The sequence below is a fragment of the Ixodes scapularis genome, unplaced genomic scaffold (assembly GCF_016920785.2).
Source record: "Ixodes scapularis isolate PalLabHiFi unplaced genomic scaffold, ASM1692078v2 PGA_scaffold10__122_contigs__length_95168666, whole genome shotgun sequence".
Lineage (NCBI taxonomy): Eukaryota > Metazoa > Arthropoda > Arachnida > Ixodida > Ixodidae > Ixodes > Ixodes scapularis.
In genome coordinates this window covers 73173549-73245637 of record NW_024609836.1, presented here as the reverse complement: position 1 = coordinate 73245637, position 72089 = coordinate 73173549, and the positions used below count along the sequence as shown (strand labels likewise).

The window sequence follows — 72089 nt, the reverse complement described above, 5'->3', positions numbered from 1 at the left end:
AGTCTGCTATGATAATAACACACCGGAAATCTGTCAGAAAGAGGTCGCTGTGTAATATCAAATGCATCAAATTTCATCGAAGCATTCCAGCGGAATCAAGGCAGTCAATTAGAACGACTCTAGCGAACCTGCAAAGCAGCCCTAGCTTCGACGTACGCGATATTGTGATTTTTACTTTTCCGTCCACATTTGTGTGATGCTTCGGAGCAAATAAATGCTGGGTATCGGTCGTTATCCCCCATCATTTGCTTGTTTTCGAACTACTAACGACAGCCCCGAATCGCTGTTTTCAAGCGTGACTACACGACGAGGACGAACCACACTGACCGATCGCATGATTGGTACCGACCTGGAAGCGAAAATGTGGTGTAGAGACCATCCGGTTGCCGCGGAGTTGCGCATAAGATAGGCGGTTCATAGGGGCGCCCGGGACAGCGCTGCAGTGGTCTACGTTGAACTGTAAACATGGTCGTTCGGGAGCTTCTCGACGCGGCATGACGTGACGCAGTTGCTGACGAACATCGGGCGCGCGTTGCGTTTGTCGACGTTGGAGTTTAAAGGGCCCTTTAGATTGCTAGACGCCGGCTTCCGGCGTTCCTTGTTCGCGTTCGACAGTGTTCGATGAGTGAGTCTTTACGTCTACCCACTAATCATTCCAGTCAGAGCTCAGCGTACTGACGTCACCGCGTGCACGCTCTGTCGTTTCCTCTTCTTCCTCAATTTCTCGGTGCATAGTGGGCAAAACCCATAAAGCGGCGTCTCCTTATGATCCTTCTTTCTTCTTTTTCATTCGAGTTCAGTATAAAGTGGAAAATGTTAATCCTTACAAGAGTATCGCACATTCTCTTTGCTACAGTACCGACAATGAGAAAGCACAACAGGGCGCACGAGCTTTGTATACATATCCGTATCCGGTTCCAAGAATTTAAAACGCTACATCTAGGAATACAAAAGAGTTCAAATATATGTCTCGGGATATTATGTTGTAATGAACAGAGCGCATACAAATGCGGCTAATCTGACATGCTTAGTGCGACCATTCCACGGGAGCTCGGTGCTTCTATTTTCCCGCGTTGATTCGTGAAAACAACCAGTTTCGCCTACTTTTTTTCTCATAAAGTAATTATTTGGTGTCTTTATCCCAGTTCAAATATGGTTTTGATGCCAAATCTGTACATTAAGCAAAAAAAAAACAAAAAAAAAACTAGAACGTAAGGGTTTCAGTGCACTGAAAGGAGGCGCCAGACAAACGTTTCTCAGTTTTTCATTCAAACTTGATGTTCCCTCTTCTATATATGGCCAACAAGAAATCGCTATTTCTTGCTGCCATCTGAGTAATACAGGGGCATATATTTTGTTTTATCAACAAGGAATAATATATAAAAGTAATGCTTGCCCGTGCAAAATTTTTTTTGCATAACATATATAATTTTTTTTTACTGAGGCGGCGTTAGTTTCTGAAATTCTGGGGTGGAGCCTGACTCCAGCTATACTGTTTTAACAAACTGTAGTCATCGCGATGGCAGCGAAAATTAATTAAACGACTCCTATCCACAGTAAGTTTGTAATTTCGAAATTCTGATTGTGTGTGTCGGTTAATATCCTAGGGCAGAAACCACGTAAAAAGACATTCCGCCTGAAGAAGACATTTGCTTGGCACAATCATGTGATCACTTTTCGTTAGAAGTAAAGGGACGATGCAGGCAGGCGTGTTCGTGACTACATTTGATGAAAGGCTAAGAATTGAGTGGAAGCTCCGCCTCTAGCACATGCTTGTTGCCTTTCGCCGGTCTTCGGCTGCGTGTACGACCAAGTGTTACCAAAGGCAGAAAGCTCGAGATCAAGCGCGCACTGAATTCTTAGCGCACAGAAAAACAAAGGTGGAGAGAACACGGCAAGAGCGCTTAACTTTTATCTAAGAAAAAAAAAAAAAAAACTCACGCAAAAACAAAAAAACTGTAAAAAATGACGTGTACGTTTACACGTGTCAATAATATTGCCTTTGTTGTTGCTTTTCTCCGGGAAGATTTAGGTCTAGCTGACGTCAATGGTGACGTCAGCCGGCCCTCAATCTTTTTGCACGAAACGGAAGTTTGTTTTATGGCACGTGCGAACGCAAACGCTAACGTCAGCTTTGACAGTCCATTTTGCTTGTTTGCTAGTTCGTTGCTTGAGCCGTTTAATTTTTTTTTTTTGTTTTTTTTTTTTGTTAGGAGCCCAGTTGTTTGTTTAGCTACAATAAACTAGAACATTGAGTAGTGGAAAAGGTCGCATCGGTGTTGGATTATACCAGGTGGCAAAAAGGGTCTTTTCCCGAGCACTATCTGAACTACGTTTCGCTTTAAGACTAACTTGAAAAAAGTATATATTTACTAAACTAAGGTAAACAACAATATACACCCCGACTCAAGTGTCCTAAATCAAATTGAAGGGAAAAAGACACGCGTGGCCATTAGCGTCGAAGAGCGGAGGGCATTTTGTTTTAATGGCAGTACGTCCACATTACACACTCCTCTCCCCTTCCCCCTCCCCCCTTCAACGTCAGCTCCCGCCACCCGCCCCCCTCAACCCCACCACCCAAACACTTGCAAAGGCCTCCTCTGCCTTTAGCTTTTTGAACCTATAAATACTTGCAGCAAAGTCAACCTGCGAAACTACCATTTTATGCATTCTGGTCCGTGGGTCCTTAGGGAAAATACAACAAAAGAAAGAGGGAACTCTCATTATGACAAAGGGTAGGTGACGTCACTGGGAATAATAGCCAAACAGATATATATATATATATATAAAGAAAGAAACAATGACATGGTCTTTCTTAATAAAGGAACCTCAAAATATGGCTAAACTTAATTTTATGATATTAAGTAAAGATTTTATAAATTGCTTGGCTAAAATAAATTAAACAAAATTGGCAACAGTCGATGGCCCATGTAGAATCGCAGCTGTACAGTATTTAGTAAGCAATATTTGTGATGAATGATAATAGAAAAGGCTCCAAATATGTCGCCAAAGCGTCTAAGGTACGATGTATAGCCGTTTATTTTTTGGCACGAATTGTACGAGAAAAAAAAAGTTTAATTTAAACAAACAAATCAACGCCGCATTATACATTCTATAAAAATATTTGTGCGTTTATTTAGTTTTACTCATTTATAACAAAAGAAAGGGCTGTGTACAAAAACAAAGAAGCCGAAATGTAACATTCTACATCGCTTTACTTAAAGGGGCCCTTCAATCATATTTAAGCGTCTACCTTTTATGCGGTTTCCACGTCTCTTGGGGTTCGGGCAAGCCAGCGGGCACGGAAAGAGTAGTTAAATATCAGTGCGCCTTATTTTAACCGGACGACACGGAAACCTCTTACACCGACGAGGGCGACTCGCGGTACCGAAAGCGCGCAAAATGTGACGTCTTTGGTCCTGGGCTTACTACTGGTCAGAGCCACTAAAACTTCTTTTTGGTCGAAATACAAAATATAAGTGGCGCGAACCGTTTTAATTATTTATAAAAGTAGTTTTTGTTCACTATTATAGATGAAAAAAAGAAAGAAATGCAGTTTATAAAGTACGGAAACAAGAAATGACCCGTCAACATACCCGCCGCCAAGCGGTGGAAAAGGCGGCGCATACTAGAAAGGAGTAGTGGGATAAGGCGCCGACACGGAAAAATCCCGGATGTACGCGGTGGCGCTGCAGTCGTATATACAGGAGGATCCGACCGGCTCCGAGCGTTCCGAAGGCCTTCGGCGAAAGGCTTTGTCTTGCGGTTTGGCCGTTTGTTTCGTTTTACGTTCTTTTACGAAGGGCACACATGGACAACCTTTCGTGCCGGAGTCAGGCTGAAGACTGACGTCTCGTTTATTAAATCTAAAACGAAATAAAAGAAAGGCGCCTCTGGTACGGGGCGCTCAGGTTACGCGCGAAGCGGACGAACGGATGTTTAGATCTCGGGCTGCGCGCGAACGGTTCTTCTCGGTCGCCTTGGACTTTGGAGCTCGCTAGCGTCGGCGCGTCGGCGACTTCCATAACATCCCTCTTTCTAAGGGAGCTTCGAAGAAGTGCCGAAACGGTCTGGCTCTTTTACACACCGGCCGTGCCGAGAATGTTTGTGGGAGGTGTCGGCACACGTTTCCTCGGGCCTCGTGGTTGTTTCGGGGAACTCCTCGATGCATTGTTTATCTTCTTGATCGGGGAAAGGAATTAAATGCGTGCGATTTCTTCGGATCTCTTGACCCTCGGACGTTATCCAGTAAGATCGTGGTGTATGGGCCTTGTTCTGAACAACTCCGGTTCGCTTTAGGTCAATGACCCAAACTCGCTCTCCAGAGCCGAGTGGATCTAGTTGGCGCACTCCGTGTCGCCGGTCGAAGTATTGCTTTTGTCGGTTCCTGTTTTCTTGCTCATAGCGACGCAGTTCTTTTTGGTCGGGTAGCTTTGGTTCCAGGAGCTGAGTGGCGATCGGTACGGTTGTACGCATCCTTCTCCCCATGAGAAGTTCTGTCGGACTGTATTCGTTGGGCAGAGGCGTTGAACGGTAGATCATGAGTGTCTCGTACGGATCTTCTGTTTTGCTGAGTGATCTCTTTATGATCTTCACCGCAGCCTCCGCCATCCCATTGCTCTGCGCGTAGCGAGGGCTTGATGTGATGTGCTTAAATCCGTAGGTTTGTGAGAACTTGGTGAATGCTGAACCTGTGGTTCCCGCAAACTGAGGACCATTATCAGATACCACTACTTCTGGGATGCCATGCCTCGCAAATATCGATGTGCAGTGCATTATTACGCACGCTGCTGTGAGGCTTTCCAGTCGGGCGATTTCGGGGTAGCGAGAGTAGTAGTCGACGACGACTAGCCACCATTTCCCGTGAATGAAGAAGAGGTCCATCGCCACTCTCTCCCACGGTCGACTAGGAAACTCTGACGGGATGAGGGGGAGCTTTCGGTTCTGGCCAGTTTTAATGCATTTTTCGCAGTTCTTGACCAGGCGCTCGATATGATCGTTTATCCTCGGCCACCACACCGATACATTTGCCCGTGCTTTGCATTTTCCTATGCCCATGTGTCCTTCATGAAGTTGTTGCAGGATATGTGGACGGCAGGATTCTGGTACCACTATTCTAGAACCATTCATGAGAAGGCTGTTTTGCACGGCAATGTGATGACGGTACTCGTAGTACTCTTTGAGGTCTGTTCCGAGATCTCGACGATTTGGCCAACCTTTATGGCTGTAGCTGGCGAGTCTTTGGCAAACAGGGTCTTTGCTCTGTTCTGCCGTTATCCATTGGAGACTCGTTTGCGTTGCTGGTAGGGACGTCTCTATGTGTCGAATGAAGCAATCGATTTCTTCTTGCATCTCTCTGTCTTGCCGCTGTGGCAGAGGGCCTCTTGACAACGAGTCAGCTGCTTGGAGTTCCTTGCCCGGAACGTGGACAACTTCGAATGAGTAGCGCATTAAACGCATGCGCAGTCTCTGAAGCCGTGGGGTTAGGTCGTCCAATGACTTTGATCCGAACAGAGAAATGAGTGGTTTGTGGTCGGTTTCCAGTACAAAGTGCGTTCCCACGATGTAATCTCGGAATTTTTCGCATGCCCACGTGAGTGCCAAACCTTCTTTTTCGATTTGGGCGTACCTCTTCTCTGTTTCGGTGAGTGTTCTGGACGCATAGGCGATGACGCGATATGATCCATCCTCCTGCTCTTGACGCAGCACTGCTCCCAGGCCGTAGGATGACGCATCTGCCGATACAATCGATCGCTTGTTGGCGTCGTAAATTCCGAGAACGGGGCAGGTTGAGAGGATTTCCTTCCACTTGGTGAAGGCTTTCTGCTGAGGATGATCCCACACGAAGACCACTTTGGAACTGAGCAGTGACGATAGTGGATGCAGTAGGTCAGACAGGTGTGGCACGAATCGTCCTAGGTATGTCGCCATACCCATGATGCGCTTGACTTCTTGCTTTGAAGTCGGTATGGGCATCTGTTTCACTGCGTTGACGATTGTCTCGTCTGGACGGACACCATCGCTGTCTACTTGATGACCTAGGAATTTGATACTTGTCTATCGAAAGACGCATTTATCCTCGTTGAGCGTGAGTCCTGCTGATGAGAGTCTCTTGAGGACTTCTCGCAGACGTTGCTCGTGCTGCTCGGACGATGACGCCCATATCAAGATATCGTCCATGTGGCAGAATTCCATTCCTTGGAGAAGTTGTGTGATACGTCTCTGGAAGTGTTCCGGTGCTGACGTGATCGATTAAAACAAAATCTTCCAAACGGAGTGATGAATGTCGTCAGGAGTCGTGACTTCTCGTCTAAAGGGATCTGCCAGAACCCAGAATTCGCGTCCAGCTTTGTGAAGATCTTGGCTCCCGCTAGCCTTCCCAGCGTGTGCTCCACTGATGGGATAGGGTGATATTCGCGCTGAATGTGTTTGTTCAGTTGTGTGAGATCAACACAAATGCGAATTTTGCCAGACGGTGTGGGGACGATGACCATCGGCGCGCACCATTCAGTAGGTTCTTCTACTGGAGAGATGACACCTTGCGACTGCATGCTTTCTAGCTCTTTCTGCGTTTCTCGATACAGCGAAAGCGGTACTCTTCTCGGTGATGCGATAGCAAACGGCGTCGCGTTAGGTTTCAGCTTCAGAACGTGAGCACCTTCGAGAGATCCCAGTCCTTGAAACAGGTGAGAGAACTCTTTCTTCGGTTCGCAAGCTTTGTTCGCAGTCATGCAGATTTGAGGGCAAAGCCGAAATTTTTCGATAGCTGGCTTACCCAAGAGAGGTTTGCGAAGTCCTTTCACGATGTAAACTTCTTCGAGTGCTTGTTGTCCACAGCAGTTGAGCTTCATCCAAGCTGATCCCATGACTTTAAGGGGTCGTCCGTCTGGACCATGAAGTCGGCGTTGGGGCTCGGAGAGCTTGTGGCACTTTGCGAAGACCTTTTGAAAGATGGCAGCTGGTAACACCGTTTCGTCTGCTCCAGTGTCTATTCGGAAAACAACAGGAGTTTCGTCGACGAATATCTCGATGTCCCATTTTGCTGTTTGAGGAGAAGCTGCAGCTCCTACGAATCCTTGTTCGTGTACGAGGGAGTTCACGGTAGTTGAAGATTTGCAGACTGTTGCAAAATGTCCCTTTTTCTTACACCTGTTGCAGCCTGCGCTCTTCGCCGGACACACGCTCCTCGGGTGAGCTTCTCGACCACACCAACGGCACGGTTTGCCTTTTGGTTTGGGTGTCGCGGTCTTCTTAGTAGGAGCTCGAACATTTGAACGTTCAATTCCTCGCTGAGCAGGTCTTGCTGCTGTCCCATTTTTGGCTGCTATACGGTCAACGTTGGCATCCTTTTCTTTTGTCGGTCGGAGTTCCACTTGTTGCTTCTTAATCACTTCCGATTGTCGCGCAGCAGCGATGGCCTTCTGCAGGTCCAGATCAGGATCCAGTTGAAGTTTTTCTGAAGTCCTGCTGTCCCGAAGACCAACAATCAGCCTGTCGCGGATCAATTCTTCCTTCAGTGGTCCATAGTTGCACGTAGTGGCTAATCCATGGAGAGCAGTGACGTACTCCTCGACGGTTTCCGTCTCCAGTTGCGATCTTGTGTTGAACATGGCTCTCTCATACACCACGTTTCGACGAGGAATGAAGTAATGTTCGAAGTTCTCCATCACCTTGTCGAAATCTTGAGCCTCGGTGTCGGACAGCTTGAAGGTCTGTAAGACGTCTTCCGCTTGTGGTCCCATGATGTAAATGACAGCGTCGACTTGGTGTGATGATGGTTGAGATGCCAGTCCTGATGCACTGTGGAAGCGCTTGAATCTCTTCTTCCACGCCGGCCATTCGTTAGGTGTTGTAAAACTGAAGGCTTCGGGTGGCGAGATGCGAAAAGTTGCCGTTACCGTTTGTTCGGCAGCACCGTTGTCGGCAGAAGTTGAGGGCTTGTCCATTGTTCTTTCGTTTGTAGTCGATCCTGCGCTTTACTAATTATTAGTAGACTCGCGGAGCGATCCCACTTCTGACACCATGTTTCGTTTTACGTTCTTTTACGAAGGGCACACATGGACAACCTTTCGTGCCGGAGTCAGGCTGAAGACTGACGTCTCGTTTATTAAATCTAAAACGAAATAAAAGAAAGGCGCCTCTGGTACGGGGCGCTCAGGTTACGCGCGAAGCGGACGAACGGATGTTTAGATCTCGGGCTGCGCGCGAACGGTTCTTCTCGGTCGCCTTGGACTTTGGAGCTCGCTAGCGTCGGCGCGTCGGCGACTTCCATAACAGTTTTTGTTCACTATTATAGATGAAAAAAAGAAAGAAATGCAGTTTATAAAGTACGGAAACAAGAAATGACCCGTCAACATACCCGCCGCCAAGCGGTGGAAAAGGCGGCGCATACTAGAAAGGAGTAGTGGGATAAGGCGCCGACACGGAAAAATCCCGGATGTACGCGGTGGCGCTGCAGTCGTATATACAGGAGGATCCGACCGGCTCCGAGCGTTCCGAAGGCCTTCGGCGAAAGGCTTTGTCTTGCGGTTTGGCCGTTTCGCGGTATGGCAGCGCGAAGTGGCTCCCATTCTGAACTGATCTTTACCCCGTGTTTGCTGTCGTTTGTGGCCAATGAAGTGTCATGCCGAATTAGTGTTTAATCGCGCAGCAAATGCAATGAAAGCCGCTTTGGCTGCCCGCTGCATACGGCCTATTCAGAACATGCTTTAGTGGCGCCCTCTGGCGCCGTCGACACGGAGTGCGGCGGCCGTGAGCGCTCGATGAGCTCACTATCCCTCCTCTAGTTCACGGCCACTCAAGCCAGGACCTACGACGTCATGAAGGAGGTTATTTTTCGCTTGTTTTTGTAATTCTAAATTGCCTATAACTTTTAAAATAAAGCGAATTTCGCGAAAAGAAAAGTTTCACTAAGTTACTACGTTCAGTGCGCTCAGGTTCGGTGCAAATTAAAAAAACAGTAAAAAGTCCTTGCAGGGCCCCTTTAAGAACTTTCGTGGACGAAAATATCTTCTTTTTTTTTTGTGTACAAGCACATTTCTGTTAATTACGGAAGCGGGGATACTACATATATATTTCTTTCCGGAAAATTAACATACACGCCCCAACATGGGTGTCCGATCTCAATTAAAACCACCCAATAAATCAGTGACAAAACATTATGTACTGAACTACAAATGTCCACACGCTTCGATATCAGGACGATGATTTATATATAAAGAACGAAAAGACAAGGAAGAAGCGGAAAACAAACAAATCAAGTTTCAAGAGCAAACTCGACCAACATCGCTACTTCGATTATACATCAAACGTTGCAAGAGTAATGGTTAAAAAAATTTCAAGGTTTTACCGATGATTTGGCACCTTTTCCAGTTCGAAAGTAATGCCCAGTACGACCGAAGCATCTGCGGCATGAAACAAGATGTACTACGTACCTGTTGTGTGAATAGAAATAACGACGGCGATCAGCACGAGCTTCATCGCTTCTATGGATTCCTTCTTTATCGATTGGAGTTTCTTCTCAAACTGCTTCGCATTTGAGCTACTTCGCGTCTTTATACTCTCAACACGAAGCATAAGATTTACGCGGGCAATTGTAATATTTTACAAATCCGCCGTCTCGACGAAAAATGCCAGCTGTCATCATTGTTCAAACCACAGGAAACGCTTTTCCGTCCCCCACAAATGTTTAAACAACTCGCGACAGAGCATTGCAATATTGCATCAGCTTCCTAGCACCGCATCTAATGCTGAGGAAGTCGTACTTTTGGATCATGACGATCGGCTGTTGCGTTTGCTCTGAACAAGACCCAAAATGGCGGCGCCCAAAACAATTTTCGGGAACGGAGCGCCGATACTTTAAAACTCATTTAGTGACTCTAGACATGAAGTGAACTCGGGTGTATTCTTTTCCTCTTCGTCTTTATTGTTTATTGATTTCAATCAGATCGAATCATGAAACATTATATCACACTACGCTTGCATAATTATTTGTCTTAGATTTATTAACCTGACCCAGTATTTAAACCATTCATTTATCGATAGTAAATCTTGCAATATATTTTTTTTAAATGTGAAGGTAAAAAGACGCGGAGATTGATGATGATACAGACGCCAATGCCGCCCTCGGAAATTTTTGGAACATTAGAAATCAGCAGTTTGTCTGCCATCCGCCAGGTAGCGCAACAAAACACCCAAACAGTTTTTAATTGTTTTTAAAATTAGCTAAGCTCTACACCTATTAAAAAACCAAAGCAAGATCATTGTGAAAATTTAATACATCGCAATGTATATCTATTCTAAACAATAAATGTTATTAAATGCCATTAAATCTGTTTGATGTCCAAAAGAGGTATGCGTCAAAAACAGGTAAGTTTAAGGGCTCCTGGAGCGTTATGACTTTGAAAATGAAAAAAAGCCATCGTCCACCTCTTAGGCAACCATTGTAGCTCTAAATGTTATAAAAGATTTTATCATAGTTTAATTATTTCCTTGGCGGCATTTGAAGTACCCTGACTCGAAGCACAAAAAAGTGTTACGTTTGATATAAAATATCTAAACAAAAAAATTTTACACAACATTAAATCTTTTTTTGCATATTACCAATTATAAGCAGTACATCTGTAGCTAACTTCATTGTCCTAGCGTTTGTCATTAAAAACATATTTGTGCTGAAAAATGTCAATTTTAGGGCAATATTTCGAGGGATGAAAAAAACAAAGTAGTGCAAATACCCAAAAAAAAGTGTATCGTTACATTCTGCTCCGACATCATCTTAACAAAACTGCTATATTGGAACCGTGTTATCTTTAGCGGATCGTTCATAAAACATGAACTAGCGGAGCAAGTGAGGGTCCGCGCCATCATATTCGCAACGCTGGAAATGCGCATGAAAAGTAAAAACCAACACATACATAATATCAAATGAAAGAGGATTGCATTGCCTTTCGAATGACATCAATCCCACAAAACAGTATTTAAAAGGAGATGAGTAATGACCTACCAAAAAGTACCTAAACTGCCATATTCGGTGGGACCGTGGCCTTAAGAGGGCGCGGTACCTCTATTTATTCGTCCGTTTCAGCCACCAGATGGCGCGCGGCTCGAAACGTGGTTGAACGCGCAACTTCTAGATGGCGCCAGTATCGAGGCGTGAAAAGGCCCGCGTTATCCGCTGCGTGAAATAGATCCCGAAATGTGCCGTGTTCTCCCGGCGGAGGAAGTTTCTCCCTCCCTCGCGCGCGCTTGGTATGTACGCGCGGTGGCCGAGTCCGGCCTCTGCGCTGTGTGATGCAGTGGGTGGCGCTCGCTTCTGTTCGGAGGTAGGAATAAAAATGCCGGTCCCCTTTTTTACGACGCTCGTTTCTATAGCTTGTTTTTCTTTTTTATCTCAAGTGACCTACAGTACCGCCTGTTCGAAATCGTCCTTTGCGGTGAGCGATTGAGAGTCAGGTTAGCATTTCATTTGGGTCAGCACTACACGTTCAATGGAGACCTCGGGCGGCGATGTAAATATGCATTGCTCCCCAAAGTGTGTCCAAGGTGCGCAATGACAATTGGAAAGGGTATTGAAGGCGCGCGACCGTCGGTTGGTAAAATACGTGCGTTAGATTCACTTATTCAGTCTAATCATTTTTGCCAACGTCTTTTATCTGTTTCGACAAATGACATGGTCGAGTCTATTGATAACCTTAGCTAGATTGGACGTACGGAGTGTCCGGGCTTTAAATAAATTTGCTTCGTTTATGTGAATGAATAACTGTTTTCTCTTTTCCGTGCTCGGTGCTATGCAAAAATTGCTGAGATGTTATGGTAGCTCAGTGTGGCGGCGTTTTGCACGCTGACTCGCTATTGCATTCGCTGTGCACAATATGTGTTCAGATGGAATGTGCCAAATCGTATTTCCGATCGATATGATAGATTTACTTTGCTACAGTGTTAATTACATTTTCCTGATTTAAACTGGTTCGTCCCTGATCTGAGCCTAAGTTCAAATTCGAAGGGCAGACAGACTTAGCGTCGTAACAGCCGTAATGCGCAGAAAGAAATTAGTACCATGAAAGAAAAACGAAAGGATACGAGGTGGCTCAGTGTTATAGAAGTAATGAGTGTGCAAAGGATGCCATCGTGCGTGGTTTTTTTTTTTTTTTTTTTTTATTCTTCGCATTGTTGGGAAACGCTCAAGGTACCAGCAAAGACAGCGAGCTGGCGTGAAGTTTCCATCGAGCGGAAAACGAGTGTCATTTTTATTTCATCATGCGCTTTCATTTTGATATGACTCAAAATGGGCGCGAAATAGTAACAGGTAAGGCAACAAAATTTAGATGTTAGGTCTGGAGCACCGCCATACTCAGCCGTGTTGGAGGCATCTCTCGCGAGTCAATACGGCAAAGGTATTGCGTGTCGAACTGTACGTGAGAGTTATCCATTTCAGCGAAACCTTGATTTCGCAAAACTATTGTGGCTCGAGTCGTGGCTTCCAGTACTTGGAAGCCACGAGCGAGAAATAAATGACAGTTGATTTTGAAGGACAATCGCGACGTGGAAACCCATAAAAGAGAGTTCCAATAAGACGAGAGCATCCCCTTCTCTTCAAGTGCGTGGGTTACGCTCTCAATCCTGCACCTGTGGTAACACTGCAGGCTCCTAAAATCGCTTTGAAAACGTTCCTGATCGCAACAACTTTTTTTTTTTTTTTTTTTTTTTGTCGAGGCGCTTTTTCATTTTTTTTCTTTTTGTCTACCTTGATACCCCATCAGCGCAAAAACTACCATAAACTAAAAAAAAAAAAAAAAATAGTGGGCATACAACGACAACGCCCCCACTGGGACCCGAGTCAAGGCAAGAACAACTAACTACTAAAAGGGGAAAGAAATCATGTTCGAATACACAGACAGAACGCCTCCATCGAAAGAAATGAATCATGCGCTTGTTCTGCCAGTCTCGTTGTGCGTCTGTCAAAATCCACAAAGAAGGAAGACAATCAGCGCCTACAACACTCCCCTCCCCCCCACACCACCCCTAAAAAGAAGAAAAGAAAGGTTTCTTTGGGCGCGCGCGCGGTCGCCCAAGCGATGACCTTGGAAGGGTATGCGATTGTAGCACGTTTGTCCCCCGGTTGTGCCCCTGTCTCAAATGCCACGGTCCGTTTCTCCCAAGTGCCCGTCTTATCTTCCCGAGTATCAACTCCGCAGTGATTCTGAATCATTCCGATGCTTTCCAACGTTGCAAAACTGTTAGACGAATATTTGCACACAAGTATACACTGTTCGCAGAACTATCTACGGCGCTAAAATTCAAAAGCGCCGTGTTGGATTCAGGAACTCGTGTAGGCTTAGCTCATTGTTGGAACATTCTTATTCGCTCGATGAACTCCACAAAACGTGTAAATATTAGAATGAACTTTCCAGAGAACGATAGTTGTTGTCGGGGTTCCAGGCGACCGGACAAGTCGCAATTATTGGCTGATTAAAAATTTTATTTCATAATCACAATCGTATCATCAAGGGCACGCCATTTCCTCATCACTTCTACGAAAAGAGTTGCTGTATTCGTAGCACACACAGACGGAAACGGTTGAGACTGTGCCCAAATAATATCTTCTTTTGGCAGGTACTGCGCAGCGATTACACACAATGCCTCTAACATAAACATGCTGCTCCACATGTCTATTCACAAGATGCAATACATCGTTCTCCCAACTTTGTTGAAATGGGCATGAAAGCGCGTAACCGTCACTTTTTTGAAGTTCTACTTAGAGGTGAAGTGTTTACCGTAAAAAGTCGTTAATTATTTATTTTTTTTCCGTTCCACTACAAAGCTCGATTCACTTCAATTTTTGTTTTTATATCGTCTCTACAGCGCTTTTACGTCGGTACTTTCGTGTTAGAGGACATCACATAATGTGCGATAAAAAAAAATAAAACCGGTAGGATCTATGCTGCATAGCCTTTTTTTTTTTTTTTTTTGTGGACATCAAGAAAAAAAAAACAAAGATAGTAGTTGTCTTCACTTCGCACTGCATGTTTTAGCACGGAAGTTCCTATTTGGTTATGATGTCTTTATTTTCTTAAAAATTGTATACAGTAATTTAAATTACCGAATTACAAAAACGTCGAAATTGTATAATTGCTTTTCGTTGGGACGCCATGACGACAGCGACACTCGTGTTCCCTCGTGATTTTCGCCAGCATTTCTACGATGAATTGCCAGGATCGCGAGATGCAACAGCGTGACACTCCGTCTTCTGTGACGTCATTTGTTGCACTTCGGGACCACTTTTGATGTATGGCCAGCATAAGACGCTAAACACACCGGTCGGAGACGCGCTGCAGGTGCCATAGTACTGCTCCTAAAAGTAGCTGTCACGTGCTTTGCACCGCGACTGTGATTCCCTCACAGCAGCTCTGACTGAGGGTTGCCAAATTACGGTGAAACGGAGTATAGACAAAACAGACCGGAAACGAGCTCCCAGCATACGATAGTCAAACTCCAACAAAAAGGATTAGTTTCTTCCCAAGCTGGACGACATTTACCGGGCATCTTTAGAGCTGCAAAGCTCAAAATCACGCGTACTCATAAGATTTTTTTTTCTCGCATGTTTGTGATTTTTATTATGTCCTGCAAGTAAGAAAAAAATATATGTGGTGAAGTCACTCCGAGGGGGTACCGGTAACTGCGAGCCACGAACATGAAGGATTCGCTAACATCCGTCAGGAGTGTGAATGGTAAATCGTCACGCAAACATATTCTCACAAGCTGCAAATATTTATTTGGCTTAGCAAGTAGAATATACTAACGACATGTGATTATTGTATACAAGATACCATTTCTCGGTTCTTCAAAACCATTTCCCTAGTCTGAACGGTCGCGCTACGGGCCGCGGCTAGCCGTGCCCTCGATAGACTACGCAGCTGCGTTGTGTCGTCTGCTACTGTACCGCCAACAGGAGAGCGATAGCTCTGTGTGCTCCACAGATGCGTGTTGCGGTATAACTCTGTACGTCTGTCCTAGAGGAAGACAAAAAGATGGGCTCTGTGACCCCCTCCTAAGCTAACAAAAACAAACAGAAGTATACTCGTTTGGACTGAAAGGTTTACAAAATAGTGACCAGACATTGGAAAAGCATATGTCACAGAACTTGGTTTATGAAATGGCATAATTGTTTCGAGCAAGAAATCACCTGCTCACCACTGGGACGATGAAATCGTCACTATTTATTGCGTCAGGTATATTTGCGCTCATGAAGAAAAATCTGAACACATCCTTCTCCCAAAGTCCTATGTCGAATAATAAACACTTTTTTAAACATCTATGCAAAAATAACTCATTTTTTTCTACACTTGTATATACACGTTAATTAAACGACGTCAAACCGCATTTTTTGATTAGATCTTGATGTCTACACCAACTACATTCATATTTTTTAGGGCTTTATTGAACGATAACTTCAACTATAGTTAATGGAACACGATGGCTCGATCTCAACAAAAACCTCAACGTGCGAAGCTTCCACAGACGGTCGCTTGCGAGTATTCTCAATGTGAGACTTCAGAAGCTTTCGCTTGCCATAGGGAGCTTGATTTCGACTACAGCACTGCACGGGCCCGGAAAGCGCGGAGCGCGCTGCTGTGGGGAGAGGTTGACTTACAAGATGACGTGTTACGTGGTCACGTAAGATGGCGTCATTTCGTGCAGCGTGATCACGTAAGATGACGTCATTTCGTGTAACGAGATCATGTAAGATGACGTGTTTGTGTCACGTGATCACGTAAGATGACGCCAGTTCGTATGAACTGACGTCATCTTACGACAACGCCAACAACATTAGTGCCGTCCGGAACCATTGACCTTAGAAACGCGCCTCTTCGCTTGAAGAGCTGATATGCGTTGATTGTTATTTGGTTCTTTTGCCTACTAGAGACCATTCAAAAACTCGCCTTCTGGGTGCCACCAACTTCGTCTACTGGGCTGTGAAGCGCGTTCGAGCGTGCGCAATACCTTTCTAGGCCGAAAGATTGTACACTGAGTATGCGTTCACAGCTCAATGACTTCGGCATTTTTCGTCAGGATAGATGCTCCCACGAGAAGAGCGTAATGGATATGTGAATAGAATTGGAAATTTGAAATGTTCTTGTCCAATCGCATTTTTCTTTGGTTATCAACGCTTTTTAGCATCATCACAAGACGTTGAACCCATAATACACTGGTGATTAAAAAATAAGCACCGAAAAACATGCACCGATTTTCGCTCAAAAATAAACACCGGAAAAAACATACCGTAATCATTACCCATGTCACCTTTTTGGGTGATATGTGAATTTCCAGAAGAACAGCGAGTTATCACCCTCCCCTAGGAATACCCTGACTACAGAGCAGGCGACCCGTTTTTCCCCGCGTTAGATTGCGGTGACCACGAACCGTACGGAGGTCACAGGACGTCCGTGAAAAATAAAAAGGAGGAAAACAACGATCTACTCTGTGCACGCTTCATCCCCGATTTTCACGACCCCAAGGCCGAAGGACGTTTGTGTGAAGGATAACGATAAAATAAAGGATAACGATAAAAAAAAAGCCCGTTTTTAAAAGAAAAAAAAAAGTAGAAACAAGCACAACGCGTTGACTGACCGCGAGGTTGTGGAACACCTCGCGGTCCGCTTGCCACAGGATGGTTGTCTTCGACCCATAGCTCCAAGGTGAATTTGCCACTTGCGAAAACACGGAGACCCACCCAGCGAGAACCAGGAAGCAAGACACGCACACTGACGCCTCGGCGTGCAGAATGAAACAGGATACGGGCGCGGAATACGGCCGCGGAAGAACACCTCGCACAGTGCCGATCCGGCCGATCTCCGAACGGACGATTTCGCATTTCGTGGACAGCGAGCGCCACCGCACGGGAGAGAGAGGTACCTTAAAAACGACGAAAACAAGCACCGATACCTTGGTCCTTTATATTTGCTGTAGTTACGGAACAAATCGACTTACATGAATAATTTGAATATTATTCGATTCCGTAATAAAATTAGAAGACATTAAGCGCAATACGTCTTATGTTTGAATTTAGATAATTTTGTAAATTCGCTCAGAACGCAAGAGTGCCGAATTAGCCGATTTTGACCATTTTCATGATTTTTTAAAAAATATAATTAAATTTATGATGAAACATTTGTTGCGCTTAGTGTCTCGATAATGACTCAATGTCTTTAAAGCCGAAATTTTCAAGAAGATCCGCGCAGCCGTTATTATCTGAGAATTTTTTTAATTTGGTGAAAAACCTCATGTATTCTCTATGGAGCTCTGAGGTGCGCCCCCTCTTAAAGGGACCACGAAGGCAATTTAATTTTTTTTTTTTAAAGAAGGTGTTTTCGGAAGCATTGGGGTCCTGGCATGCCACACAATTTTTTCTAGAACGTTGTGACCCTTATTTCTGTACCTGCAAATAAATTTGCGAAACCGAAACAAACATTCAGATTTCTTCCCTTTTTCGCCTCTGGAAAGAGAAGTGACGTCAGGGAGCACTGTCGGCATCGGTAGGATTTAGTGCACACTCAGTGTGGTTCCCGTGGTTCGCTCGAGTGCACGGCGATCTGTGAAGAAACCCTGGACGAAATGGACGACAACGCCGCGCTCGCAAACGAGTTTGAGCTCCCGTTCAGCGACATCACGCCGACTGAACGGGAGATGCTGCTAAGGACGCAGAACTATGGATTAGCCCTTTACGAGGGCGCCGCAGACCTACCACCAACTCCTCGAGCGCCGCCCCAAGGAAAGTGAGGGGATAGCGTCTTTCCTCAGACGCGGGAACTTCATGTTTTTACCCACACTCCGGCTGGCATGAAGGTGCTGCTCAAAGTCTTCTGGTCGGAAATGCAACGAACAAATCCTGACACCGCTGTCCACAGCTCTACGCAAGACGACGGCGCGAAACCAAATGCTGCGCATTGCCGCATCGGTCGGCAGTTTATGAAAACTAACGTCGCCCGATCGACCGCACGCCTTTAGCCGACCTTTCGCGCAACCTACTACTGCACGTAAACCCGGCATGATTGGTGAGACACCAGTTCGCAAAGGGAACACGAGACGACGCACGAAACCAAAACCAAAAGTCCGCCGCCCCCGGCGCTCGTACCTCTTTTTCTCTTTTTAATAATAATAATGTTTATTTTCCGTCAAAACACAAATGACGGAGGGAGACCGAGGAAAAAAGCTGCATCATGCAGCTTGACGGGCCCTCGGCCCCCCCCCTCCTTACACATGGCAGCAGTGGCACAAGTAATCCAAAAAGAAAACCAAGAGAAAAGATAACAATTTCAGAGATAAGAACAGGACAATATTACAAAAAAGGTGCGACTATATATAAAAGGCAAACAAAATCAAAGCACATGCAAGCAAAGCATTATACAATTCAGCAAAAATTTAGTTTATGAAACATGACAACTAAGCAATCACATTTGGAAAAGAAAAAAATGCTCGGAGATTTTTTACAGATGTTGTCGGAAGGTCAGTGTTGTGAGTAACAAGAAAATTAAGCAGTCGAGGAAGTGCATACTTTAACATTTGTTCACCGTAGTTAGTTTTGCAAATAGGGAGCGTCCAAATTTCCGTGTTTCGAGTAGGATATGTTGCTACTCTTAGCGAGAGAGACGCCAATTCACTAAGGGCATGAAGATTTGTTTGTACTTCGGATTTATAGGTCATGCATAAACGATATTTATATAATCTATTTACAGGCATCAAATTTAAACGTTTAAAGAGAGGTTCGCTAGGGTGATCGTATGACACGTTACAAATACTTCGCAATATTTTCTTTTGTATCACAAGTATTTTGTTTAAATTTGTATTTGTAGTAGTACCCCAGACTAAGAAAGAATAATGAATGTGGGAGAGAAACAATGCATTATAAATAATTAATTTTACATCTGTGGGCAGAATATGGTGATGACGATACATTAAGCCTGCGACTCGTGACAATTTTACCGAAATATAATTTACGTGTTCATCCCAACTCATTCGATCCGTGAATATAACGCCAAGTGTCTTAAAACTAGATACAATCTCTATTTTGGTTCCATTTAAAACAATATCAGTAGTTATATAATCATTCTTACTTTTTGGGCGAAATAAAATTGCTTTTGTTTTGTTATCATTTATTTTTAAAGCATTACATTGACTCCAAGTAGCGAGGTCTTTCAACGTTTGATTTGCCTTTATTGCTAGTTCCTGACAGCAGTTACCGGTAAAAAATAAACTTGTATCATCAGCGTAAATTACGTATTTAACACTTTTATTAATATTGACAATATCGTTAACATATAAATTAAAAAGGAAGGGACCTAATATGCTTCCTTGTGGAACGCCAGATAGAATGGGTTTAATGTCAGATGAATAACCATTTATATGAACGTACTGTTTACGATGTGCAAGATAAGATGTTATGAGAGTTGATGCATGTCCACGAAATCCATACATTTGTAATTTTTTTAGTAGCAGACTGTGATTTAAGTGATCGAATGCTTTGCTGAAATCAATAAAAATACCAAGAGTCATTTTTTTTTCTTCAAAGCTTTTCAAGATGTATTCTTTTTGCTCCAGGAGTGCCAATTCTGTGGAACGGTGTTTGCGAAACCCAAACTGTGATGGAGAGATTAAACCGTGTTTATCTGCGAAATGTACCATACGCGAAAGTAGAATTTTTTCGAGGCCTTTTGAAAACACTGGTAAAATTGAGATTGGCCTATAGTTACCTATATCATTCTTGTCACCTTTTTTATAGAGAACGCTAACTTTCGCAATCTGCATTTTTTGGGGAAATACCCCATTGTACAAGCACAAATTAAAGATATACGTCAAACAGGGCGATATGAGATCTAAAACGTATTTTATCGGACCTATTTGTAACTCGTCAGCGTCGCAGCTGCTACTATTCTTTAGTGATAAAAATGTTTGTGTCACCTCATTATCAGTTACTGGCTGAAGAAAGATAGAGCTACTACTTCTGTGTTCGATATACGCGCAAGCATTTGTATCGGGATCATCTCTTGATAGGTTTACAAAATAATCATTGAAAGCGTCTGCTAGTGCTTGATCCGTTAGGTCCCTATCATTCAGGCGTATTTTTTGGATATGTTTTATGTTATGTGAACGATTTAGAACATTGGTAAGCTTTTTCCATGTGACGTCTGTCCTCATTGATGATGATATAAAGTAGTTACTAAAGTACCTTGCTCTAGCTGTTTTTAGTTCCTTTGTAAGTCTATTTCGATATGATTTGAAAACTTTAAGGTGTTCAGGCTCCCTTGTTTCCACAAACTTTTTATACAAAACATTTTTTCTATTAATTTTAATAAGAAGCTCTGGTGTTACCCATGGTTTACGATTTCTTTTGGTCAATCTAACAGATTTATAAGGAAAGCACACTTTATATAGTTGCTGAAATTTGTTTAAGAACAAATTATACGCTTCGTCAGCGTTCATTTCATTAAAGACTTCGTTCCAGTCTAGTTCCGAGATTTTAGTCCTAAATTCACGAAGGTTATACTCAGTAATATTCTGAAAGGATCCTCGAAATCTGTTCCTTGTAGTTTTAGATATTTCTTTTTTGACACACAAAAATATACCTAGATGATCACTTATATCTGTACTAATTATCCCCGATTTTACGCAGGGTAATTCAAAACTTGTTATAAACAAATCGAGCAAAGTTGATGATTCTGCTGTAATTCTGGTAGGTGAGGTAATGACATTCGTACAACAACTACTGTTAATCAGTACTTCTAATTGTCTTTTATTTGGGGTGTCTTGAAGCATATTTAGATTAAAATCACCCCCCAGAATAATATTATATCTGTTTTCTGTTGCGAACCTAAAATATGTTTCTAGAAAAGCAAAAAAAGACGTCAAACTCCCGTCCGGTGGCCTATAAACCACAGAGATAAGATTTTTGTTCACAAGCAGGGATAGCACTTCATAGTCTTTATTAATGATCGAGTATTCTTCTAAAACCTCACCACACATATTATCTCTAAGCATTAACGACACGCCTCCTCCGCGCCCAGTTGTTCTATTCAGGAAGTATCCATTATACATTGGCAGTTCAAAAAACATCACTGTCGTCTGAATACCATGTTTCTGAAAACATAATAACATCGAACAAAAAACAAAATTCATTAAAAAATAAAGCAAGCTCTTCAGTTTTGTTCCGAGCTGAACGAGTGTTTAAATGGACACATTTGAATGACTTACTATACTCATTCCCGAGATAGGATTTTAATTCAGAGGCCAAAAAATAATTCGGCTCTGGCATAATTTTTATGGAAGTAGTCATGAAAGAAAAAAAAAAACAGTAACATTATTCAGTTCAAATGCTGCAAGTTCATCTCGCTCTTGATAAGAATGGCCTTATCACCGTCGGTTCGTCTCACGAAAATTTTACCGTTTCGGTGCCACGTGTAGCGGTAATCATTTTGCTTTGCCCATTCTCTTGTTTTCCAGAGCAGAGCACGGTTTTGGGTAGTCATGTTCTCAAGAATGTATGCGTCTTCTCCTGTGCGATTTAGTTTCTTCCGTTGATTGAACCACTGTTCACGGGTGTCCTGTCTTGCAAAGCGAACGATAATTCCGGGCACTTTGTCTTGTCGCGCCGGTAGCCTGTGCAAGGCAACAACCTCAATCTCGGAAAGTACCGGCACGTCCAGTTTTACAGCGACCTGGTTTAACTTTTCGAGAAGGTTCTCGTGCTCAGACACTGGAATTCCGTGTATCTCAAGGTTCATTTTCCTACTTTGCCATTCGAGTGCGTTCAAGTCCTGGGCAATATGTTGAACGTTTATTTCTCTGTCACGGTTTTCTATGTTTGTCACCCTTTTTTTTAGATCTTTTATGTCGGTGTCATGTTGACGCATATGTTGAAGTACCTCGTCATATTTCGCCGACATCATGCTCACAGACAGTTCGATGGCAGAAACAGTTGCCTTTAGTGACATGAGCGACTCCAGTTTTTCATGAATTCCAGCGAGTATAGCGGTCGCATCGCTGTCATCTGATTTCTGCTTCCCACTCTGACTGCCCCTTGACTTAGCTGTTCTGCATGTCGGGCAGCGCCATGCATTTCGCCATGTTTCACCTTTCGATTTGTAAGTTGATTCAGAGACACCTGAAGAGGCTCCCAAATGGTATAAATAATTACATTCCACACATGTCACTGAATTTTTCCTTTCATCAATTGGTTCGTCACAACCGATGCAAGACGCCATTACAAAATAATTCTAGAGTTCCCCGGAAGAAATTCAATATTCCAGATAATGACAAAAAAAAAGTAAGTAAACAATACAGTTGGAAGCAAGCAAGGCAGCAGCAGCAGCAGCAACAACAGTAAGTACAAACCAAAAGCAGAAGTTCAATTACTAACCTGCAGAAAATGTACAAGCTGTTTAGCTGCTGACCGTATGCCACCGCCGCTGCTGCCAAGTGAAGTGGCCGAAGAAGAGATGCCGTCCTTTTGTGGGCTTTCGCTGGTGGTAACGATGCTGGCGGACCAATCAGCTGGGCTGTCCTTGTCTGCAGTAGCGCCGCGGATGACAGCGCTGCGCGTGCTGGCTTGAAAACGTGACGGTGCGATGAAAAGTGCTCCCGCACAGGTGATGCTCACTTGATCTTGCTGACGGGCCAGCCAACGTTCTGCAGAAAATGTACAAGCTGTTTAGCTGCTGACCGTATGCCACCGCCGCTGCTGCCAAGTGAAGTGGCCGAAGAAGAGATGCCGTCCTTTTGTGGGCTTTCGCTGGTGGTAACGATGCTGGCGGACCAATCAGCTGGGCTGTCCTTGTCTGCAGTAGCGCCGCGGATGACAGCGCTGCGCGTGCTGGCTTGAAAACGTGACGGTGCGATGAAAAGTGCTCCCGCACAGGTGATGCTCACTTGATCTTGCTGACGGGCCAGCCAACGTTCTGCAGAAAATGTACAAGCTGTTTAGCTGCTGACCGTATGCCACCGCCGCTGCTGCCAAGTGAAGTGGCCGAAGAAGAGATGCCGTCCTTTTGTGGGCTTTCGCTGGTGGTAACGATGCTGGCGGACCAATCAGCTGGGCTGTCCTTGTCTGCAGTAGCGCCGCGGATGACAGCGCTGCGCGTGCTGGCTTGAAAACGTGACGGTGCGATGAAAAGTGCTCCCGCACAGGTGATGCTCACTTGATCTTGCTGACGGGCCAGCCAACGTTCTGCAGAAAATGTACAAGCTGTTTAGCTGCTGACCGTATGCCACCGCCGCTGCTGCCATGGTTGCTCGATGCTTGTTACGCGCCCGAGGTACCAGTGCGGAATGCGTTCAACCAGTGACAAACGGAGGTGTCGCTTCAGATTATGCTTTTATACACGGTATCAAACCTACCAATTCCCAACACCCCAATTCCCAACAATTCCACAACTTCCACAGATTATCCAACGTTCAAATAAAAATTTCTCATCACATCTCACCACCAAAATCAAAACCAAGAACGCGTTTATCGTGTGAACCAATCGCCAGACGAGGGGCTCGTTGTCGTCACGCTTCGACGGCGCACTTTAGTTCACCTTTCTGCCGCCGCCTCGGTGGGGTCTCAGGCATCGTTTCCGGCGCTATTATTACCGCGCCTGTTTGCTCGATTGGTGCGGCACCCAAACTTCTGTTCGGGCTAGAACTTGGTCAACAGTATCTGAGACGTGCCTGACATCCATTTCAATCATCGAATAAAACTTCGAAACTGCCTTCATGGTCCCTTTAAAGAGAGTCGTACGCGCTTTACTTTTTTCTTCTTTCATATAACATGTTCAATCAATCAATAATTTTTTGTTTGGACAGCCCTGTCTTAATGGACAGCCCTGTCTTAATCCCGTTCCAACTTCAACTTCGCTTGATTTCACGCCATTGAATGATGCTGTTACACGATTTCCATCATATAATCGTTGGATTAGGCTCACCCATGCTCCAGGCATGTTCCGGTGTCGTGGCCTGTCGAGCAGCATCTAATGAGGGACACAGTCATAGGCTTTGGCAATATTCAAGAAACAGAATACTAGTGTCCGCTGTTCTGCTCGTGCAATCTCTATACATTGGGTCAGACCAAACAGATTGCCATCCAGCCAGCGGCCAACTCGAAAGCCGTTCTGCAGTTCTGTAAGCACGCCGGCTACCTCAGCCCATTGTGCGGCGCGCCAGTTGATTGTAGCCGCGAACCATCGGTATTCCACTGCCGTGACGGTAAGTGGACCGTAATCACGCAGCAATTGCTAGTTGCCTTCTTTTTTTTTTTTTTGGGGGGGGGGGGGGGGGGGATAAAGTTAACTCGACCGTGCTTCCAGTCACTGGGAACATGGCCATCTCCGCAGCATATACGACTGAAGAGGTGCACCAATTGCTCCTGTGCGTCAGGGCCTAGGCCGATATTCCACCCAGGCCCGGTGCAGCGCTGCCATTTAACCGCGCCAGTGCGCGGTCGACCCGTACTCGTCGAACTGTTGTTTGGCTGTCCTTTGTTGATGTAGTTGGCATGTTGTCCGGCTCGTTGCCCTCCTGTGTTATGGTAAACAAGGTGTAAAGGTGTTCGTCCAAGACCCGTAGTGAAAAAAGTCATTTGTATGAGAAATTTCTCGTGTCCAATAAACACATATGAATCATACAAGATATATAAGAACATGTAAGAACCACATGAGAACTACATAAAAACTATATCAGTACTATAGAAGATATATAAGAACCGTATAAGAAACTTCTCAAGGTTTCTCATATGGTGCTTGCATATTATTATATATCTTATATAGGTGTTATATGGTTCTTATATGGTTCTTATATGTTCTTATATATCTTGTATGATTCAAATGTGTTTATGGGACGCGAGAAATTTCGCATAAGAAAAGAATTTTCAGTTCTCCACTTTTTGTACCTCACCTTTGTTTTCGTCATCTATCAGGTGGGGAGTACTCTCTTTTCCGTCTAGAGTGCCAATATAGCACCTAAACGTCTCTCCAGATTTTCTTCCACGTTTCCTGATATATGCCACCTTTCTGCAGTCATGCGATTGCCTTTTCCCTTTAATAATATCGTAGGTATTTGCCTTGAATGCCTGGCACTTCTCCCACAGTCGCAGTGTTTCTGGTGCTTTTCCAAGCGTCCTTAGCGCCCGGCGATGTTCGCAGTTAGTGTCCTGCCTATGTTGGATGGCCCTCCGGATTTCAGCGCCCCGCCAGGGGACAAGCCGCCTTTTCCTGGGTGTGCCCCTCGCCAGAGGTCGGCATTTTAGGTCGCCCTCACTCACCCTCACCAACACAGCCACACTCACCTAAGCCCCTCACTCACCTTCACCCTCACAGCCACACTCACCTTCAGCCCTTCACTCACCCTCACTGAACCTCACGGCCCTCACGCCACTCACGGCCCTCACGGCCCTCACGCCCCTCACCACCCTCACGGCCCTCACACCCCTCACTCACTCATGGCCCTCACGTTACTCACCGCCCTCACGCCACTCACCGCCCTCACGGCCCTCACGGCCCTCACGGCCCTCACCGCCCTCACGGCCCTCACGGCCCTCACCGCCTTCACGGCCCTCACGCACTCATAGCCCTCACGCCACTCACGGCCCTCACGGCCCTCACACCACTCACGCACTCATGGCCCTCACGCCACTCACCGCCCTCACGCCCCTCACGCACTCATGGCCCTCATACCCCTTATTATGAAAAAAACCAGCTGAACTAAGGAAAAGGTAGAGATAGAAAGAAAGACACCCGATCGCTGGACTACCAACTGTTTTTATATATAAACCTCCTCTTCATCCTCTTCCTCTCCTTCCGCATAATTCACTTCGTTCCCCCCTTTTCCCCTTTGTTTTACGTTTTATTTTACAAGATGTTGACCCCCTCGGAGAAATAGTTTTTCGGTGCGCAACAAGGTGATTGAAGGTGCACTAACACACCCATCTCCTTTTTCTTCTATGGCAGCAGCTTCTAACATCTCCCGCGCGAGCTGGCTTTTGTGGCGTGCTACGATGTTAACTTGCGCGAGCTTCGCCGTGCACTTGCATGCTCGGCAATGCGCGGATAGGTGCCCCGGCGCTGTCAGGTTCTTTAGGTTGGCTGCGTGCTCACGTGTACGCTCGTTGATGCAGCGTCCCGTTTGCCCAATGTAGCAGCGCCCACATGTCAGTGGTATGCTGTAAACAACCTCTTTTTCGCACGAGGCGAATTGTGTCTTGTGCCTGGTGTTACATTGACTGATCTGGTTGGTCGATGACTGGTTGATCTTCCGGCACATTGAATACGCTTTGTTGGGTGCCGAGCACACAACTTGCACGTCTTGTCGCCTGGCGATCTTTTTTAACTTGTGGGTAACCCCATGTATATATGGGACCACCACAAAAGGTTTCCTTTCATGTTTCTTTTTTGCTGTGGGGTCGTCTTTCTTCTTGATGGTGCGAATGATTTTTTCGCAATTGGAGGCCAATAAAGACTCTGGGTAACCGGCGTCCTGAAGTCTTGAAACTTGTGTATTGAAGCTTTGTTGTATTTGGTGGGGGCAAGTCTTTTTGAGGCTGGCCAGAAGGGCCGTGGCGACTATTCCTTGTTTGACGATTTTGGAATGCTGGGACTCGAAGGGAAGAAACCCTTTGTTCGAGCGCGCCTGGTACCTCCAACAAACATGATCTTTTTGAAACTCCAGCACCAGGTCAAGCAAAAAAGAAACATGAAAGGAAACCTTTTGTGGTGGTCCCATATATACATGGGGTTACCCACAAGTTAAAAAAGATCGCCAGGCGACAAGACGTGCAAGTTGTGTGCTCGGCACCCAACAAAGCGTATTCAATGTGCCGGAAGATCAACCAGTCATCGACCAACCAGATCAGTCAATGTAACACCAGGCACAAGATACAATTCGCCTCGTGCGAAAAAGAGGTTGTTTACAGCATACCACTGACATGTGGGCGCTGCTACATTGGGCAAACGGGACGCTGCATCAACGAGCGTACACGTGAGCACGCAGCCAACCTAAAGAACCTGACAGCGCCGGGGCACCTATCTGCGCATTGCCGAGCATGCAAGTGCACGGCGAAGCTCGCGCAAGTTAACATCGTAGCACGCCACAAAAGCCAGCTCGCGCGGGAGATGTTAGAAGCTGCTGCCATAGAAGAAAAAGGAGATGGGTGTGTTAGTGCACCTTCAATCACCTTGTTGCGCACCGAAAAACTATTTCTCCGAGGGGGTCAACATCTTGTAAAATAAAACGTAAAACAAAGGGGAAAAGGGGGGAACGAAGTGAATTATGCAGAAGGAGAGGAAGAGGATGAAGAGGAGGTTTATATATAAAAACAGTTGGTAGTCCAGCGATCGGGTGTCTTTCTTTCTATCTCTACCTTTTCCTTAGTTCAGCTGGTTTTTTTCATAATGAGTAACCAACTAGCTCAGATTACACCAATCGTTACTCATACCCCTTAAGGTGTATCCACACGACGGACCGGGCCGCGGACCGATAGATCACGTGATGCGCGGCCCGCGGGCCGCCCGGCTGCAATGAGCATCCACACGGCGGACCAAAAGAGCAGACGACAGAGTGAACGGGCCGGTCTAACCCTCGACCTCACAGCTCCGCCAAAAGCGTGCAACGAGCTGCTTTGAGGCTATTTGTAAGGAGCCAAGATGGAGGTTGAACGAAAGAGACTTTTGGCCGCGGTGGCTTTGGCGTTGACTATTGAAGACGAGGAGGACTTAAGTGAACCGGAAAGGGCATGCATCTATTGTCCCACAGAGCGGGAAATCGCTCCACGAGCGCAATGAAGTAAAAAGTTGCATCGTTGCACCATGCCGCCATCGTCGCACAACAAAAGGTTTGTCGTCTTCGTCTTCAACAGTTGGCGCCAAAAGAACACGACTTTGGATTTGGATTCCAATCCAAACAAAAGTCAGCTTGTTGCCAGACTTAGCACTTCAATTATACTAAAAACGCCGTGGTCCGCCGCCAAGGTCCGGGCGAGAAAACTGGCTTGGCATTTCTCACAAGCGCGGGCCGCGGACCGCCGGCGGACCTCGAAAAGCGGTGACGTAAGATCACGTGATGCGCGGCCCGCGGACCAAAACAGCAATTTGGTCCGTCGTGTGGATACACCTTTACCGCCCTCACCGCCCTCATGGCCCTCACGGCCCTCACGGCCCTCACCGCCCTCACGGCGTACGTCTGTCTGCACGTCAAAGCTTTTTGACGTACAGTCAGAGACAATCAATGAACAATCAGAATCGCCACCAAGACATCTTGATGGCATTTCGCGGCGGCCGACTGCCACCAGGAAACCATCAGAAAGCCGACAAGCGGAGTCTGACTGGAGTTTGACTGTCGGTCAGAGTAACTTGTTGGCCAATCAGACATGCTTGACGTACAGTCAGGCACAGTCGACGCTCCACTAGAAAACATTGACTGTCAAACAGGGTTACATTGATGGATTTTTCCTTCGGGGACCAAAGTAGCGCTTGAGAAGCTTCTCGCTGAGACAACGGCGCCGTATCAATGTCCACACCCATACCAGGTCTCCGGGCTGAAAGTAGGCGTCACGCCTGCGAAGATTGTAGCGGCCGGCGTCGACATGTTGCTGGTCTTGAATCCGTAGTCTGGCCAGTTGGCGAACCTCTTCTGCCCGTTGAGTAACCACCTGAGCGTCATCGCTCCCGTCGTCGACTGGCTCGTGCGGCAACATGTAGTCTAGCATAGTCGTCACCGTCCGGCCATACACTAGCTGGAAAGGCGTCACTCCTGTGGTCTCTTGCTCTGCTGTGTTGTAGGCAAACGCGACGTAGGGCGGCACTTCGTCCCAGGTCTTGTGCTCCACGTCGACGTACATAGACCATGTCGGCGATTGTTTTGTTGAGCCGCTCTGTCAACCCGTTGGTCTGTGGATGGTAAGCAGTTGTTCGACGGTGGTCCGTGTGGCTTAGACGAAGGATCTCTTGGGTCAACAGTGCCATGAAAGATGACCCTCGGTCTGTGATCAAAACTTCGGGGGCGCCATGCCGGAGGACGATGGACTCAATGAAGAACTTGGCGACTTCGACAGCAGTCCCCGACGGAAGGGCTTTCGTCTCGGCGTAACGAATAAGATTATCTGTTGCGACGATTGTCCAGCGGTTCCCCATCGTCGATGGTGGAAAAGGACCCAGCGAAACTATTCCGATTTGCTGTAAGGGCTTAATTGGCGGGGTAATCGGCTGAAGAAGACCTGCTGGCTTTGACGACTGTTTCTTGCGTCGCTGGCACTCGTGGCACGATCGTGTGTAGAGTTGGACGGTCTTCGGAAGCTTGGGCCACTAGTATTTTTCACGAATTCGGGCTAGTGGCCGGGCGTAACTGAGGTGTCCTGAAGTCGGGTCGTCGTGGCAGGCTTGGATAATCTCTTCTTGAAGGCTGGTAGGGACTACCAGAAGCCACGGCGAATTCCTTGTTCCGAATTTCTTCTTATAAAGTACACATCGTCGAATAGGGAAGGACGGCAGTGCTCGTGAAAAGACACGAGGAACGGTACTTCCTCGTCCTTCTAGACGCTCAATCAGAGCCCGCAGCTCGGGATCGTTTCGTTGGAGTCTTGCCATGTCGTCGGTGTCTACGGCACCTAGGAAACATTCGTCATCATCGTCGTCGGCGCCGGCAGTGGGAGGCTCGACTGGAGCCCTAGACAAACAGTCAGCATCATTATGCTTGCGACCGGACTTATGCACAATGGTTACCTGTGAATTCTCGCAGTCGAAGACTCCAGCGGGCGAGGCGTCCTGACGGATCCTTGACGTTTGCGAGCCAGCAGAAGGCGTGGTAGTCTGTGACCACGCGGAACGGGATCCCGTACACGTACGGACGGAACTTGGTTATCGCCCAGACGTCAGCAAGGCATTCTTTGTCGGTCGTTGAGTACTTTTGTTCTGCCTTAGACAGCGCCCGGCTTGCGTAAGCGATTACTCTCTCTGCCCCTTCTTGTCTCTGAACGAGTACCGCACCGAGACCGGTATTGCTGGCGTCCGTGTGGATTTCAGTGTCCGCCGACTGATCAAAATGCCCGAGGATAGAAGGCGACTGGAGGCTTCGCTTGAGTTCGTCGAACGTTTTCTCTTGCTCCTCTCCTCACCGGAACTGCACGTCGTCCTTTGTCAAATGCTTCAGCGGTGCAGAACTTTGTGCAAAGTCACGAACAAAACGTCTGTAGTAGGCGCACAGCCCAAGGAATCTTCGAACGGCCTTCTTATCTGCTGGCTTCGGGAATTCTGCAACAGCGGACGTCTTTGCAGGATCAGGGCTTACACCCTGAGCACTCACGATGTGGCCCATGAATTTCAACTCACCATAAGCGAACCCACACTTGGAAGGCTTGAGTGTCAGCCCAGCAGCCTTGAAGGCCCATAGCACGGCTCGCAGTTGTCCCAGGTGCTCGTCGAATTCGCTTGCGAACACCACAACGTCGTCGAGGTAGACGAGACAGCTTTGCAATTTCAAGCCGGCAAGGACGGTGTCCATAACGCGCTGGAAGGTTGCCGGCGCTGCGCACAGCCCGAACGGCATTACTTCAAATTCATACAGACCGTCCGGCGTGACGAAGGCCGTCCTCTCACGATCTCGTTCGTCGACTTCAATCTGCCAGTACCAGCTCTTCAAGTCCATCGACGAAAAGTATCGGGCGTGGCGCAGCCGGTCCAGGGTGTCGTCGGTGCGGGGCAGCGGATAGACGTCCTTTTTTGTTACTGCGTTCAGCTGACGATAGTCCACGCAAAACCTTAGGGTTCCGTCTTTCTTCTTCACCAGGACTACTGGGGAAGCCCACGGACTGTTTGAGGGCTGGACGACGTCGTCATCGAGCATTTCCTGAACTTCTTTCTGGATGGCTTCCCTTTCTTTCACGGATACCCTGTACTGCGGCCGATGCACAGAGAGTGCGTCGTCATCAGTAATTATTCGATGCTTAGCAATCGTCGTTTGGCGCACCTTCGACGACGTGGAGAAGCACTCACTGAACTCGGCGAGAAGGTCATTGAGTAGTCGTCGTTGTGGGGCTAGGAGGGACGGGTCGATGTCGAGCTCTGATGGCGTGACTCTCTTGTGCTGCGTCGGAGAGGCGTCTTCTGAGATCACGGCGATCGTGGCTGAGTCCTGAATTTCCTCGACGTAACCCAAAGCTGTACCCTTGGTAAGGTGCTGCGACTCTTGCCGGAAGTTGGTGACAAGGGCCACGGTACTCCCGTCCTGGAGCTCGGTTACGCCTATTGCAATGACAATCCCTCGTCCAACGAGAAGTTGGGCGCTTCCTTTTAACAGTGCTACACCGCAGGTGGCTTCTTCGGTCCCGACAGGCACAAAGACACTCGACAGCGGCGGCAGGCTTACGTGGCTGGCAAGGACTCGCACTGCAGCTAACGTCGCTTTGGGATTTTCCACGATGGGACAGGCTTCCGAAGCGCCAGCTTGTTCTGCGCAAGGTCGATGATGGCGCCGTGTTCACACAAGAAGTCCATTCCGAGAATGGCGTCCCTCAAACAGTTTTGCAGAACGACGAACTTCACAGGGCAGGTTTCACCGTGAATCTCAACGCGAGCAGTGCACCTGCCGACAGGTGTGATCAGGTTCCCGCCGGCGGTTCGTATTTGAGCGCCCTCCCACGGCGTTCTCACTTTCCGCAGGCGGCGAGAGAGCTTCCCACTCAAGACTTAGTCTGCACCGGTGTCCACGAGTGCTGATGCGTCGTGGCCGTCGATAATAACGTTTAGGTTGTTGGACACCGAAGCGGGAGCGTCGTTGCAATGCGCAGCGTCGGGAGAGTGGGAACGCTCCGTCCTTGGAGGCTCTTCGGTCGCCTTCGGCAACCCCACCTCCAAGCCTTGTCGCACTTAGTTTTCCCGGTGGCGCAGGGGAGACAGGCTCTCTCGGCGGAGTCGTGACGCTGGAGACGCTGAACGTCGTGGCGATGGGAAGCGGGATTCACGGAGGAGAGGTGATGCTGAGGATGGCGATCGTCGAAGGTACTCCTCAATGCCGTGAGGGCGTTCGCCGTACCTCGGGCGTGGGTCGTTCGGGTGGAACCCACGCAGCCCAAGTCAGCGGTAGGGGCATCCACAATAATAGTGGTTGGCTTCCCCGCAGTGGTAGCAGAGCGGGCGTCGGTCGGCCGTTCGCCACAGGTCGGTCTTTCTTGGCGCAACTTGTTCTGAGCGGACGTGCGCCCGATCTTCCTGGCGTTGGGAATACTGCGGCGCTGGAGGTTCACGTCGGGGAGTCGCCACGTACGGACGCGGGGTTGGTGGTGCTCGTAGGACCATTGCGGCGTAGCTTAGAGTGGGCTCCTCTGGTGCTGCTACGATGGCAGGGGCTTCCGGTTAGATTGCCCACTGAACTTCTTCATGGACAGCTTCGGCTATTGAGAGCGAAGCCGGTTGGTTGGCAGCAAGCAGGAGTTCCCTGAGCTCTCCTCGGACGACGTCGCGAATTATCTCGCGAATTTCAGTTAGGCTGGAGCCGTGGTCAAATCCCGATGGCGAGGGTGCAGCTACGCCGAGATGCCGCTGGTAGTGGGTTGCCCTTGCAAGTATGGCACGCTCCATGTTCGTCGCCTCGGTGACGAATTCTTGAGCGGTCGTCGGTGGGTTGCGTACGAGTCTACCGAAGATGTCGTCCTTCACGCCGCGCATCAGAATACGCAGCTTCTTTTCCTCGTTGACCTGAGGGTCGGCGCGGGAGCTCAGGCGCAGGGCGTCTTCTAAGAAACTCGTTACGCTCTCATTGGGGCCCTGGGTCCTGGACTGCAGCAGATCTTCTGCCCTCTCTCTTCGGTGTTGACTGACGAACGCACGCGTCAACTCGTTCTTGCAAAGCTCCTATGAAGTCTAGGAAACTTCGCTGTTTTCGAACCAGCGCCTTGCAGTTCCATCAAGCGAGAAATGGAGGTTCTGCAGGCGCTGTTTGTCACTCCACCCGTTGTGGCGAGCCACACGTTCGTACTAGTTGATCCAGTCTTCAACGTCCTCGAAGATCTCGCCGAGGAAGGGAGTAGGTGTCCGCGGAGCGACGGGCAGGACGACGACGGGCGGGGTGGTCGTCGTCTGGATCTTCTTTGGCTTCTGCAGCAAGGGTCCGGATTCCGGGAGTTGGACTTTGGCATGGCGGCTTGCTGGGGCGTCGGCGTCTTCTGCGAAGAGTTATACCCTTCCGGGGCTGAGCACCTCACTTGACCAGGATGTCTTCGGAGGGGTACGCTTCACGGGCATATAGTATATATACCCCGCACCTCCACCAAAATGTCACAAATGAAAATTGATGAGGCGATAATAACTGAATAAACTAAACGTTTATGGGGCGAACTTGTGCCCAAAACAAAAAGGAAAGAGAAGAAAACAGCAGAGCGTCGCGGGCGTCGATGTCGGCGAAATCGCAGGATCGAGCGCTGGGGCGAGACTGACTCGACAAGGTCGCGGGCGGCCTCTTATCTAGAGTGAGTCACTATCTCGAAGATTAGGCGAAGAAGGCTTGAGCGTCGCGCGCTCGGGGCGAGAATGAACACGCACTTTCTAGAACAACAAATGCAGGAATACATGATAGAAGTTATGTCCGGAGCAAGAATAAACGAGAACCTTCTAAAGTCCATGACCCTGCGCGCGGCAATATTTGCTCTTATAATCGAGCGCAGAGTGACAATGCGCTCGCTTTTTCTCATAGAAATGCATTACCGGAAGTCAATTTCTGACTGCTTGCTGTCTGCTTCAAAATGCAACAGCACACTAGCGCTACCTGAGCCTCTGGCGTTTATTGCAATAAGTCTATGGCAACAACACAAAACGGAAAACAAACAAACAAACAAAAATATCGTAAGGCTATTTAATGTAGTCCAACCATAAGGAGCAGAATATCACTGACATGTTGCAAAACATTTCTGGGACAAATTAAAAGAGGTCGCTCTTGCTATTCGCAACTTCGGCGACCTATAAGGGGCGCGCTGGTGCCTATCAAAATGTCTGTCATCTGGATGATTCTCGTAGAACAGCAGTAAGAGGCGGGGACTGCGACGCGTAATTAATTCTAGTTTTGCTTTATTCGAGTAGCCCTAGTTTATTTTTTTCCCCCAGGAAGGTGTAGGCAAGCACCTTTCCTGTGAAGCCGACCATCCAGGAGCCAGGGAGCACGATCCTCACCAGTGTTGAGGAATGGGCACCCCCATTCCATTCCAATTCCATTCCGGGGAATTAGAGTTTTCGATCATTCAATTCCTTTCAATTCCTAGGAATGGAGACACTGGGCCCATTCCCACTCCTGGAATGACTGAATCGTTCCATTCCATTCCTTTAATTCCTAAACGTAAAAATTGCCACTTGACAGCTACATTGTGTTGCCGGCATAAGCAGCATAAAGCTGACATTATCAAATGCAGAGACAATTGCAGAAAAAAAAAAAGCAAAATTCCTCAGAAAAGCACTGATTTTACTAAGCGGACCGCTGGTGGCACAAAGTGTTTATTTACAATGAACTTTAAACATCGAGAAAGCCCCTTGATATGTCGATGCTTCTTTAGGACATCGGTCTCGCGAACACGTGGCTCGCAACAAACAGCAAAACTTAAATCCACTCATTTTCTTTCCTTTTTTCAACTTTTTGGCATTTGACTTTTAAAACATACGCGGCCAGCGTGTTCGTTTGATAAGACCATAAAAATATCCAGTTCGTGCGTGGCGCAGAGATAAGCTATATTACTGTATTCTTCAAATACAGCAACACGGCTAGTACACTGCTGGAAGCGACTCCGTGCACACGGGCAAGAGCCCATCCTCTGACAAAATGCAACCTCTGCGGCGCAGCACGAGGGACCGTATAGACCATGTCATGAAACCTGTTCTAAAAAGCATAAGTTCACGCTTGCTTTACGAATCTCGATATTTCTTACCGTATTCAATTCAATTTTTGGCTGATTCGCCTGCCCCTTTCCACCCTTCGCATACTCATTCTCGTGTTTCCTCTTCAGATGGCGTATAAAGTTCGATGATATACGCCGACTGCACCGCGTATAGTTTCGTTGCACAACTTTCGGCGCGCAGCTTGTTTATTTTCTTCGCGACTAATGTCGAAAAATGTCTTCCACGATGCCATGACTCGATCTGTATTTATCTTGTCTTCTCGTACGAATTGAGATGTTCCTCTTCGCGCTGATCGAGTGGCGGTTTCAGGCAGCAGACGGCACCAACCGATTCATTCTTCTACCTCGGTGTCGGCTTTTCGCGTTGTGGCGACGGGTCGGGCAGTCAGCGTTGACAAAGCTCTTCACATCAAGATACAATTAACGGGGTATTAACGCACCGTCCGAATTGACATTCCCCGTGTTTCCTCTACACTACCGTCCAACTGGCTTCTCACCGCTTCAGAAAGGGTCCAGGCCAAGGAGCACGAATGCAGACCGGACAGCCGAGACGCGCGGAAGCCAAAACCTCAGTGGCAGCTAGCACCCAGCTCTCCTTCTCAGTTGCCCTCACAGCAACGGTTGCGCCTCGTCTGGCGCGGGACGGTCTTTTTGCAGGTCTAGTCAGTTCGGTCACACCAAGAGCGGCGACGATAGCTTACTTCACCTTACGATGGGCCTCAACAGACAGCACGAGAGTCATCGAAACCAATCCAGTGCCTTCTGAGTGTCGCGTGACCCTGCAGTCCCACTCACGGTGCTGGATTGCCTAGGGTGACTCGTAGCGTCCGCAGCAGTCCATCGCAAGGTGAAACGAAGTATGCAAAGACTAAAGTCAAAGGAAATGAGCGGGAATCCGCTAGCTTGCTTGTAACCCCAGTCCACTAAAACATATAACAAAGAAAACAAGCATCGGAACAAAGGCCAAGTAAAAGGCGGACTTACACTACAAATGCAGTATAAAAAAACAAGCCTCGGAGCAAAGTGCAAGAGGAGAAGAGGGAAGTGAATCTTGCTTTGTTTTAATGCCGAAGCAAACCCAGATTTCGTATTCAAAGGAGTGCGCACGAATGAACGTGGAAGGCAGCAGGGTTGGCTGCATGCTAAACAACGCTCCTCGAACTATAAGAAAACAATACCTGATCATCTTGCGGCGGCGCCCAAGTCAACGAGTTATCAGAGCTCTGCGAGTTATGAGTCGCTCCCGCTCCCAGATCTCGGTCTGTGCGCGCGCGTCCATTCTACAAACCGTCGCAACAACAAAAGAAGCATGACAAGAAGTTTGATGAGAAGTTGTGCATGGCGGTTTCTTTCTTTGCCGCTCCCTTTTCTTTTGATCGGTGCTTGGTTTCTTGTTTCGCTCTCGTGTAACGCCATCGAAGCCCAATGCCTGCGCGTCCGTGAAAGGCGCCATGTTACCCCCCTTTGCTCTTCGATTTGACGCTTGTTTGTAGTATTGCATTTTTTTTTTGTGCTTATAAATCTGTTAGGGCTCCACGCGGGCTAGCAGTTTCCTCCTCATTTTATTTCTGAGCAACTGACTCGTTGACTGGCTCGGTTTAACTGACCGTAAACACTAAAAAAAAAGAAAAAAAGAAGAACCGTGCCCATTCCATTCCCATTCCATTCCGGGCAAAAGGCACCTAATTCCATTCCCATTCCGTTCCCCTCAACGTTGCCGCCATTCCATTCCCATTCCATTCCAAGGTCGTGAAAATGCGGAATGATTCCGGAATCATTCCAACTCCGGAGTGGCAACTCCGCAACACTGATCCTCACACCACTGTACCACCATCGCTGAAAGTTGCCAAAATTGACATCGCTGAATATCACGTCCTGCGGCGGACCTTAGGCGCATCGTCTAACTACAGTCCATATTTACTATATGGAGAGTTCACTACAAACAAACTTAGGATACGGAAATGAGTGAATGGATAACAAAGAGAGACCACATAATACCTATGGCACTCGTCGCACCTGCGTCTATTAGGTTGCGTTCAGAGAGGCACTCAGCGTTGGGGGGAGCTTTGTTGGGATTTTGAGAGGTCATCCAGCTTTTAGTTCGTTTCCTGTCCTGTTCTTTGCTTATCAATGTTCCCTTACAGACAGTGTTCGCGAGAGGGATAAGTGACGGACTGACAACAAAAAAAAAGGAAACAAAAAAAAAAACCTCGACGTTTTGCCTTAGCGGGGTCAAATATACAACAAGCGGAAAAAAAGAGCGTCTTCTTTTTGTGTTTACGGACCACTTCTCGTTTTCTTTTATTTCTTACCCCTGACACCGCCCCCTTTGTTTGAGAAATGTGGAGGGGGGGGGGGGAACTCTACAAAAAAAAGGCGCCTTTAGCAAGGCGAGGGGAAAAACCTTCATTGTACGAGCTTTGGTGTGAAATATGAGTCACAATCGGCAGAAAAGCAATGTTTTCACGAGCTCAATCTAAGTCATAGGAGCTTATCGGAGGTAGCAAGAAGAGTAGGTTGCTCGAAAGAATGTTCAAGTTTGCTCGTTCCACGCTCACGCCACTTCATACCGAAAGACTCCGAAAATGGCGGAATATCAAAAATGTATTTGAGCGAATGAGAACAGGAAACTTAGAAATGTAATGAAAATAAAGTATCAAATACTCTCGATCAAAAGTACCTTCAACATATCACGATACTTCAAAAAGTATTATTACAGTGTCTTGAGTACAGTATTTGAGATAGGCACAAGTCTACTTGAAGCATTCAGTTGGCACCACCGAATTTGCTCACCTCCGCAAGAACAACGAGGAATTACCACAAGTTTGGTGCAGTGACGTCACGTTCAAGCCATGTATAAGTACTGTATACGTTCCACGCGCAAAGACGACATCGACGATTTTCCTAATTTACCGAGACAGGGTATTGACGTGCGCGAATATTTTATCCCTTAGGTTTGAGACCCGAATAAGCACTGTAAACGTGAATACCAGTGGCGTCACTAGGGTCAGCGGCACCCGGAGCGGTGTCCCGCGGCGACACCCTCCCCCCCCCCCCCCCCCCTCATGGACCGCCGCGACACCACCCAGAGCGCTACACCCAAGGCGGCCCGCACCCCCTTGTGAAGACACTGGTGCTTAGCCGTTTTAGCAACAGCGATTCAACTGTAGGACAGAATATTGAAAATCAGCGATTGCACGTTCGTGCTCACTCGCTGTGTACGCATGACACTTTATCTCTTAAGCTAAAGTGACCTCCGAATGTATTAAGAAAAGATAAATGAGAGTTTTTTCCATTTTGGATGCGCAGCTTATTCCCGCAAAATTGTTCATTAAAAAAAATGTTTGCACTTCGCTTGAACGACTTTGCATTTCTAGGTATGCTTGTTTGGAATCAGTGCCTGAACAAAAGTGTCTTGGAATTCTTCTCGAAGCTTCAATCGAACGACCCGCGCAGGTAACGACAACTAAAAGAGAAGACTTCATTTAAGGTTGCGCCCCCACGGTGAGCAGTTTTCATGCGCTAAATTCAGTTGAGTTTTAATGGCTAAAAGCTATATATGCATGAACCTGTTGTGCGTATTTTTTTTATTAATTCAATGAAAATATTTCAGCAAAATACCACAATCATGCCGCTGTGGTAGAGCTAGATAGGGAAAACAAATATGGTAATGCCTTGGTCCGGTTGGTTTTAGGTTACTGAATATGGTATTCAATAACAGTTTTTTTTTTTTTATGTCGAAAGCTAGATTACGCGGTAAAGAATGTTTGGGAGGAAGTGCTTTTAAATTTTAGTGTAACGTAAATTTTTTTTCAGAGTTGTTAAAATTATTTAACAGAAGGGTGCAATGATGGCAGTTTTGTTTTTGTTAAAAAACTCACCATTATAAACAATTGCCAGTGACCTTTATCGTTGTAAAGTTTTACAATGCGTGGAATGCTTTATTCAAGGAGCGATTTTTTAAATTTTCTAATGTCTCGAAGACGTCTTGGAAAGTGAAAAACGTATTGTATATTCATTTATTGCGTGAATTTAGCGGGAAATTTGACGTAACGTGACTTGACGTCACGTGATATCAGATCGCGTGACTTGTCGATAAGCCCAGTGATATTATGTGACATGGCGTCAGTTGTTTCGCTAAATTTAGCGGGGAAATGCAGAAACTAACGAACAAATATTTGGGATATGTGATAGCGGTTAAAAGCCATGCATGTTCTACTACAAAACAGTTTTGAAACAATAAACATAATTAAATGTTTTACCTGGAATCATTTCCTTAACGTCGAAGGTTTAGTAAGGGCAGGTTGAACCTTAGTTGTAAGATTTAGCCTACTTCACCATAATGTGGAATGGTGTTTGAGGCAGGGAACGTTCAGCGAGAGCATCGGATCTGGTATAAAATATTCACGATGTGGCAGCTTTCCCTTTGAAAATTTGCGCGCCTACTTTCATTTAATTACTCACAGCCTTAGAGACTATCCTTGCTCCAGTACTCGAAACAGTCCTATGATGCAAGCCGCGCACCACTTTCTCAACACTCATAATGATTTGTACAATTGCACAAGAGTCGACAAGAACAGCAGCATCACCACGAGCCCGAAGATTTTGATAACATTGGCTGCCTTATGCATTTCGCTCTTTGCTTTATAAAAATTAATGCTCCAGACGGCCTGCCTCCTGCCTACGTTCTTTCTACAAATATTTCTGGCTTGATTCAAATATATCATAATCAACTACATGGCTCAGTCGACAAAAATAAAACGCGGTTTTTCGGCTCGCAAAAAGGCACCGCGTCGCAGCAAGATGAAAATCCGTGAGAACGTGACGCTAAGAGTGGTGACAAAACGCAAATGTTTCATAACACTCACGTTTTGATAAGCCGTTACCTAAATTGAAAGATACGAGAGAAAATAAAAAGGTTCTATGAACCGAGGTCCACCGAAGTCTAATATTCATCAAATCAAGAAATCGCATTTTAAGCGCCAGTAACATTTGTTATTGGCGCTTAAAAAAGATACTTGTCAGATTTGAAGAAAACAGTGTTGTCTTTTTCGCTGACGAGCTCTGTTTCATTGCAACTAAAGCTAGAAGCGCCCACTTTGTATATTTTTTTTTACCCGATGACTAGAAGGTTAAGGCCGGTAAACCTTGGCTCAGAGAGAACTTTCGTTTTACTCTCGTATCTTTTAAACCGGGTAACGCCACGTTGTCAAAACTTCGCAGTTTGTCACTACCGCTGGCCTCATGATCTCACATAATTCCAGATTTCGGCGATGCGTAGCTTATTTTTTTGGGGTCAAAAAGTCGCGGCTCATTTTCTTGGTCGGCCCCTGTATTTTGATCCCAATAATCGAAAGAAAGAGAAAGACACCGTTCAGTTTCTTTACTACGAAGGGAATAATCACTAATATGTAAAAATGTACTTATACTCAATTCAATTTGGCTGATTAACCCTCAAAGCCATTTTAATGAAGTACATTACATGAGGGGAGTTTTATATAGCCTCACCGACACTATAACAAACGAGGGAGGGACTTAAGTCTCTGGATCTAGCCTATTAGGGCCATGCTTCTCGCTCTATTATTGGCTCTGGCGTTCTTATTAGTTGAAGCCGCAATCCGATGGCCTGAGGACCGATAACCCAGGACTATATAGTCGAAACTCGTCACGCCTCGGGGTTCTTACGCTGTCGGTTGTATATAGTAAACACACAAAATAAACACACTTTAAGGTTGAATATTGCCAGGTCAAAGTAGGGTTGAGTATGAAGTATAGGCATAATCTGGGGCAATATATAAAAAAACACAGGTAAACAAGAAGCGGTCTATTATCATGTAAGCATATGACTGATGAAAAACCCCTTTTCAAGTTTGTCTCGCACAAACTGGAAACTTGTTTTTTAAGAGACAAACAAGTTTGCTCCGCACAAAACAGCCACACAAAAAGGGAAAAATAAATTTACCCGCCTGCTTATTGAGAGGACGTAATTCTTCTCAGAAAATGGTGAATCGGGACACGCGATATTTAAGAAATATATATTTAAGAATCATATAAGGTCACTTCATGCTACGTGCACTCAACACATTTTATGTTCAATGTGACGACACAGGAATCTGGCTTTGCCACAAGGCTGCGCAGGTAGCCAGTTTGGGTAGCTCATCACAGATGAAGTGCTTCGTGCCCATTTGAAAATTGGTCGATGCCCTTTGTAGTTGCGAGATTTTCAGGGATCACAGAACGCCTCACCATTCTGCACAAGGTCCATTATGAATACCGACTATGTAGTCACAGACAGTTAAAGAAACGCGGGGCGTGACGGAGCATCCGGAGCATCGTCATCGTCGTTCAGCGATCAATGTGATTGAGGGATTTCTCGATCAGAACGCCAAAGAGTGACTCACGAAGCATTAGGCAAGAACAAAAAAGGCTTAGCTTTGCATCTCGGTTACCTTGTTGGTTACTATAACCTGTTTGAGTCATTTTGTTAAACATTGGGTTAATACATCTAGCAGTAAAAATATGTACAATTATTGCACGAGGATTTTCTATTTATAATGTTATTCCATAAGCTGCAGAAGCTACATTCTCTTTAGTTAATTGGCAATAAAGTTTCTATGGCAAGCGCGTTCTCGCTTCATACACCTGTCACAGCTCTTCATGGCGTCAATGACTTTCAGAAGTATAGCTTAAGATTTTTTTTAATAGGATACAACGTGATATTTGATTAATATGGAAACTGTCGTTCCCCCCCAAAGAAAATATTGTTCATGGTTTGAGCTGTCCATAATAACGAGACAAAAATGCATGTGTTCTTCCAGTGTGTTCCCGAAAATGCTGTTCATCTAGCGGGGTATCCATCTTAACGGGGTCCATGCTAAGGAGACATGACTGTACCCTAGTATTTATAAGGAATTAGACAAACTTACAAGTTGCAATCAATTTCCCCAATGTGAAGAGGACGAACGTTATAAAACCAACGCGCTTTCTCGTTCCAGGGCGACTGCGTTGGAGAGCTGCCTTCCTTTTCACCTCTTCACTCCCCAAATGCTCCTCAACGAACGCAAACGCGGTCCCCTTTGAAGCTGAAGCCGAGCTGGTTGTGAACGTTTGGGCCCCTCTAAAATTTAAAACTAGTGGGAAAATTAATATTTTAGAGCGCAGCTTTTAGGCACCCGTTTCCAACTTGAGCGGCGTCGCCGTCGCCGTAACCGCGCGGTGCATTGTGGGTAAAATTCCCCGCTAAATCTAGCGGAAAAACTTTCCCCGCTAAATCTAGCGGAAGAATTTCCCCGTTAAATCTAGCAGAAAAATTTCGCCGCTAAATCTAGCGGAAAAAAATTTCCCCGCTATATCTAGCGGAAAAGTTTCCCCGCTAAATCTAGCGGGAAAATTTTGGTCACGTGACGGGAGGTCACGTGACTTGGGGAGTCACGTGCCCCCCCTCCGAGAACACGTGGCCCTCAGTACCCTTCCCTCCTCCTCCTCAAGAGCTGCGCTCCAATTCGGCGTTACAGGGAGTTGTAAACGGCTTTCACTTTTTTTTCTTAGTTTTAACTTAATTAAACAGACATATGTTGAATAGGTTTAAGCTTCAAATAATACATTCACCCTAATTCAGGGCACTTCTGCGCGCCCTCTCTTCCGCAAGCAACGGGGACTCTCCAGGTCCGCGTTTCGATCCCGGAACCACCAGTAATTCAAACAAAAGTTACCAACTGCCAACAATATTAAAATTAAAACAGTACAGCAATAATGAATGACCAATTTGAAGGAAAGGTTTAAGATGAAGGCGATCTGTAATTTCATTTCATTGATTTAATATAATCTTATAGCGCCCGGTAGGGGCTTTACATAAGGGGGGTGGGGGGGGGGGGGCAAAAACAACAATACACATACAACTCAAGAAGAGTTAGGAATCTTTTTCCCCTTCCGCTCTTTTTTATATATTGTAAAGAGGGGCAATAGCAGAAAGAAATCTAATGGACTCTTTTATTGTTGCGATGTTGTCGGGGGGAAATTTCAGTCTGATGTAGATAACTGTAACGGAGAAAATCTGAAAGTGTTAGTTCAAGGAGTGGCAAGCTGAAGTTTCTGTGGGTTGTCTGTGCGTGCCGAGACGTGGTTGGCAGCTAGGCAATGTTTTTTCTTTCTTTGAGGGTGAATGATAGTACAGTGACGAAGGGCAGTTAGTCGTGTTATTTTACGTCGGTCAGCAAGAAGGTGTATATTAGTTTGTTGCTTTAGTGTTGTTATACTTGTACGGGTACCACTGCGAAGAACGAAGCGGGTGGCTCGGTTTCGAATGGCCTTAAACTTGTCAATAAGATAGGAATGATGCGGGTTCCAGATGAGAGATGCGTATTTCAGCTTGGGACGAAGAAGAGATGTGTATGTAATCAGTTTTGTTTTCCGTGTTGCCAAGTGTAAGTGACATAATAAAATAAATGAATAGTTTCGCATAAATTATGAGATATATTGCGCCCTTGAGGCGAATCGCCTGCAGTTGAACGAATCACCCCGACCAAGGATTCTAGTCACAATATACTTTTCTTGTTAAGTTAATTAGTGCGTACAGCGTAAAAAGAAATTAAAGTTATTAAGGTCAAAGAACAAGAGCACCTTTTCACTGAACTTCGACATTTATTGTTTACAATAGTCTTCTCAACTCTTCAATATATTGTAAGCATTTTATCAATATTTCAGGTCGATTGCGCATACGACATAGACCACGTCATCTGATCAACCTTGAGTTTGTTGTTTTTCAAACTCCAACACCCATGGATCTGAGGAAAAGAAATATTTTGATTAGCATTTGCGCTCATTTTCCCCAAGATCAAAACAATAGTAATTTTGCTATAACATTGCTTAAGGGTCTTTCCTAATAGGCCGGTAACAACGTGAGGAACTGATTTTATATTGTTTCATTTATAGTTCCCGGAGGGCCCGAAGTTATTACAGAAACAAAAGACCAGGGAAAAAAACAATAAAAATATTAATAACAATAACAAGAACAATATTTTAAGCGTGTCTCTTATATTTAGCAGAAATGAGATATCCGTCTTAAAGTTCCAGTACCAGAAGTACTCATACGCTTCTGTAATGTCTAGATTAATTAAGAACATTGTTATGGGGCATTACAGTGTAATGTTCAAGATACCGAACTGGTTCAACGACTACTTTAGATATCATGGCCAGCGGAACTGATATTGATAATAATAATTTTGGACGATTTATATGCAATAGCTGGAATTGAAAATCCACAATAGTAAAATTTGCCCGTGCTAACAATATTGCAACGCACGCAGCTATCCAAGTAGGCAGCGCGCTCGTTTCCGAAAGTTCATCGTGCTTGGCTCCCACGCAAAGGGCTGACGTTCGATGCTTGGGAGCGGATGGACATTTTTGTTATTTCTGTAAATGTCACGTTCTGGTGTTCTGCTGCTCATTCCAGGTACGAATATTCTATGCACCAAACATTCTACGCCGAATGTGCCAGAAGCCCACGCGTGTATATAATGAGCTCCGCGTGGCGAACCGGAGTCATACTTTCGCCTGCAGCTCGATCCTGCCGTTCCGTCATGCCGTCACCAATGTCAGCGATGTCTGTTATTTGCCGTTCATCCTTATTTTGTTTTGGCACAAGTTCGCCACATTAAACGTTGAGTTTCTCTAGTTATTCGCTACCTCATCATTTCTCATTCGTTACATTTCGGTAGAGATCCGGCGTAACGCAGCCCATGAAGCGTACTCCTCCGAGCCCACGCAGCGAAAGCCCAGTCCCCGGCTCACGAAGACCTCACGAGGAGAAGACCGAGACTCGATCAAGTCGCCGCACCCAAGGACTGTACCCGGAATTTTGACTTTTACCACCCAAGTCCAAGCAGCCAATGACGCAGGCGATGGACAACTCGTCCCTGAACGCGGCCGCCGAAAACCGTGGTATACCTAACCCTCGCACCCTAGAATCCGACGCCTTTCCACAGGGAGGTCCACGAGGACATCGAGGATTGGCTACATGACTTTGAACGTGTGCCCCCCCCCCCCCCCCACCGGATGGTCAGCCGAACAGTGCTTACAGAACATATACTCCTCGCTGAAAGGAACTGCGGGGCACTGCCTGGAGAACCACGATGCTTCTTTAACATCGTGAAAGGTGTGTAAGCATGAACAGAAGAAAACGTTTGCAAGTCAATACCAACGCGAGAGGGTCGAAGACTTTCTTTGAACAAGGACCCAAGGCCTAAATGAGAGCATCACCAGCTTCGTGGGTGTGTTCTACGCCAGGGCGCCCGTGCGGACCCCCAAGCGACGAGGAGAAGAAGCTGCACCACCTGATAAGGGTGTGAAAAGCGAAATATTCGGCGGTCTCATCCGCCATCCCTCGACAAAAGTCGACGGGTGTGTCACGGAGTGGGAAGCTGAAGACCGAGCTTCCCACTCAGTCTTAAGTTGGAAGCTTCTCGCCGGCTTCTATGAAACTATCACGCACGTCGGAAGTTGTAGTCGAGGTGAAGGCGAAGTCGAAATTCATGGTGAGACGTGTCCTGTGAAGTTCGTCGTTCTCCAAGACTGTGCAACAAACATTATCCTCGAAATGAATATCTTGTGCGAATACGGAAACGTCATCGGATCTGAGACCGAATCGGTTGACGCTACGAAAACATGTACCTCCACGGAAGGAACCCAACGCCGCGTCATCCGCAGTCCGAGTCACCACCAACCACGTGAACTTGCCGCCGCGATAGAGCGTGTTTTTACCCGTCGGGACTGAGGACGCTACTTACGGCGAAGTTCTGCTCAAAATAAGTGTTCAGTTGCTTTTCGAAAAAGAAAAAAATATCGGCGTCGTAAGAGGTGTAACGAAGCTGCAAGACGGGCGTGCCAGGGTCCTTTTTACTTACTTTCAAAAAGAGCCGCAACGCTTTACGCAAAGTACTGCCATAGGTCACATTGAAGAACTCAGGGACTCAACCGCAATCACCACCCTTTGCGAAAACCCGACTTTATCGCAGCAACACAGAACGCCGTTCCCAGAACTTTACATCGATCCAAAGCTATCCGCTGCTGAACGACAACAGCTGCTCGAGCTTGTCAGCAAGTTCAGCGAGTGCTTCGCCGTGCTCTCAAGGGTGCCACAAACGACGGTAGTGAAGTACCGCAATGTTATCAACGACGATGCGCTTCCTGTCCACCAATCCTTATTTCGTGTCCTTTTAAAAGAGAGACAGTTCATTCAAAATTAAGTACAAGTAGTGCTTAACGACGACATTATCCAGCCTTCGAGCAGCCCCTGGGCATCTACAGTTGTTCTAATCTAGAAGGACGGAACCATAAGGTTCTGCGTGGACTATCGTCGACTGAACGCTGTAACAAAAACATACGTCCACTCACTTCCCCGCATCGGCGACACATTGTACCGGCAGTGCGTCACACCCGATGTGTTTTGTCGATGGACCTGAAGAGTGGCTACTGGCAGATTGAAGTCGACGAACGCGACCATGAGAAACTGTCTTCGTCACGCCCGACGGACTGTACGAGTTCGAAGTTGTGCCGTCCGGACTTAGTTCAGCACCAGCCATCTTCCAACGTGTCATGGACACCGTGCTGGCAGGTCTGAAATGTCAGAGTTGTCTCGTCTACGTCGTCATATATTCACGCGATATTGACGAGCACTTGAGACGCCTCCGAGCGTGCTCCAAGCAATCAAGACAGCCGGGCTCACCCTCAAGCAGACGAAATGCCGTTTCGCCTATGACGGACTGAAGTTTTTAGGCTACGTCGGGAACAATAAGGATGTTCGTCCTGACCACGAGGAGATGCGCGCCGTAGCCGCCTTTCCTCCACCATCGGACGAGAAGGCGATACAAAGATTTTTGCGTCTCTGCGCCTACTACAGGCGCATAGACGTTAGAACGTGGCCAGACGCTAAAGCGTTCAGACGGTAGAACGTGGCCACCGAGTCAACACCAAGAGCAGCCGCCTCCGCCGACACCTCAGACGGCCCCGACCACGGTGTTTACCTCTGTCTCCCCAGTCCGTCGACGAATACACCATGGCTGACGCGGAAGAACTCTTCTCTGAGTCCTATAAGACCCCGAGTACCGAAAGGTAGAAGTCGACGGGGCGAAGGGCACGTGACAAGTGTTCGGCCGAGGAGGCACGAGCTGGCGCCGGAAAAAGCGTGCTGCGCAAGGCCGGGGCAGGGCAGGAACAATAAAGCCGGTCTGGCCTAGGGTGCCTTCATGTGCGCTTTGCTTAGGGTGGAGACATCTCGCCATTTTGTCCCACACTTTTATTTTTATTTTTTGTTCAGAAGCGCGTGAAAGAGCGTGTCCCTGCACGCGTTTGTGGCGCTGACTGTACTATGGCGACATTTTGTTTTCGTCGATATCTTTGTATTTTCACCGTGAGCGCGAGCTTTCGGCATCGGGTACTACAAAGGGTGGCATCACCCTAAACAGAAGGACATTGAGGCACCCTAGTCTGGCCCATTGTGATCCTTGGAGCGGTCCGCCAGCGAGGTTTGGACCAGGACCGGCGGGAACGGCGACCCCTGGCCATACCGGAATAGGCCATGACAATCCCGGAGTGTTTCCGCAGCGAGACCCGGGTGATGATAGCCCGGGACAGCTAGCCTAAGCAGCGCTAACCTAGGACAGGCGATCCACAGGCCTGGACATTGACTTGGACTACGAGCTCTGAACGACGGGCGACAACCAGGGTCGGCGGGACAGGACTGCCGGCTCTCGACGACGGGGAAACCGGGAAGGACAATAAATCCATTCGCGGTCTTCTCGTTTTGTAGTGTCACTCGTTGGGAAACGAGCGAAGTGCAGACCCATCGGGCAGCGATGATTATAGAGCGACACCACAGCTTAAAGTACTTCCCAACACTGCAGAAAAGCTTGACTTACAGAAGGATATTGCTTTTAAATTTGTGTTAGTAAAAAAATTCGTAATATGTAGTAATTTACTACGTATTACGAATTTTTCACTGGTTCTTGTGAACTGAGCTTAGCTGAAATCTTCCCATTGCCGTATTAAAGTGGTTAGTTGGGCGAGTTGGTAATAATTGAACATGGTTAAAATTGCGCACAGATCTTCACTGTTCCTTTCTATTTGTGTGCAATTTTAACCATGTTCTTCACATTGCCCCTCTGATACAGCTCGGTTACTTTTACCGTATGTCACCAAAGCATGCCGCACATTTATGTATATCTGATGACGCTTACCGCAATGTTGTTGACAATCGTCCTCAGACGGGAAGCAGTTGTTACGAGGATTACAGCCAGATTTCACCATAACAACTTGGCAGTGATTGGTTCTTGAATCAAAACTCCATTTGGGTTGGACGTTTGCTCCTTCGGGACCTCCACGACCACCATTGTACAGGGGTTCACACCTCGTTTTCGCTGTTGTCAAGAATCCTTGGTACAGAATTAGAAAAGAATAATGACTCTCTGTGACATTGAGCCCATATACTTCGACTTGTTGGCTCTAATGTAGCCCGCGAACAGAAAGTGACCGAAAGATTAACTAGCTTTAAGTATATGTATATACACGGGCATAAAACGAGAATTTATTAAAAGAAACCTTCATAGTCATCCTGGCTTTTTTTAGTCACTAAGAGGTTAAGAATCCCAGGACCGTGGCGAGTCCCTAAAATCCAATTATTGCTCCGAAACAGTCGAGATAGCTGAATTAGACAAATTATATGCCGAAAAACAAGATTGCTGAATTAGACAAATTGTATGCCGAAAAACAAATCAAGAAGTCAAAACCTGGAACGAAATAGAACAGGAAGTCAGGGCGAAAATGAGCTGGTGAAGATTATTAATAACACAACCCCCGAGACTGCAAGAAGCAGAATACACACACACACACAGAAAGTTTAGGGACATTGTGTGGGTGTATGTTGGAGTGGGTAGTCGTTTGCTTCCTGGTTGTCTCGGGGTATTGTTATGTATAGCATAATAGGTCACACGCTAAAGTGCGTTTCTTGAGCTGTCAGTGATTATGCGCCAACAAACTAAGGGAGAGGAGGAAACGAGAGCGCGCGGGAACGCCAGATTGCCGAGCTCCCCACTAATCATTCCAACCAACCTCTGGTTGGAGTGATTAGTGGGGAGACGCAAAGCTATACTCCGTTTCACCTCCAGTCCGTGCCCAGCGGATGTTACGAGCAATCGGAGCCAATCGGAGGCAACGTAAGTGTCACGTGACCTTGGAGAGGGGGCACACCGACGCGCGGATAGCGTGTCATGGACTACGCCCACAGAGCGGGATTGGCTGGGATAGCTCGTAGCGTCCGCTGCGTCCGGGCGTAAGATGAAACGAAGTATAGCTGCCTTTGTATCTAATCATCGTTCGAAGGAGTTAGAGATGGCTATTTATACTCTGTCGTAACATGGACGAGCGCACCCGCCCGATAGCGTTGGTCGACGCTGGCTGCTAAACATGCGCCTCGTAACGTTGCGAAGCGTAGCTCAGCTCGCGTCGGCGTAGCTTACGGCGGAATCGAGCATGATCTATTCTAGCTCCATTCGAGTCGTCGACGAGCGCAGACCGACGAAGGTAACTATCTCAGCATCCCTCGCGTGAGCGCCTCATTTGCGAACCCTGACGTTCGGGCCAGTCGGAGTATGCGAGACGCTGACTTCTGCGATCTGAACCCGGTGTTCTTGCCGCGTGTCGTGTGCTGTTCTCGTGTTCCCGTGTCGATGTGCGTGGTTAAAGTTCGTGAGGTCGATGGGGCGAATATGTGCGTGCACATGGACTGCTCTGAGGATGCGCTACCCCGACGATCGTTAGGTTTAAAGGCATAATGATGGTAGTGATGGTAATGTGGTGGTGGAGTGCCGGGAAAAGCTGGAAGCTTGATGACGCACCAAAGGTAGAGTTACCTAGAATTAAGAATGACTTAATATGTGTGCTATACATGACCATGTACTAGTCGTACACACCGGCAGCCGTTCCCGATGGAAACAACGAGCGCCGTCGAATGTATGGGAACGGCGGACCCAGCTAGACATCTGGACTCTTTAGCCAGTCAGATATTCAAAAAACTTGGGTGTCTCAGCTGGCAAACGAACGTAGCGGTGCGAGATGCAAATGGGGCTGAATTGTGTATTGTTTGTATGGGTTATGTAGAGTTTGCAACAATTTCGAACGCGTACATTCCGTAATTTAGGCAACTTCCGCTCTCTTCGGTGTGTCACTTTGTTGAGTCACCGTGAAAGTCTGCTATGATGATAACACAGCGTTGTTTTGAAGCGTGAGTACACGACGTGGACGAACCATACTGACCGATTGCAGAATTGGTACCGACCAGGAAGCGAAAATATGGTGTAGAGACGATCCGGTTGTCACGGAGTCGCGCATGCGCAAAGTCAGCCAGTTCGTAGGGGCGCCCTCAACCGCTCTGATCCATGCTAGACTGTAAACACGGTCGTTCGGTATCTTCTCGATGCGGCGTGACGTGGCGCAGCGGCAGACGAACTTCGGGCGCGCGTTGCGTTCGTCGACGTTGGAGCTTAAACAGCCCTTTAGATTGCTAAACGCCGGCATCCAGCGTTCCGCATTCACGCTCAAAAGTGTTCCGCGAGTGAGTAGAGGCAAAGGCTTTCCGTATAACCACTAATAATTCCAGTCAGAGCTAAGCGTATAGTGACGTCACCACAGTCTGTCGTTTCCTCTGCTTCCTCAGTTTCTCGCTGCATTGCTGGCCAACGCATAAAGCGGTGTCTCCTTGTGATTCTTATTGTATCTTTTTTATTCGAGTTTAATATAAAGTGGAAAATATTAATCCTGACAAAGAGTATCGCGCATTGTCGTTGCTACCGTGCTGGCAATGACAAAGCATAACAATGCGCGCGAGCTTTGTAGTCATTTACGTAACCGGTTAAAAGAATTTAAAACGCTACGTTTAGAAATACAAAAAAAAAGATTAAAATAAACTTCTCAGCATATCATGTTCTAATAAGCAAAGCGCATACAAATGCGGCTAATATGACATGCTTAGTGCGACCATTCCACAGCAGCTCGGTGCTTCTAGTTTTCCTCGTTGATTCGTGAAAACAACCAGTTTCGCCAACTTTTTTTTTCACACAGAAATACTTTTAGTGTTTTCATCTCAGTTAAAATATGGTTTTGATTCCTACATTGGGCAAAAAAAAAACGCCACTTAAGGGTTGTACTGCACTGAAAGGAGGCGCCAGAAAAAAGTTTCTCAGTTTTTCGTTAAAACTTCTTTTCCCTCTTCTATATATATTGCCATCGAGAAACCGTTATTTCTTGCTGCCATCTGAGTAATACGGGAATTTTTTGTTTTCTCAGTAAGTGATAATAAATAAAAGTAATGCTGACCCATGCTACTTTTTTTTTTTTTTTTTGACATCACAAACATGACGCTTTTTGTTTACTGAGGCGGCATTTGTTTCTGAAATTCTGGAGTGAAGCCTAACTCCAGCTATACTATTTTAATAAAATGTAGTCATTGCGATGGCAATGAAAATTAATTAAACGTATTCGCAATAATTTTGGAGTGTCGAAATTCTGGTTGTGCGTGTCGGTTAATATCCTAGGGCAGAAACCACGTGAAAAAGACATTTCGCTTGAAGAAGTCATTTGCTTGGCACAATAGTGTGATCACTTTTCGTTAATATTAAACTGGCCATGGAAGCGGGCGTGTTCGTGCCTACAGTCGGTGAAAGGCTAAAGGCCGGTTCATACACTTGCGCTTGAGTGCGATTGACTGCGTTGCGTCGAGTGCCGAAAGCGAGTCACCCGCGCATCTGTGCTTCGTGTGAAGCGTGGAATCCAATCCAAGAAATCATCTTGGCACGCGATATAAGCAGCAGGGATGTCCTGGTTTCTCGCTGCCGCAACGCAGTCAAACGCAGTCAAACGCAACTGTCTGAACCGGGCTTTAGAACTGAGTGGAAGCTCCGCCTCCAGCACACGCTTGCTGCCTTTCACCGGTCCTCGGCTGCGCGTGCGACCAAGTGTTACCCAAGGCAGAAAGCTCGAGATCAAGCGCGCACTGAATTCGTAGCGCACAGAAAAACTAGGGTGCCTTCATGTGCGCTTTGCTTAGGGTGGAGACATCTGGCCATTTTGTTCCCACTTTTACATTTATTGTTTGTTCAGAAGCGCGTGAAAGGGCGTGTCCCTGCACGCGTCTGTGGCGCTGACTGTGCTACGGCGACATTTTATTTTCGTCGATTTCTTTGTATTTTCCCCGTGAGCGCGTGCTGTCGGCATCGGGTACTACAAAGGGTGGCATCACTCTAAACAGAAGGTCATTGAGGCACCCTAAGAAAAACAAAGGCGGAGAGAAGACAAGAGAAGCGCTAAACTTTCACTAAAAAAAAAAAAAAAAAAAAAAAAAACTCACGCGAAAAAAATGTAAAAGATGACGTGTGCGTTTACACGTGTTAATAAAATTGTCTTTGTTGTTTTTCTCCCGAAAGATTCAAGTCTAGCTGACGTCAAAGGTGACGTCAGCCGGCCCTCAATTTTTTTGCACGGAACGGAAGTTTGTTTTATGGCACGTGCAAACGCAAACGCTAACGTCAGCTTTGACAGTCAATTTTGCTTTTTTGTTAGTTCGTTGCTTGAGCCGTTTATTGTTTTTTTATTTATTTTTTATTTTGCAAGAAGCCCAGTTGTTTGTTTAGCTACAATAAACTAGAACATTGAAAAGTGAAAAAGGTCACATCGTGTTCACTCTAAAAAAATTCTGTGCGTCTGCTTTTCCGCACAACACTCGGAGAGCCAATCAGCGCAACTTACGGAGGCAGCTCAGCGAATGACGATGCCGAAACATATGTTTAGACCAAAGAACGCAGTCTGAGTTGTGACATTAAACGGGTACTCCGCCGATTTCTTCATGGTCCCCGATTTGCTCGAAATTTTGCTAAACTCGCCAAACAGCATCGCCAAAATAGTATCCCAAATATTAGGTCAAAATAATTTTTTTTCCCGAAGTTATTGAATTTACAATTTTGGTCCTCACCGTGTTTTTCAATCTGAAAGTCTCTACTGGCAACAATGAAAAAGTGACGTCAGTGGAAGTGCGGGGGTTCACTCTTTGGACTGTAGATTTTGTTCCCAACTGATTCGAAGCAGTTTCACGGTGCCAAATGAATGCTTTGGAAGCTCGCTCCAGTCCCCGCGCTCCAGCAAGGAACAAATGATTGACATATTCTATTTTCTAGACTGCTCGCCCGACTGGCAAGCTTGCCTTCCACTGACGTCACTGCACAGAAAAGAGCGGGTATATTTGAATGTTGGTTTTTGCATCATTTTCATTTGCCGATTTCGCAATAACTATTATGAATTTCACGATACTAAATAGCATATCAGAAAGGGTAAAGGTCGGGAAGTCAGAAAATATAGTTAGTAGAGGTAGCTCAAAAATCGCCGGAGTACCCCTTTAAGCAATGCAAAACGTCACGCTTGCATGGTTTAATGTCACAACTCAGACTGCGTTTTTTGGTCTAAACATATGTTCATCCGCTCAGCTGCCTCCGTAAGTTGCGCTGATTGGCTCTCCGAGTGTTGTGCGTGGAAGTAGACGCACAGACATTTTTTAGAGTGTATACCAGGTGGCACTAGTGCTCTTTTCCCGAGCACTATCTGAACTACGTTTCGCTTTAAGACTGACTTGCAAAAAGTATATATTTACTAAACTAAGGTGAACAACAATATACACCCCGACTCAAGTGTCCTAAATCAGATTGAAGGAACAAAGACACGCGTGGCTATTGGCGTCGAAGAGCGGAGGGGTCGGTCAGGCATTTTGTTTTAATGGCGGTACGTCCACATTACACTCTCCTCTCCCCCTCTCCCTCCCCCCTTCAACATCAGCTCCCGCCACCCCCCCCCCCCCTTCCACCCCACCACCCGAACACTTGCAAAGGCTTATAGGTTCAAAAAGCCTTTAGCTCTTTGAACCTATAAATACTTGCAGCAAAGTCAACCTGCGAAACTACCATTTTATTCATTCTGGTCTGTGGGTCGCACTTAGGGAAAATACAACAAAAGAAAGAGGGAACTCTCATTATGACAAAGGGTAGGTGGCGTCATTGGGAATAATAGCCAAACAAATATATACAGGAAGAAACAAGAACATGGTCATTTTAATAAAGGAACCTCAAAATATGGCTAAACTTAATTTTATGATAGTAAGAAAAGATTCTCTAAATTACTTGGCTAAAATAAATTAAACGAAATTGGCAACAGTCGATTGCCCATGTAGAATCGCAGCTGTACAGCATTTAGTAAGAAATATTTGTGATGAATCATAATATAAAAGGCTCCAAATATGTCGCCAAAGCGTCTAAGGTACGATGTATAGCCGTTTATTTTTTGGCACGAATTGCACGAAAAAAAAAAAGTTTAATTTAAACAAACAAATGAACGCCGCATTATACATTCTATAAAAATATTTGTGCTTTTATTTGGTTTTCCTCCTTTATAACAAAAGAAAGGGCTGTGTACAAAAACAAAGAAGCCGAAATGTAACATTCTACATCGCTTTACTTATGACTTTTGTAGACGGAACTATCTTCTCTTTTTTTTTTTTTTAGTGCTGAATAACATTTTTGTTAATTACGGAAGAGGGGATGCTACATATACATTTCTTTTTGAAAAATTAACATACACACCCCAACATGGGTGTCTGATCTCAACTAAAACCACCCAATAAATAAGGGACAAAACACTATGTACTGAACTACAAATGTCCACACGCTTGGATATCAGGACGATGATTTATATATAAAGAACGAGAAGACAAGGAAGAAGCGGAAAACAAACAAATCAAGTTCCAAGAGCCAACTCGTCCAACATCGCTACTTCGATTATACATCAAATGTTGCAAGAGTAATGGTTAAAAAAAATTGCAAGGTTTTACCGATGATTTGGCACCTTTTCCAGTTCGAAAGTAATGCCCAGTACAATCGAAGCATCTGCGAAATTATACAAGATGTACTACGTACCTGTTGTGTGAATAGAAATAACGACGGCGATCAGCAGGAGCTTCATCGCTTCTATTGATTCCTTCTTTATGGAACGGCGTTTCTGCGCAAACTGCTTCGCATTTGAGCTACTTCGCGTTTTTATACTCTCAACACGAAGCGTAAGATGTACTCGGGCAATTGTAATATTTTTCAAATCCGCCATCTCGACGAAAAATGACAGCTGTGATCATTGTTCAAACGCCTTGAGAAGTAATATAAAGATAACAATAGCAACACCAAAACGGGCAATACACCACACAATGGCAAAGTTCAGCAGGGTTTGTTCGGTCAACCTGCGAACTGCAAAAAGAAACTCACAAAATAAATGATATACCATAAAGGCTACGTTTTAATGTCACTGACCTTTAAATTTTCTGTTGCCCGAACGTGCACATGTCTAAAGGCTTTCTTATACTTCGAAGTTGAGCGCAGCGAACGTGGCAAAGCGCAGAACGTCATGGGCCGTTGAATGGCGGGCGTGGCCGGCGATCAGGGACTTCATATCTGCGACCAATCTTGTTACGCTCCACGTCGGAGGATAACAGGGCCTTAATACTCCCTCGACGTCACGGGCAGGCCTCGTCTTCTACATTGTATCGACAGAGATCGGCCCTTCGACGTCGCCGCGAGCTCTTATTTCCTCCTCACCCTCAGTTTCCCTTCGTGTGGTCAGAGACAACTTAAGAAGCGGAGGGTGCGGCCAAACTTCCTTGCATCTCATTATCGGTCCTTGGCCTACGAGATTCCGGCATTAACTAATGAGGAGGTCGAGCCACCATTCACGAAACAGGACGCGGAACCGTAACAAGCCGAGCTCTGCTTTAATGGTGGAGAGGGGAGTCCCTATTCGGGATACACCAGTAGCTCTCAAGTTTTGAGCAGGGCCCCTGGCGAGGAAAATCGTATATTTGTTTAGGTCGCCTTTCCGTCGTGTGTATCGCTGCATCCTTCCAGATGGTGTTAAGTATTAAACCGCATGCAAACGATTTCACGAGCGACGAGACGAGCGACTGTGACCCGCTTCGCTGTCCCTCGGTCAGTCTCGCGACTAGGCACTGATGGCTTCGGGAATTCAAAGACCATTTGGGGTATGACGTTTGCTCCTCCAGCACCTCCACAACCCCCACGGTACGGGGGTTTACATGTCACTTTTGCTATTGTCAAGAAACCTTGGGACAGAATTAAAAAAATATTAATGTCTCTCCGTGACATGGACCTTATATATTCCGGACTTGGCTCAACTGCAGCACGTGAAAACACAGCCACCGAAATATTAGCTAGCCTTAATTTGTATGTATATACAAAGACATGAAAACAGAAATTATTCAAATAAACCGTCATAAGCATAGTTATTCTCATTGTTTCAGTCACTTTTACAGGACACAACGCCCAGAACGTGGCTATTCCTTAACATGTTATTATCACTCCGCAACCACCGAGATTGCATAATTAGGCAAATTACATGCCGAAGTACAAATCACGAAGTAAAACGTGTGAACATAATTGGGTACACCCAACGTTTCTCGGGCTCTCAGTGATCACACCTCTTCGACGCAATGGACGTCAATGGGGAATATTGTAGAAAGATAGCAAGTTCTGCGAATACCTGCTCGATAAAAGGTAACTTTTCTATAAATCTTGTCGTTCCAACATATATATAAATGCGTCAAAAACCTGGTATCATCGACAAAACGTATATTATACGGAGTTTTAGTGGAGCCATCTATCCTAGGTCAACAAAACCGTCAGCTCTATCTGTTACCGCGAACAGCCGCCAGAGGCCGGAGGGGGAGGGGGAATATGGCCGGACCCGGATGTGACTTTCCTCTTTTCACCATATTGTTCGCGCGGCACCCGTCAGCACGTGGTCACGCGGTCGCGAGCGGATGAGTTCTCGCTGCTCACTGATGGCTCTAAAGAGAGAACTTTTCCGGAACCCCGCGCCTACCCCATCAACGTCACTGCGCACATGACCCGGAAGACGGCGTACAAGTTGAGAGGCGGCAAAAACCTGGATCTTTTTCATTTTTTTTTTAAATAAAAACTAGGGTATCCAGGCAAAATCTGTTTTCGGTAGTTCACTTCAGAAGTGTCAGGCATCAACTTCCACAATTATTTAAGCAAAGCCCTGAAATTGTTGCACAGCTCCTTTAAGAGCAAATTCAATCGAAGCAAAGATTTTCTTTTCTTTCACTTACTGTACTTATCAAATACCATCTATACAAGTTTTCAGCTCGAGAACCGTAGTAAAAGAAGTCCGGCTCCTCAAAAAACAATCCTAATTATTTTCCCCTTTATGCGGATAATTAAGATATATGTAGGTGAATTTAGGTTAGATGTACGTTATCTTATCAAGACGTTCACGTTCCAAACGCCAAAAGCGTCGCTTTTTCCATCGACAACCAAATCTCCTATGAACTACTTCGCGCCACGTATGAACAATCCGCAAAACATGATGTTTTTCTTGAGATGTAAACGGGTATAAAGCAGAATACCTGCGCCCCCCCCCCCCCCTCCCCTCCCCTTACCCTCGAAGCGTTATCACTGCTAGCGCATACTCAGCAATTGGCTTTGAGCCCGATGTCGAGAGTCCTTCGACCCAAGAATGGACACGAGTCCCAGCCAAGCTCTGACACAGCACTCGTGTCCAATTTCTCTGCCCTCTTGATATGTCTTTGATGTTTCTTTTCAATATATTTTGAGCGACCTTCCCAAGATGGTAGTTGTTCAGGTAATTCGGGGGGGGGGGGGGGGGGGGGGGGTTCTGTAGATGTTTATAAAAGATTCAAGATCCCTCATCCTTGCCGCGTTTTCTGGAGTCTGTCCCCGTGCGCCACCGAGCGAGCCACGACGGTTTCGTGTAACGTGTTAAGCTGGGCGTATTCCCCGAGTTTTCCCAGGATACAGAACTTGGGTAGGCCCATGATTATTCTTCTAGCTTCATTGTTTAGGACTTCGATATTCTGCCATCGAGCCATTTTGATCCGGTGATGCCGAGCCTCGTAGCAGATGCGCGATATGGCTAGGGCGCTGACCATTTATTTATTTTTATTTATTACAATACCCTCAGGGCCAAAAGGCATTACAGAGGGGGTGGGGCAACCAAAAAATGAAAAAAAAAAGGGTACAAAAAGAGAGCAAACACAGCCGAGAATAAACATCAACAGCTCGAAACACAGCACTCTGGTCAAAAAATAAACAAAAGGACAATCACGACAAAAGGTGAGCAGATAAGGTTTTTTTTAAATAAATCAATTGAAGGTATATTAACAAACGAAGCGGGAAGGTGGTTCCACTCAAGAGATGTTTTTGGAATAAACGCGTTCAAAAAGGCTGATGTGTTACAATGAGGGACACCAACTTTGAATGGATGATCAAAACGCGGAGAAATGAATGGGGGCTCAAGGAATAGTTTATCTTTCAATGACGTGTTAGAATGATAGATCTTGTAAAAGAGGCACAAGCGCGATATTTTGCGACGTAAAGACAGGGAGGGTAGGGATAGACTGAGTTTCATGGAGGAAACGCTTGCTGTACGATGATAGTTAGAAAGTATGAAACGAACTCCGCGATTTTGCATGGCTTCCAGGTTAGTTATAAGTGTCGAGTGACCGGGATCCCAGATTGCAGCAGCGTATTCTAATTTTGACCGGACCAGGGAGTTATAAAGCAGTAATTTCAAAGAAACGGGGGCCAGTGTAAAATTTCTTTTTTAGAAAACCGAGCATAGAGTTAGCGTTAGCAATAATGTGGTCAATGTGGGTTTTCCATGACATGTTATAGGTAATATGGACACCCAGGTATTTGTAACAGGTCACAGACTGAAGTTGAGTGTTACAAATTGAGAGAGGTGGAAGAACCGTGTGACGACGAGAAACTCTCATAGACTTGCACTTGTTAATGTTAAGGGACATCTGCCACAATTCACACCATTGGGATACAGCACACAAATCATTTTGGAGGAGGAGTGAATCGGATTCATTAGTAACTTCACGATATATCACACAGTCGTCGGCAAATAAGCTAATAGAAGAGGATACACACGTAGGTAAGTCGTTAATGTAAATAAGAAACAATAAGGGCCCCAGAACGGACCCTTGGGGGACACCGGAAGTGACTGGACTTAGAGAAGAGTTAGCATCATTAGTATACACAAACTGAGAACGATTAGTAAGAAAACATTCAATCCAAGACAAAATATTAGGATCAACATGCAAGTGACTGAGCTTGAAAAGTAAAAGTTTGTGAGAGACTTTATCGAATGCCTTACAGAAATCTAGAAAGACGCAATCAACCTGGGAACCACGGTCGAGGATGGAAAGTAGGTCATTAGTGAAAGTGATAAGCTGGGTTTCGCAGGACAGTGATTTGCGAAAACCGTGTTGTGATGCAGTAAAAAAAGAATTTGAATTAAGAAAGTTAGCAAGATGTGAGTAAATTACGTGCTCTAAAATTTTGCAGGGAGTACTGATAAGTATGAAACATTGTTCTGGTAATTTCTTCTGTAGCTCCCAGCTTGCGATGTTCGTGTATCCTAAAGACAGATATCTACCATTCCCGTTTCTTCAATTGTGATCCCCATGATCTTCAATGACGAGAAAATTTAATTCTTCTGCCTGATAGATGGAGATTCAGTTGTTGCGTAATCTTGGCGAGTCTTTGTCTTTTAGGGGAAACTATGGTGTAGTTGGTTCTATCCGGAGAGGTTTGCATCGTTACTCTCTATAAGTGGGCTTCGATTATATCTAGGCCCGCTTGGAGTGCCTTGCTGCCTTGCAATACTGTCGATTGTTTTCATATTGATACGTCATCCACGTATACAGTGAAGCCAAAGATGGCGATCTTGGCAAGTTCGTGGGGCGTGGCTGCAATTGCGAGATTAAAGAGTATCAGTTATAAGACAGTGCCTTGTGGAACGCCCACACGGTGCACTCTCAGTTTGCTGCCGTGCGAGCCGCACCGTAGTCGGAACGTTCTTTGTGCCAGAAAGTAACTGATAAAGTTCAGAGAACTTCTGCCAATGCCGGGTCTTGGAGCTTCGACAATGGTTGAGGGGAGTGGGACTGCCTGAAAATCTCTCTTCACGTCAATTCACAATTGTTTTGATGGTTGATATATCGGGGTTGATGTTCTGAATGGTCATCTGTCGAACTGAGGGCGAGGCTTTTTTGCGTTCCCACGCAGGGTCGAAGTCCTCTCTCAGCAAGATGAAAGGCATTGGAAGATTCCAGATGCCATGCGACTCTTGCTAAAACACTTTAAAAAAAAAAAAGTCTAGTTAAAAGCTAGTAATTGCGCAAGTTACTACCTTTTTCTGGTCGTTAATCGAATCAAAGGTAATTTTCCTCGTTCAACAAAAAAGAAAAGAAGGAGCGGGGGGGGGGGGGGGGGTTTGGGCCGAAGGAAAACGCTGATCGATAAGCTTTTCATGGTCCTCGGTCACCCTACATGGGCAGTGGCGGCGGCAATAGAAAAATATACACTAAAAAGTTAGGAAATAAGAAATATAGTGAAAATACAAAACGGCGTGCCAGGAGCAATGGTTAGAAATATTAACCAACATCGAGAAACTGACTACAGCTCTGGAACACAAGAACAGCACACGACACAAGTTACTACCTTTCACTAACCACTTACTACCTCAAACGCGCGATAGGTAGTAAAAAGTTAGTAATTGCATCTAGTAGTACTATGTTATGACCGTTACCACCTTTTTACAAGCTATTTACTACCCCAAAGGGCGCAGACAAGATGGCAGCGTCTGCTGCATACCCGATGGCCAGCGTTAGCGACGCACTCACTGTTTCGGAACGCAGGGGGAGGTATCTACACAAGATCGAAGCATCAAACATTGTAGGAGGAGGCATGTTCAAGCGTTGGAGCTGACTTTACAACGATCGCAGCCTCCTTTCCACCACGTAGAGGGGTGAAAAGAGAGATCCCGCGATTTCCACCCCTCCACCCCGTGGGAGGGCGAGGTACACTCTAAAAATAGGGGGTGTACCGGGGTACACCCATTGTCCCATATGTAACACCCCAAAACAACATTTCGTCGTTCTGTCCACTGTCGCCGAGCTGGCGATACAAACTTTTACGAGGGGCTTGATAACTGTAGGATATAACGTACTAAATAGCTAATGTGCGTAAGACTACGAAACAAAAACGACTTCGGTTTTGCAGCAGGGCAGAATTAACCTTTATTTTCTTACTGTAGCCCTTAATAAGTACATTAGCTATTTTAATAAGTTGTATCTCTGGACTATCAATCCGCTCGTAAAAGTTGGTTTCGCCAGCTCGACGTCGGTGGACAGAACGCCGAAACGTAGTTTTGAGGTGTTACGTATGGGACAAGGAGTGTACCTCTGCACACACCCTATTTCTCAGAGTGCAGTAGTGGACCATCCCACTATGAAACAGAACGTGGACAAAGACAAAAACGGCAAAAGGAACAACCCAGCCAAAAAAACACGCGGAATTCGTGCAAGACGCCCGTCCCGGCTCCGAAACAGCACATGTGTACACCGACGCAGCTTTCGGGGAAAACGGAGGATGCACAGCCATTGCATGGTTTTGTCTTAACACACAATCCAAGGCGAACTTTGCGTTTCACAAGAAACACTCGACCAAAGGCGCGGAGCTAAGAGCCATTTTATTCGGAGTCCTTGACCCCAGTGGGGTCCAAGCACTTACGCGTGTACACGGACTCGAAAGAGGCCCTAGCCACTTGCCGGAAGCGAAACTCCCCCAGCAAAACGTAAAAAAAAAAAAGAGCTAGAGCAAATATTTAAATCTAGGGAAGTTAAAATCACCATCTCCTTGGTCCAGGGACATGCCGGGATAGAGGAGAAACAGAAAGAGAACACGAAGCCGCGCGGAAGCTCATTCCTTCTCCTATACCTCCTCAATAGCCCAAAGCGCGATTCTCGACAGCCCTCCGCCCGTACTTATTCAAGAGGACTCTGATGACGAAGAGAAGCCCGGCTACGACGAGGAGGCGACCCTTGCCTGCCTTGAGCGATGAAGAATCCTGTGTAATATGCTACCTGAAGACGATGACCCACTGCCAAACGGGTACAGTTGGTGGCTACAGTGCGTCTTCGGAGACTCCGAACCGGAACGGTCTTCTCCCCGGCAGTCCGGGCTAAGTTGGAGAAATGTGCGCTCAAAGCAGATCTAGAAAGAGAACACGGCGACGGCGGATCTTGCAGACGATGCGCAACTGGACAACAAGCCACAAGTGCCGATCTCTTATAGGACTATGTGCAGCTCAACCGGACGCGGGAAAATGCAATTGGAAAACTGCAACCAGAGCTGCGCCCGGGATGCCTTCGGTACTGGATACACCCGAGGGGCTGACCGCAGCACCGCAAAGCCATACTGGACTCGCTGCTTGACTTCGTCGCGTCAGCCAACATCCAAGACTCCATCTATTCACAGACATTTCTGGTACTCCCCTCTGTATCCACACCCCATCCCCCCCCCCCCCCTTCTCTCTGTGATGTCGGTGGACAATCGATTAAAGAGAGTCGTACGCGATTTACTTGTTTCTTCTTTCATAAAACATGTTCAATCAATCAATAATTTTTTGTTTGGACAGCCCCGTCTTATGGACAGCCCTGCCTTCATCCCGTTCCAACTTCAACTTCGCTTGATTTCACGCCATTGAATGATGCTGTTACACGACTGCCATCATATAATCGTTGGATTAGACTCACCCACGTTCCAGGCATGTTCCGGTGTCGTAGCCTGCCGAGCAGCATCTGATGAGGGACACAGTCATAGGCTTTGGCAATTTCAAGAAACAGAATACTAGCGTTCGCTGTTCCGCTCGTGCAATCTCTATACATTGGGTCAGACCAAACAGATTGCCATCCAGCCAGCGGCCAACTCGAAAGCCGTTCTGCAGTTCTGTAAGCACGCCGGCTACCTCAGCCCATTGTGCGACGCGCCAGTTGATGATAGCCGGGAACAATCTGTATTCCACTGCCGTGACGGTAAGTGGACCGTACTCAAGAAGCAGCTGCTTGTTGCCTCCTTTCTTTGGGATAAAGGTAACTCGACCGTGCTTCGAGTCACTGGGAACATAGTCATCTCCGCAGCGTATACGACTCAAGAGGTACACCAATTGCTCGTGTGCGTCAGGGCCTAGGCCAATATTCCATCCAGGCCCTGTGCAGAGCTGCCATTTAACCGCGCCACTGCGCGGTCGACCTGTACTCGTCGGACTGCTGTTTGGCTGTCCTTCATTGATGTAGTCAGCGAACTATCTTTTATGGACTCCTGGTTGGTATGTTGTCCGGCTCCCTCCTGTGTCATGCAGAACAAGGTCTAAAGGCGTTCGTCCAAGACCTTCTTCCCTTTTTGTACCTCACCTTTTGTTTTCGTCATCTATCAGGTGGGGAGTATTGTCTTTTCCGTCTAGAGTGCCAATATAGCACCAAAACGCCTCTCCAGCTTTTCTTCCACCTTTCCTGATATCTGCCACCTTTCTGCAGTCATGCGATTGCCTTTTCCCTTTAACAATATCGTGGGTATTTGCCTTGAATGCCTGGCACTCCTCCCACAGTCGCATTCCTCCCACAGTTTCCGGTGCTTTTCCAAGCGTCCTTAGCGCCCGGCGATGTTCGCAGTTAGCGTCCTGCCTACGTTGGATAGCCCTCCGGATTTCAGCGCCCCACCACGGGACAAGCCGCCTTTTCCCGGGCGTGCCCCTCACTACCGTATCTGTAGGAAAAGCCTGCTTGAGCTCACCGGCATTTTCTTCATACGTGTAGGCATTTATATGGGTATCGCTTTCTTCACAGTCCCTACATACTACCTCAATATCGCATTCACGTTACTCGAAGGTTACTTCCCGATGTGGCCGGTTTCGGTTTCGTTGGATTGAACCAAAGTGAAGTATATTCATATTGTGGTCACTGCCCACACTCCACTCTCCATCTTCATCAACAAAACTTTTTTAAAGTCAACCTGCCAGCCTTTTTGAGGTCAGGACGTAGTCGATACATGTCTTTCGGTCCCGTACCATACATATATGTTGTCCCACACACTCTTCTCTCAGGTTTAGGACCTTCAGCTCTCACTCTTCCGACATCTGTTTTAATATTCGCCAGTTGTCGTCTTCACAACCATCAATGTCGACCAGGTGGCCGTTGAAGGCTCTTAAGAGTAGCACGGACAAGCTTCTGTTGAAGCTCCGGATATCACGCCGAACGCACCTGAGTAGGGCCCCATTTTCCTCGCGCCTGTTTCTGTGGAAAGGTAGAGGGCGCGTACAGCCGTCGGTATATTGCCCACCTTTCCCATTATCCATACATGTTCTCGGCACGTTTCATATGTTCTAAGCCACGCTTGACATTTGCTCGGCCACAGGAGGCCCACGCCTCCTCCTCGTCGCTCGTCGTCCACCCTACTGCACTCAGTCCAACACTAAGAGGGGTTTACAGGGGGATCTTCAGCATTGCGCAAGTGTGTGTCGGATACTCTAAACAAAGAAAAGTCTAGTTTGCAGGGTGCTTCGTACACTTCATTCTTTTTCCGTTTTCATCTTGCACTATTCATAGTAAAAAAAATGAGAGCCGTTTACAAGTCCCTGTAACGCCGAATTAGAGCGCAGCTCTTGAGGAGGAGGAGGGGAAAGTATTGAGAGGAGGCTATGACCCTCCCCCTCTCCTGCTCGCCTCCCATATAGGGGAAAGTGTTCCGCTAAATTTAGCAGGGAAATTTTTCCGCTCAATTTAGCGGGGAAATGTTTCCGCTAGATTTAGCGGGGAAATTTTTCCGCTACATTTAGCGGAGAAATTTTTCCGCTAGTTTTAGCGGGGAAATTTTTCCACTAAATTTAGCGGTTAAAATATTCCGCTAAATTTAGCGGGGAAATTTACCCATAATGCACCGCACGGTTACGCCGACGCCGCTCAAGCCGGAAACGGGCTCCTAAGAGCTGCGTTCTAAAACCAATGGCAATCCTTCCTTTATTCCGCCGGCGTCCTGGTGGCCGTGCAAGATTCTTGGTCAAAATACCCTACGCTTTTGCAAAGCATACAGCTGCTGGCAGACCACAGTGTTCACGAAATTCGCCAGCTCCAGGGAAGGGGCGTGGGGAGGATACTAGCTGTATCCAGCGAACTGTTTGGCACTTTGCTGCGCACAGGCACGGTCGGGTTCGCAGTCGGCGCCGGACAAAACCGCTTTTCCTGACTGCCTGCCCTCGGTAGTGGTATTCCAGACATTTGTCCTTGAAGATCTCCAGTCGATCGCAATAGGCCCGGGGGTACCCATATTGCGTGAAGAGGAGGCGCCTGTGGAGAAGCTCCTTCTGATATCGTTGGGTGTACACCGGGCATGTGGTGTGGAGCATGGGTTGGCGCCCTGTCTCCGCTGCTCTCAGAGGTATCATTAGGGCGAAGTGTGCTCCACCAGGGGGGTGCCTCGCAACCTGCTCCGGGTGGTTGGGAGTTACCCGCTTGTCGGGTGTTCCTTGCGCGCGCACCTCCGCTGGGTGCGTCCCATATGGCCCCATTTAGTTTCCGAACTGGCTGCTGTTTTCGACCCTTCCGTCTCAGACCTCAAAAACGAACTGCCACTGCACCCAGACGCCCTGCTGCAATTCGGGCACCCTCTTCGCGGTAGCGTTAGACCGTCCTTTTGCATGGTTCCACTGCTTGTCAGTTCTCGGCTAAGGTCAATGAACCTTGCTCTAGTGCTTTTACAAGCTGCCGCAGTTTTTCGTTCAGTAGCGTCCTTAGCATATGTACCTCTTCCTCGTCCGTAAATCCCTTCCACCAAGCAAATGGCCAGTGACGCTTTGCGTTTGTGCCGAACCAATGGCCAGTGACGCTTTGCGTTTGGTTCCAAACCCGCCAGCCGGCGCCTCTGAAACTCGGCCCGGAGGCTCGTGTTTCAGCGGCGCCGACCGGCGGGGCGTTTGGTCACGTTTCTGGGTTTGGTTCCCTACCAGAGCTGTTATGTTCCAAGAGTAATGGTTCACAAACATATTATAAGGTTTTGCCGTTGTTTCGAGAGCCATTCCACCTTGAAATAATGCCCAGCCCTTAAAATATTTATGAATGAGTTTCAATTGAGTTTCTAATGTACTCTATAAGAAGAATACAATAGAAGCTCAATTTAAACTCATTGATAATTTTCGTAAGGGAGTACAACCTAACAAATTACAAAATAAGAAAATGTATTACGTACCTGGTGTATCAATACAGATAACTACGGCAATCAGCTTAAGCTTCATCGCATCTATTGATCTACTTTAGAAGGGAGTTTCTGTGCACACGGCTTTGTATTTCAGTTGATTTCGAGTTTCTATACTTAAAGGAATTATGACACGAAAACTAAACGGATAGACTATTCTTGAAATGGAATGTTCATAGGCTACTTAGTTACACCAAGTTACGCGAGTTTTAGAGCTCTGGTAATTGCAATATTCAAATTTTTTTATGGTTTTCATCTTGTGACCAAGCATCTCTGCCCAAGTTAGTTACACCACACTGTTCATAAACCACGTGATCATGAACGCTCTCTCATTCTAGGCTCCCCCATGATCGCCCAAGCTCTTTTCACCGCGCTACGACCAAACTGCTCACGCAACTCGGAAACCCGACCACTACTCCCGCTTTCGCCCCAGGCCCGTTGACCTTCCACCCTGCATACGCCTGCGAGATATTCCCGGACGACTCTTCCGTAACTCGCCGTCGCTGGAGCTGGTCACCAGAGGGGCACATTCAAAATGAACAGCTTCCAACCTCTCTTGACAGCAATCTTTTTCATCGGCGCTGCGATCAACGTCGAACAATTTGACAAGGCGAGCGATGCCGTAGACGTAATTGTCACGGACAGACATGCTCGAAACACGGAAGGTAAACGAGGAAGCTGAAGCTCGAGACGCCGAGAGAGCCAACTCTGTGAGTGCGTGCATTGGGACGCCGCGCGGGAAGCTGACTACGTCACCAGCCTCCCAGCCGCGGCTGCCTTTTCGAATCTGGCGGATCCGAGGGAATCGGATATAAATCGATTTACCCACGAAACTATTGAGCCATTTTCAGAACAAATTTAGCAGGATTATAGGAACATGCAACCAGTCCTAGAAGTATAGTTATCTCATCTTTTATTTTTGGCGTGTCATAAACCATTTAAAGCAGGGCATGAGAAATACGTAGGCAATAGACCTTTTGCGAAATTCCCCAAGCGCCCCGTCCCGCGCGCGAGGAATTGTGGGAGAGACTGTCCCTCGCCTGGCCGCTCTGCCTTGAAATTGCATTGCCTTGTCGCTTGCCTCCTCTTAATCCTCTGTTTTTCGATTCTATTACCCATTTTAATGCATTCCAGTGTATTTTTTATTGCTTCGAAGTGTTTCTATTCTCTTTGGCGTGCGATATTTCTTGTATATATATAATATGTGTGTCTTTATTTTGCCTCTTTCGACGGAAGTGCCGACGGACATGACGCTGCTTCGCGCGTCGTTCCCCGGGTGAGTACTACCGTTGCTCGATTCCTATCGCGCTGTTAGCTGTTCATTTTGGTTCATTTGACCCGCGTGCAGTCGAGAGGAGCCGTTTATAAACACCCGCGCACATGTCATAGGGGTAGGCAGAGCTCTGAATCAACACTCGCGACGCGAGAGCCGAGTGCGCTGTCATTTGGCCGCCCGCGCTCGATTCGTTGACTCGCACTGCAGCGTATGCCTTCGAGTTCCGCTTACTTTACCAAGATACAGCACGCCGCTTTGTCACCACGAACCATTTGTCCGAATGTTTGCGAAGCTGAGGCATATGCAACGCTGCGGCGCCTGACAACTGCGCGCTGCGGCACGATCCCTTCGCAAACGCCGACCGCTCAATGTCGCGGCTTGAATGCGTCTATGGCATGCCTTCGTAATCTATCTGCTAAGCTTTTGTCAATTGTCAACGCCCTTTTTCAAGTGCAGAGATGTGTTGCCGGGAATCATTTTTCCGAATGCCTGCGAGGCCGTAACACCGTTCTGTTGTGTTCACCTAGTTTCGATTTTCACTTCATCTTCTTCACAGTGTTGTAAATAGTTCGATGCTATCATCATTATTCTCTTCTTCATCTTTCTTTGCTTCTATTAGCTCGATCTAATAAAAGAACAGTCTATCAGAACGCTCGGACCAGACTGGCTGCTCACTTCATGTATGTATGTAGGACTTGTATGTAGGACTGTGTGTATGTATGTATGTATGTATGTATGTATGTATGTATGTATGTATGTATGTATGTATGTATGTAGGACTGTATGTATGTATTACTGTATGTAGGACTTGAGGGTTCCTTTTCGTCTATCGCTGTACGCCGCACGCCACCACCGGGTTGTCTCCTGCTCCACAGGCTGCACATTTTGGGTCTCTCCTACACAGAGTTCCTCAAGAACCCGTTTGAGGAGATGCGGTGACTGCGTGAGCGTGTAGAGCAGAGACAAGACCGCTGCAGGAGATATACCGATGGAATACGGGCGGCTAGGACACCGGGCTTCAGAGTGGGAGACCTCGTCAGAGTGAAGAAGCCTGAAAAAGTGCCTAAGGGAAGCCCAGCTTTCAGTTCTCCTACGCGCATAACACAGCAGGTCGGAAGGTGGACCTACCGACTGGAGGACGGCAAGGTATGGAATGCCTCCAAGCTAGCAACCGTTCCAGAGTCGGAGGTGACTGTACCTAAAAGCCCCCTCCAAAACAAAACCGACGACAAAGAAAGGGCGATGTGCAGTCACCATGACTGGCAACCAACAGCCGTCGCTCCCACAGCTCGGTTGAGACCAGGGTCAGCGGAACCAAATTCAACAGCAGCACCGCCCCAAGTACCAAGACTGCGACGGTCTCAGCGCAGCCGGCGACCACCAGAGCGATTCAGTAGAACTTATATATAACAGAACTGTCATAGTTAATCTCATGAAACCTGTATGTGTGAGGGGGTAAAGATGAGTACATGTAGTAGTATGTGTTAACGTCTATAGTCCTGGTCAGGAATAACTAAACTTGTAGGATTGTAATGAATGTGCTGTAAATAAGTCCGAAAATCGGTCGTGTTACCTTGAGCGATGATTGCGAAATTGTTTTTGTTTCAACGTAACAAACTTAGCATTGTACATCAAAACAAAATTGCCAATGTATATATGTGTAATTGTTGTTGTTCACATGCCTTTGGTACTGTATAGTGATCCGGTTTAATTTGTAATTTCCTTGAAATGTTCTCCCCTTCTTGGTTGTCTTTATTACCTATATTCAATGTTTCATTCTTATTTTCCAAATTCAAGGGGAGGGGGGAGAAGGTTGTGTTCACCTAGTTTCGATTTTCACTTCATCTTCTTCACAGTGTTGTAAATAGTTCGATGCTATCATCATTATTCTCTTCTTCATCTTTCTTTGCTTCTATTGGCTCGATCTAATAAAAGAACAGTCTATCAGAACGCTCGGACCAGACTGGCTGCTCACTTCACAGTGTCCCCGTAGCCCGAGACACAACACGTTCGTCATATCCAACGCTGCAGTGCATGACAAACTACGCGAACGTTGCGGCTTGTATGCGCTTATGGTATATATGCCTTCTTAATCTATCTGCTAAGCGGTTGTCAGTTGCAAACACCCTTTTTCAAGTGCAAAAATGTGCTGTCACCCAGGCAGTTATCTTGAAACTCGTAGTTCCTTCGAAAAATGTATTTCTCTAGTCAAGATATGTCAGCTCAAGGTATTTTATTTCGTTAGGTCACCTTCAGCAGCAACATGCCCGGTGGTAGAGTTTGCTGTGTACCAGGCTGTGCAAACAATACTGCCAACGCACAACATGTTTCGTAACACCGCTTTCTAAAAGACAGCGTGAAGCGTTTGGGTGAAGACAACTGCGTGCTGTTGTCAGGAGCCGCAGCGTTGGATATGCCGAACGGTGTTACGGCTTCGCAGGCATTCGGAAAAATGATTCGCGGCAACACATCTGCACACTTGAAAAAGGGCGTTGGCAACTGACAACAGCTTAGCAGATAGATTACGAAGGCATGCCATAGGCCCATTCAAGCCGCGACGTTGAGCCGCCGGCGTTTGCGAAGGGAACGCGCCGCAGCGCGCAGTTGTCAGGCGCCGCAGCGTTGCATATGCCTCAGCTCCGCAAACATTCGGACAAATGGTTCGCGGCGACAAAGCGGCGTGCTGTATCTTGGTCAAGTTAAGCGGCACTCGAATGCATACGCTGCAGTGCGAGTCAACGGAGCGAGCGCGGGAGGCCAAATCACAGCGCACTCGGTTCTCGCGTCGCAAGTGTTGATTCAGAGCTCTGCCTACCCCTATGACATGTGCGCGGGTGCCCATAAACGGCTCCTCTCGACTGCACGCGGGTCAAATGAACCAAAATGAACAGCTAATAGCGCGATAGGAATCGGTAGCAACGGTAGTACTAACCCGGGCAACGACGCGCGAAGCAGCGTGATGTCCGTCGGCACTGCCGTCGAAAAAGGCAAAATAGACACAAATATTATATATACATATATATATATATATATACAAGAAATATCGCGCGCAGAAGAGAATAGAAACACCTAGAAGCAATAAAAAATACACTGGAATAGATAAAAATAGGTAGAGGATTAAGAGGAGGCAAGTGACGAGGCAATGCGACCTCAAGGCAGAGTGGCCAGGCGAGGGACAATCTCTCCCACAATTCACCGCGCGCGGGCCGGGGCGCTTGGCAAAATTGCAAATCGTCTATATCAACATTCGAAATCTCCAAGGCGTCGACGAGAAATTCCAACTGTAATTATGGTTCGAACCCCACAAGACTTAAATTCCAAAAAACAAAAACGAACGACACAAACTGTAGTAACAAAACGCTGCTGTTTTATTATCAATATGTAAACGGTAAAAAAATATATGGTGAAAAATAATAAATAAAAACTAGAAGAATAAGTAAAAAAGAAAAAAAAACCGAGCGCTTGAAATGTTTGTTCATCGAACCTAAACGAAAACACTAATGACAGAACCAACTATGATGTTGCCTAAATGAGGCGATTGTACTATGATATCAGGAAGTTACTAAGTTTACGCGCTGGTCATGTAGAGAGGGCCTAAGAATAGTCATATGTGATATATATTTCATTAAAAGACGATCTTATATTTATTAAATGAATTATGAACATGAATACGAAACGTTCCGTCAAATTGCGCGAGTATGCATGGCTGGTTCTGTCGTGAAGTCCCATCAGGAATGGTGACGTCAGGGTCACAGGCGTCAACTTATTCCAGGGTATTTCAACATGGTTGACGGTGTGTACAAAGATCATCGTTGAAGAATTGAGCTTCCCGCAATTTCGTAAATCTTGTCATTCTGAGAACGAAGTATTTTACTGAGACAGCAGTCAAACGCTGAGGTGGCTCTCTTTGCCTCATGTTGCGTCAGAGCTTCCGCTGTTGCCAACAAAAACGCTGTGTGTTTTGCAGCTGCAATTTGAGCAGTTATGTTCTGTTTAAAATGGAAAGACTTGTGCGGCGGATGACTGAAACTCGGATATTGTGCGGACGACAGTCCTAAAAGAAATGACAATATAATTTCATTTCTTTCTGAACGAAAATATTTTATCGGACAATCCCTGTAAGAGATTAGCTACAGACATAAATGAAAAAGGCACGGCCTGCCCCGTGTCAATTGCCCCGGTAAAATTAGGGGGTAAACTGAATTTGTGCGTAGGTCTTGTGACATCAATTTATGTGACGTAATTTTCTCATTAAATTGAGCAGGGAAAACTAACTTCGTGTTGAGGTCAAGTTACATCGTCGTGACGTCATTTTCCCGCTATATTTAATGGGGAAACTCAATTGGTGTTAAAATAACGTCACGTCAATTTTTTACGGTAAATCTAGCGGGGAAATTGAATTTGTGTATCGGTCACGTGACATTACGTGGAGTTATTTTTCCAGCTAACTATAGCGGGGAAATTGAATTAGACGAGGTCTCGTGACGTCAATTTTTTCGCTAAAGATGGCGGGGAAACTCAATCTCTTTATAAATCACGTGACATCAAGTCATGTGACGGTTTTTGCCCGCTAAATTTAGGGGGGGGGGGGGGAGTAAACGGCCAGAGCCATACCTCAAAGTAACCTGAAGATCCAAGAAAGCTAATCGCTTTCAAAATAAATTCCATGGTAATCACTTTTTTCTTTCACCTT

At 46.4% G+C, this 72089-nt stretch overlaps 1 protein-coding gene across 1 annotated transcript; it reads right to left on the bottom strand.

Annotated features, from left to right (window-relative positions):
- Positions 1–43518: 43518 nt before the first annotated feature.
- LOC120840942 lies at positions 43519–54962 on the bottom strand. The gene is made up of 3 exons (XM_040211734.1): positions 54895–54962; positions 48124–48318; positions 43519–43674 (listed from the first exon to the last, which is right to left on the bottom strand). The coding sequence occupies exons 1-3, from the start codon at positions 54938–54940 to the stop codon at positions 43631–43633; spliced, it is 285 nt and encodes a 94-aa protein (XP_040067668.1). The 5' UTR covers positions 54941–54962; the 3' UTR covers positions 43519–43630.
- Positions 54963–72089: the final 17127 nt, after the last annotated feature.

What these genes read in the sequence shown, in the direction of transcription:
- LOC120840942 (XM_040211734.1), bottom strand. Translation starts at nt 54,940, where the DNA reads ATGAAGCTCCTGCTGATCGCCGTCGTTATTTCTATTCACACAACAG. An exon ending in TATTTCTATTCACACAACAG is followed by an intron (nt 48,319 to 54,894) that starts GTACGTAGTACA and finishes TTCTGTACCAAG; the next exon opens with GATTCTTGACAACAGCGAAA. An exon ending in CGATTGTCAACAACATTGCG is followed by an intron (nt 43,675 to 48,123) that starts GTAAGCGTCATC and finishes TCTTTTCCTCAG; the next exon opens with ATCCATGGGTGTTGGAGTTT.